The sequence below is a fragment of the Gymnoscopelus microlampas genome, assembly GCF_963454915.1.
Source record: "Gymnoscopelus microlampas genome assembly, chromosome: 5".
Taxonomy (NCBI): Eukaryota; Metazoa; Chordata; class Actinopteri; order Myctophiformes; family Myctophidae; genus Gymnoscopelus; species Gymnoscopelus microlampas.
This window is the reverse complement of record NC_139942.1, coordinates 35,609,769-35,670,716: the sequence shown is the minus strand read 5'-3', so window position 1 is coordinate 35,670,716 and position 60,948 is coordinate 35,609,769. Positions and strand designations below refer to the sequence as shown.

Sequence of the window (60,948 nt, the reverse complement as noted above, 5' to 3'; positions counted from 1 at the left end):
GGGGGGTCTAAATGGAACCCCCTTTGGGAGCAGACCCCTACAGGTCTCCTGAGTCTGTAACTCTGAGGGTTGAGAACCACTGATATATTAACTTAAGTTGCCGACGTATGGAAGTCCATAGGTCCAAAAAATAAAGTAAATAGTAAAGTAAATTAGAGTAAATAAGTAAGATCCACAATGAAATAAATAAACACAAACACGATGATGTAAATACAAAATACAAATACAAAATACAATTAAATAAATAAATGTATTTATTGCATTATATGTATTTTTTTAATTTCATTGCGTTTTCTATTCATTATTTTTTTTATTGGCCGTGACACGTGACGCACGTACCGCGGCGTCAGATCGGGGTAGTCGGTCCCAGATCGATTCGATACGCATTCCCGATAGTCGATCCCAGAGAGCGTGGATCAGGGTTCAGCGTGTGTTGTTGCAGCGTCATTCTGTATGAATGAAGTTCAACAGCCAAGTCAACTCCACACACACACATTATATTCGCGCCCGGGTGGACTGTCAAAGGAACTAATAGTGGTCAAGGAAACAAAAGTGGCCAAACATGCCAGTGTTTACAGGTAGGCTGTTATTAACGCACCACATTGACTAGTGAGGTGATATTATGCATAAACCCTTTACACGTGTGTTTTAAGTCAAATGTTGGCTAGCGTTAGCAACACTATGACTGTTAGGCTAGGCTAAAGCTAGCCAGGCCGTCGGGGGGGGGGGAGAAATCACTGTGGAAGATGTTGTGCACTAAAGTATGTTAAAAAACAAATGATAACGTATCTTAATAACATTATTCAGTGTTACTGACTATCTAACTGCGTTGAATGAGTGGAGCAGTCTGCGTTGGTCTGGCTTCTGTTCTGCTAGGAAACTGATTTAGCGGCAAGCTAGTTAGCTAGTAGTGTTGCCATATTTTGCGAGAGAAATATGCAACCGGGTCTAGGAAAACAAGTAAAAAATAAGCAACTTTAGGCCACATGAGCACTTCATTTGGAAATGGCAGATTTACTAGATCAGAGGGCGTCGCGATGCGCCGCAATACGCAACTAGCAATATTTACAAGCAACTTTACAGAAAAAGAAGCACAAAGTCGCTTATAGTAAGCGGACATGGCAACACTGTTAGCTAGCCGGCTAGTTGTCAACTTGTGTATTATAGCTAATGTCAACACATCGCCGCCACATTATACCTGCTTCCCCATCAGTCCATTTATATGTTGATATACCAGGTCAAGAAGAGTTAGTAAATGTTTCTATATGACTAGCAAGTAAAGTATGCAAGACAAACAAAGTAAAATCACTGTGTTAGGCTTGTTAGCCAACAGGATGTAGACAACAGAAGTTAAAACGTCTTCCACATTGGTTTAGTAGTTATATTAAAAGTATTAGCTACACATACCAGCTGTCATCTTTAACTTTAGAGCCATAGCTAGGAAACCATCTGGGCACTTAAGTACTGTGTTTGTTTTTGTTGACTGTATGCAACAGTTATATATATGCTGTGTCATCATGGTATTATGACATTTGAATTCCGTCATTCCCTATGTGATTTTGAAGCTAACTAAAGCAATCTGTGCTGTATCTTGTGTGCGTTTCAGTAAATGTGAAATGGGGTAAGGAGAAGTTTGATGGAGTTGAGCTGAACACCGAAGAGCCGCCCATGGTGTTCAAGGCTCAGCTGTTTGCCCTGACAGGAGTTCAGCCAGAGAGACAGAAGGTCATGGTGAAGGGAGGCACTCTAAAGGTAACAATGAAGTTGTATGCAGGCGTGCAGCCTCGCTTCAGAGATGGGCAATAAATAGGTTGTACATTTGAAAAAAGTAATATAAAAAAATGCTGTGAGTGCAGACTGTTTCTTGAGACTGTTAGCTGTGAGTCTGCACCCATCATTCATTAAACTACGGTCAGTAGAGCATGCTTAGCTCGGGACTTCAGTCCTGCAGTATTTTAATGTACAATATATGTTCTAATCTATGTCTGTTCTTCTGTTGTAGGATGATGAGTGGGGCAACATCAAGCTGAAAAATGTGAGTGAGATGAGCTTAGTAATTGTACACGAATATCTGTACAAAAGCGGCTTTTAACTGTTTATGTTGAGCTGCACCGATTAATTGGGAGCAAGCTGAGTACTGTGATTATTGAAAGTGAAGATGAATGTCTCTTGTAGGGAATGACCCTGTTGATGATGGGATCTGCTGACGCCCTGCCTGAGGAGCCTGCTGTCCGACCCATGTTTGTAGAGGACATGACCGAGGAACAGCTAGCATCAGCGGTGAGTTAACTTAAATATTACTGGATAGATTAAAACATTACGTAATCTCTTCTAAACTAACATGTCTCCCTGAGGTCTGTTCAGTTATTCAGTTAGAGGTGTAAAGTTACAATTATAGGGTGAACTCAACCAACCAGACGTAGCAGATATTGCTTGATCTTTGCAAACAATGACTACATCTACATAGACTGCAAGAAATTGGCCTTTTTCAGACAATATTTTGATTAAGCTGTTTACATAGGCAATGTATTAACTATTCCATTCATATTCTCATTTACATGCTTCAGAGCATAGCCTGATTAATGACTGCAGATGCCACCTTGCACAGCAGCTGCTTTTTAACATCTAGTGGTTGTAGACTTGTTCAGACAAACGCATCTCTCTACCTTAATTCGATTATCTAGTTCCCCACTACAATGTTTGTGCCCTTCCAACAACTTTATGCTATGCCTTAAATCCTGTGCATTGGTGCCAGTTTCGGCCTCACCACAAAAAAATGCTCTGGTATCAGAGAGTCTTCTTTTTCCTTGCTAAACAACGTTCACAACCACCTGAACTGTTCGACTATGCACGCTCTTATTATCTGCCATGTGCTGCAAATCTCTAAAACAAAAGTCCAATAGAGAGTCTTAGTTACTAGATTAAGGTGGAGACACTCTTGTAAAAGAGATTTCCATTCTCAATGAGACCTTTTCCTTCAATAATTTGACTACAAGTGGAATACTCCACATGTTTTAATTTCATTATGCTTATTCTGACAATGACCTTATTTGGTTTAAGATGCTGTTTTACATGACAATTTCTATGCTGTTGTACATCAACTATTTTCTTCATCTGGTTTGTTTATATTCTGTTTGGTTGCTTTTGAATATTTCTTATATTTATACTAATTGACCTCTGGTGTTTAGTCCTGCAATTGGCAGGGCTCTACGAATGGCTGTGTCGGTTTGTTTGTTCACCAGTTTGGTACCAAAAGAACATATCTTGAGCTACTTATTTGATTGCCGTGCCATTTTCTGTACCAACCTTCATGCTCCCCTATGGCTAATGGCTATAATGATTTTGATGACCTGATGACGTTTCCTCTAGCGCCACCCGTAGGCCAAAATCTCCACTTGCACGCAGGAAATCTCAGTCTTAATGGGCGGAATGCCTTGAAACTCATGCATATGTGCTCCCTGGAGGATAGCCCCAATGATTTTGGTGACCAAATGACTTTTCCTTTTGTGCCACCTTTAGACCATAATTTCCAATTCCACACACAATATCTCAAAATGCAATGGACAATTTGCCATGAAAATTCTCAGAAGGAATTAACCCTACAGATTTTTAAGGGGCAGATAGCCATGAAACATTAGTGCATTCTGCTTCCTGGAAGAAGAACCCTAACTATATGAGTGACCCTAGTGCCATCCTCAGCCCAAAATATCAACATGGCTTTTCCTCTAGCACCATCCTTCATTCAATTTATTTTTGAGTATAAGGAGGCTGCTAGCGGGGCTTTTAGACACTTAGACTTATGGCCCTATGGTGTGCTTTGCGCTATCCCTTGGCACTACGTGCTATCCGTTAATTACGCACAATGCAGCTGGCGTTACCCCTAAACGATATCGTGTGGCAGCCATACCCGCCGAACATTATGCTTATGATGGGCGTGAGATTGCTATCGTGCCCACACACATATGAGAAAGCGCATTGCGGGTCCTCAGACCACCCGCTATCCGTTTGGTTGTTTACAAGAGCGCGCCTGGACCTGGAAATGTCGGGCGCACATTGGGCATGCATGCAAGACCCCAGAGCCGATCTGAGAGACTCATATTTCACTCACAAAAATGTATGTGGTAGTTCAAAGACTTATTCCTTCATTAATCCTGTGAAATAAAATAAAATGTACCGCTGTCTATGTTGAGAAGTGCGGCCGGTCATGGAGTGTTTTTTTTCTCGTTCCCTCTCTCCGTGCAGCACATTCACACTTTCATTTTGCCACCCAGCTCACACCTAATTCTCAACGGATCTCTGATTCAAATTTTCCTATAATCAGCAGAAGTGAGTGTCAATTCCTTGTGTCAATTGTGTTCGTGTTCTAGTCAATTCAAAGACAATGATTTGGGCTGCGGAGTGGCATTCTCTCCAAACCACATAACTTCGGTTCCATTCATTCATTGCGCAGGAAATAAAAAACGGATACAAATAATACAATGTTCTCTATAATCTTAGTCTTGTTATTCCCATAGTTAGCCGTATGAATGTTAATAAAGGAAAGGAAATTAAGATGCTGTGACCTTATTAATTAGAAGAACCAACCCCTTGTTTTTCTATGATCCAAAGATGGAGCTGCCTTGTGGGCTGACAAACCTGGGCAACACCTGTTACATGAATGCCACAGTGCAGTGTCTGCGCTCTGTGCCAGAGCTCAAAGGTGCACTCAGAAGGTAGGTTTTTCTTCAAAATATTTCTTCCTGTGTTTATCTGAAAATCTAAAAAGTTCTGCAACTAAGAACAAAGAAAACTCATAAATTACTCTGTTGGGTAGAAATGATAAATTACCTGGTCTTGTCCGAGAAAGAAAGAACAGAATTTAACACAGACCATGGATGGAGCTCTCCTCTCTCCATTTGCGAATACAGTGCACATAAACGTACTCAAATCTCGCAGGGACAAATGCGTGTGTTTTGTGTTAGGTCTGGGTTAATAAATTGGGTTGTATGTATTGAAATTTGGTACCGAATGACGGGTGCCATTTTTTGGTACTTGATGGTTTTGAAGCCTTCCGGTTGGTGCCATGAATTATAGAATTTAAAAAACTGCTTGATGAATGCAGAGTATTGTATGGAAATGAATGTCCGCCCAGTTTTCTGTTGTACATCAATCCATCAATCCATCTTCTTAGGCTTATCTGGAGTCAGGTCACAGAGGCAGCATTTCCAGCAGAGAATCCCAGAATTACCTTTTCCCTGCCACATCATCCAGCTCTGACTCAACAATGCGTTCCCATGCAAGCAGGGAGATATAATTCCCTGGTTTGCCCCGTGGCCTCTTACCAGGGCGTGCCTGGAAAACGTCCCTGGGGAGGGGGGACCATGAGGCAACTTTACTTGATGCACGAACCACCTGGCCCTTTTCTAAGCATAGGAGCAGCGGCTCCACTTCGAGTCTCTCACAGATGACAGATGCTTCTCTATCCCTAAGGGAGATCCACGATCTTGTTCTGTCAGTCATGACCCGCATCCCATTACCATAGGTGAGAGTAGGAACGAATATTGACCGGTAGATCAAGAGCGTTGCCTTGTCTCAGCTCTCTTTTCATCAAAACAGTACAATAAACTCATTTACAGCTCCTACTGCTCAGATTCTCCGTCTGATCTCCCACTACGTCCTCCCCTCACTCGTGTGAACAAAACCCTGAGATAATTGAACTCCTTCACATGGGGTCAGGACTCATTCCCTACCCGGAGTGGGCAATCCACCGGTTTCCTGCTGAGAACCATGGCCTCAGATTTAGAGATGCTGATGCTCATCCCAGCAGCTTCACACTCGGCTGCAACGGATCCAGTGAGAGCTGGAGGTCACTTATCAATGTCATCACGACCATATCATCTGTGAAAAGCAGTGATGCGGTCCTCAGCTCTCCGTAACTGTAAACCTGCTCCTTCACAACTGTGCCTCGAGATCCTGTCCATGAATAACACAAACATCATGGGTAATAATGCGCAGCTCTGGTGGAGGCCAACCGCCACCAAAATCGAGTCCAATTCACTGCTGAGGACACAGACACAGCTCTCGCTTTCGGCATACAGAGATTGGAAGGCCCTCGGTAGAGCTCCCCTCACCCCATACTTTCGTAGCAGCTCCCTCAATATATCCTGGGGGACCCGGTTCTATGCCTTCTCCCAGTCGTACGTTCATTTAATAAATGAGGGCCACTGTGTTCAGTTCTGCGCTCCTTGTCAGACATGGTATTTCATGTGTCTGTCCCTGCTGAAATTGTCTCTGTTTCTCCACTTACAGGTACGCAGGTGCTCTGCGGTCTTCAGGAGCTAATGCACCATCCCAGTATATTACAGCAGGTCAGAGGGAATTCCTAGATTAACAATACATAGTATATAATATAGTGAATTTGTTTATTAAGAAAACACAGTTTTATGTTTAAGTCTTAAATGTATAAGTGCAAGAGAGATGTAATTATGTTCTCATCCTCAGCCCTTCGTGACTTATACGACACCATGGATAAGACGTCTTCCAGCCTCCCACCCATCATCTTGCTGCAATTCCTTCACATGGCCTTTCCGCAGTTTGCAGAGAAGGGAGACCAGGGCCAGTACCTCCAGCAGGTAAGGAACTCCTCTTCACTATCAGTGTACTCCCACCATTACTAACCAATAAAAAAAAGGTCATACTCAACATTCTGAATAGAGACAAAGATGGTTGATACATTTTAGTGAAGGTGTGCAATCATGTCTATTTCTATGTCCGTATTCCCTTTGTGTTCTGTCAGGATGCCAACGAGTGCTGGTTGCAGATGATGAGAGTCCTTCAGCAGAAGCTAGAGCCAGCAGAGCCAGAGACTCCAATGGAGGTAAAGCATCTCTTCCTAATATCCAGCTATATTATAATAAAGGATGGGCATGGTATTGTTGCATGAACAGAGGCAGAAGCAATAGCAAACCTGACCTTTCTTCCTCCCAGACTGAGTCTGAGAGCGGAGCTGCCCCTGCCGTTACAAAGAAGAACTTCATCGACCAGTATTTCGGTGTGGAATTTGAAACCACGTATCCTTAATCAGATTTGAATTTTCTATTTTTGTTTGACTACCATTTAGGTAGATGATTGCAAAATTATCAAAGATAAGTCTGTTTGTCGACTTAGTAAGAAGCAAATGTATAGGTTACCTCTATTCGGTTGTAATTTTATAGAACTATTTTTTTGGAAAAGGTGACAGCCCTAATAATATGTAAAAGCAGTTGAATGTAGCCATCTGTCTGGCTTTTCCTTAACCCCTCTTGTACTCAGTATGAAGTGCACAGAGGCTGAGGAAGAGGAGCAAACAAAGGGCAAGGAAAGCCAGCTTCAGCTCAGCTGTTTCATCAACCAGGAGGTGAAATACCTTGCCACAGGACTGAGGCTGGTAAATATCACTCTTGGAGATGCTCACAATTTCTGTATCCAATTTAATGGCTGTGAGTCATCCAGTAAGATACATCATGTCCACTTCTGGTAGTTGGAATATATGCTATATTTTTGCTCATCTCTAGTGAGTGTGACAAGATTACACACTGGCATGTGGAACGTCTGTCTCCATAGTAACAAGGATCTAATGATGTGTATTTCTTTCCCCCTCTAGAGACTGCAGGAAGAAATCACGAAGCTGTCCCCATCTTTGGAGAGAAATGCCTTATATATAAAATCTGTAAGCTTTATCAAGCCCAACTTGATTCATTTAAAATTGGTCAATATCGACCATTGACTTGACAGATCAAACAACCAAATGTATCTATTTATTTGAAGGGATTTTGTCTTATTTGCATCCTCAGTCAAAAATCAGCCGTCTCCCTGCCTACCTGACTGTTCAGATGGTTCGTTTTTTCTACAAAGAGAAGGAGTCTGTCAATGCCAAAGTCCTTAAGGTTGGTGTTTTGACATTTGTGAGATTTGAAAATGAGTGGAGCCCAATCAAGGGCCATTTGAGAAGAGTCACTTCATGAGGAAGCTGAAACCGGGTCTGAAATGTCATCGTCTGGTTAAATAGGATGTCAAGTTCCCCCTCATGCTGGATGTCTACGAGCTGTGCACCTCTGAGCTCCAGGAGAAAACGTTGTCCATCAGGTCAAAGTTTAAGGAGATGGAGGACAAAAACCTGGAGAAACAGCAGCAAAAGGTAAGACGGGATTAAATGCATCCAGCTCTTATAACCACATTTGTCTGTTCTGTGTTAGTGTAATTTCAGCTTTGAATGGTGTGAAATGTTGCTGTTTTCTTGCAATAGGTGAAGAAACCAGACGCAACGAAAGAAGTTAAATATGATCCTTTCTCCTTCTCTGATGGTAGGTTGTTACATTGGTGCTCCCATTTTTCTATACCTGTATGTCCTATAGGCGTGCCACGTTATAGCTCATATGTTCTAAGCAGAAGGAGCACAAAGGCTTGTAACACTTATTTGTTCCCTACAGACCTCGGTTCCAACAACAGTGGCTACTATGACCTGCAGGGAGTGCTGACACACCAAGGTCGCTCTAGCTCATCAGGTCACTATGTCGGATGGGTCAAGAGGAAAGAAGGTAACCTTTGTTTTACATACTCTGTAAGCCAGTTGGTTCTCAAAGTGGGGTCCGGGGGGTTCCAGGGAGTCTCCAGCAAAAAAGATATTAGATCTGCTTATTTTCAAAGAGTACATTTTTTTTTTAAATATAAAAAGAAAATACAAAATATTGTCAGATGGGGTCCTTGACATGGAAAAGGTTTGAGAACCACTGCTGTAAGCGGTATACCATGACAGCAAACAAGTATCATAGTAGAAATGTCATGCCTCTGTACTATATAGAAAATAAAGTCATTGGTTTCTCTTTCATACAGATGAGTGGGTTAAGTTTGATGATGACAAGGTGAGCGTGGTGTCTCCAGAAGACATCTTGCGGCTGTCCGGTGGTGGAGATTGGCATATAGCATACGTTCTACTCTACGGACCCCGGCGACTGGAAATACTTGAAGAGGAACAGTAAAAATGCAGAGGAGCTCTAAAATAGAGCCAGATACATCCTACATGCATACAAAATGCCATTTCCAAGCACTGTCTGCATAGATGTGCAATAAACCTGGGTGTCTTTAAAATTTGATTACCTTAACTTTTTTTTTGCTGTTTTGTAACTGACACGGATACTTGTAAAACATATTTCTCCATCAAAACGGAGTTGAGTATTCTACCAGTTTGAGATTGGGGAAAGGAGGATCCTGGACCCATGGAGGTGGTTTGATGTCTTGTTCTGCAGGTTCATTAAATGTTTTATACACATTGTATATTTTTTAAAGCCTTCGATAAAGGTGCTCATGTCATAGAATCAAAGTATTCCTCTAGTCAGTAAACCAATCAGTTTGTACAGAAATGTATGGCCAGGTTATTGTACTTGGACGCATCCAGGCTTGTATCTCTTCAAATCGGATGCATTGAAGATCTTAACACTGTTTAAGACTCTTCTTCACTTATTGGGTCTCTGGATAATTTGTCTGTTTTCCTAGTTTAGATTTCTGGCTTGCATCAGCTCTGCTTGACATGTTATGAGGTGCTGTCCCCTCATTTTCTCAAATGTGGGCTTTGGAAGAGGCGAGTAGAGCCCAAGCTCAAAACTCAAACTCGGATTGAGGTTTGAGCCGTGCATGATGTCCTTGTTGGAAATGATTTTCAGAGTTCACACGTCTGCTCTGACATGATGCTATGCTTCACTCTTTTCATGCAGTTCTCCCAGTCACATTGCCCAATGTTAAAGACCTCTAACCTTCCACTCTGTAATAACTTATTGACTGGTGGGTTTTCATAGATGGTGAAAATAAACTGTTATACCAAATGTGTGACTTACGTTTTCTTAACAAGCATCTTACAATAAATGGAATATTCACTGAATACTTGGAAAAACATTTATTGATTTTTCTAGAGCTGGAAAAAACGAAACAAAATATGAATGACATTAAAAAGAAAAACATTAGGTGACTAGCAAATTATCTTAATTTATGCCTCATTGAGGCTGTCTGCGATCTGGGAGAAACCTGCAGCATTGAGGGCTGCAACCAAGTTCTCCACGGTGGCTTGTGTTGGGTCTCTATCCTGCCAGGCACACAGGAGCAGCTTGGCCTGCATCTCAATGTCTTCGCTGTCCGTCTCAAACTCCCGCACCTCAGCCGCCTTCATCTCCAGCTGTGTGGCCAGGGTCTTCCACTGAGTGCCCAGTTTGGCTGCAATGACATCCATCTGCAGGTTTGTCACCAGCTTGCTCTGCATGCTCGGACCTGGACAAAAATACAATTCTGTGTAAAAATGCAAGCTTTTAATAGTTTGTTCAATCAAATGTCAAAACTCGGAACACAAATGGATGCTGTGTTTATGACACTTACCCACTGTTCCTAAATAGGATAGTTAAATTATGAGGGAAGGGGTGCAGAACGGGAAAGTGGACACGAACAAGGAAAGTGGGAACTTACTATCATTGGTCTCTTTGAGAAGGTTGTCTCCATTCTCGTCGTCATCCTCCTCTCCCGTCTTGATCTCCTCTGAAGGGATGTCCTTCTACAGATGTGGAATAATCAGAATACAAGCATATTAAGGTTTTGTGACATCTGTACTGGAGTGCACAATTATATATGACATCTAGAGTAAACTTGCTCACCGGCAGTTCTTTGGCCAGTTTGCTAACCATCATGTCCAGGTATTCTGCCAGGCTCTTGAACTTTTGGGGCATGGGCTGGAAGAAGTGGGGACTCCTTCTGGACAGCAGTCGTAGAGCTCGCCAACCATAATTGGAATTTCGCACAACCCTAATTCACAGGGAGGCAGGGGGGGAAATGTTTATCCCCGAGTTGAAGTTAAAGACACATGCAATTCAGATATGGTCACTGTCTGCCGGAAAACCTTTCTGTATGTACTGTATATAGGTGTTTTAGTGTCACATACTGTCTATATACACACGCACACAAACATGTTTGTGTGTGGATGTATATATATACAGTATTAGACTTCTGGGGGGAAATTATTATATATGTACTGTATATATTATATCATCTTTAAAAATATATATTATGTCATTCAAGTGATCTACAAGTTCAACATGTTGCGATACCATTCGGGTGTACACAGGGTGTAGGTGTGCGTATAAGGATAATTCCTTTTAACAGGTCGTTCATGAAAGTCCTTGCGGTCTTGTTTCCAATGAGAACCTGTGAGCAATTAGGGGTTAAGAGTCTTGCTCAGGGACAAATTTCATTTCATCGACACATATGCTGACCTGGCCTGGAATCGAACCTGGGGCAACCAGGGCCTCTGGCTCCCTAGGCGGGTTCACTAACCATTCAGCTATGGCCGCCCCTGCGGGTCTTATAAATGTGTAATGAAAATAATTATCAAGAGTTTGATTAAATATGAATCACATCGGATACACTGGTTCTTTTTTTTCTCCATTTCCTGAAAAGTAAGGTTTACATCCGACAGCGACGATATAACAGAACAGTATGAAGACATGCTGAAATGTTGTGTGTGACACTCAAGAGCTAATAAAGTGAAGACATACTTGTACTCATCTTCCACCATATTAGCAGGGTCGGCCTGTTCAATGGCCTCCGTAAAGAACTCATCCAGAGACGGCATGAACTCCCTGGATGGAAGACATTCACACACGTAAATAAAACAAATAGGAAATGGAGACGCGAGCACAGTTACAGTAGGCTGTATGCTTGCTGGTGTATTAATTAGAGTACACCTCCGTTTTCTAAATGCCAATATAGACAAGATATGCTTTTCAATTGAAAACACGTCATTCTTATCAGGTGATTAAGTATACGCCTCTGACCTGTTGTCTGACTTGCAGGCCTCCATGTTATCGTGGTTCAGGTTCCACAGTCTGGTCAGCTCATCACTGTAACAACACACAAGGTCATACAACAGGAACCTTTTCTATAGGTTGTTTTGAATTGTATTCACATATTGAGAGATCTTACTTCCCCATGAAGATCTTGCGGTCCGGCCCTTTTCCAAGGAAGTCTTCCGGAGCTTGTCTTTTCCTGGTGGGCCTCTTGGGTTTGTCTTCAACTGTTCTGTGGGAGACAGAAAATCAAGTTCAAAATCACTGGAAGGTAGAGCATGCATCGTCAAACAGTTTGTTACTGCTGCATGTGTTGCAAAACGCTGCGAAAACTCTTAATTAACTTGAATACGTCTAAAATGCCCTTCCATATTTAAACAGAAATGGACATACTTAATTCAGTCTAAAATGCTGTTTACATTGACTCGGAAGCACTGCTGAACCAGTTGAATTACCCTAATGTTATTGCACATTGTGCAAATGAATACATTTATCAACAAATGGAATAGCCAAAAAGTGTTTCATTGCAAAGTTGTCATACCTTTCTTTGACAAAGCTTGCACATCCCTCATTCTTCCAAACATTCCAGTTCTCCTCTGTGTTCAGGATATGCTGTGAGAAATTGAGGTGGTGAAATCACTGACAGAACAAAAACATATTCTAACCAGATGCACTATACTAGAATAGATCATTCATGTCAACAACACTTACCTCAACCATGGTGGCAAACTGGTCTCCATCTGGGGGGATCTCTCTCAGCAGCTACAGTTTAACAGTTGCACATTAGCTCAAGTTTACTTTTTTCAAGACTGGCACATTTATATTGAACAATGATATATCTACCGTATGCATTATGATCTAATACCTAGACATATTTGTGTGTACATACCGTAACAACCCATAATATAAACAGCAATATAATACACAAGCAATCTTGTGTATTACAATAGCTATACCAGTATGAGAGATATTTGCAAGGGAGATTTAAGACTAACCTGGTATACCAGTTTGGTTGTGTCTTCAATCCATGTAGTCTGGTCATCATTCAGAACACAGCTGGAACTGAGATAGTAAGACGCAGCAAATAGATTCCAGTAAGTTCAGAGATAACACATTCCCAATTGCTTTGTTCCCATTTGCTTCAACAGATGTGATCTGATTTGTTGAATACATAAGGTACCTTTTGAACTTGACTTGGCCCTTGAGGTACTGGAAGAGGATGAGGTACTGCAGGAGAATGTGTCGCCTGAAGTTACTGTCACTGAGCTGCAGGTCCATGAGCTGGAGGCCAGAATTACCACAGACGGACAGAGAGAAGACCAGGTAAGCATGTCTTTATATACTGTATAGATAGCGCCTTTCAAAACAAAGTTAGAAAAGTGCTTCTCATTTATCTAACCAAGCAGAGACTATAGAGACAAACTGAATAACATCGAAAACGCACAAATACACACAATCACAATCTAACTTAAGGAAACAGCTGTATAGTCCTGATAATGACTTAGTCCCAGGTGGGACTTAGTCCCAACTTCCATTAAGATCTAAAACGAAAGATCTTAATGGAGGTTTATTGCCAACTATCCTCTGAGAAAAACAAGATCTGTTCTCACCTTCTCACTGGTGAGGAACTTGGCAAAGTAGACATGTTCTCCACCAGATGTCCTCAGGTCCTCTAGCTTCCTCTTAGATGCCTGCATGTCGTCCAGTTTGTAGCTCTTGAATACTGCCAAGGTCTCATCTGAGTACTGACCGGAACAAAAAACAACAACCTCTCAGTGTATCCTATAGCATTTGACATTTGCAAATCCTATGAGGGTGATAGGCAACAGTATTTTATTTATCGGGGAACATCGAAACCACAAATCTTGCTTCTAGAGTGAAGAGTGAACAGCTTTACCTTGAGGAATGTCATCCAGGAGAATTTATCATAACACTGCACTGGGTTTCTGAAGTAGTCCTGCAGCGTCCAGAACTTTCTGTATAAGTTGTAGTCAATTGGAATGGAACTGAAAAGTCAAACATTCAGCCAGTATGTTATTGAAGATAATTTGAATGATAGAAAGGGACTAATGTGAAAGCAAGGAAATATGGACGGCACATTTTTAGATCATGGTTTAACACTTGGGGTGCCAGAGTTTTATTAAAAAAAGGGTACGTTGAGTGCCTGGATTTTTAACCTTTTTCAAGTAGTCACAAAATATTTTTTGTTTTGGCAAGTTAAGTTAAGTTATAGTGTCGCTTGGGTGAAAAATACAAGTGCCGATAGCTCCCAATATTTCAACTGTAACGGGTCCAGTTATGACAAGTATAAAATATCAGTGAAGATGACGGCTTTTAGCTGAATTGCGTTTCTTGCTGCCATCAATAAATATTTAATTTATCTGTGGGTGCCGTTTGTTTTTTATGGTGCCACTTACCATGGTGCAGGTACATCCTCTTCTCCCATCTCTCCCTCTTCTACCTCCATTCCATCTTCCTTTTCTTCTGTGTGCTGCCATAGACCAAACAAACAGATATTTAATTAAAATATCTTTTTCAATAGAATATATCATAAAATAGTGTCTTTACAAGCTCACAATGCATCACAATGTGGCGCTTTTAGCTTGTAGATCCCCTATTTTCACTTATTGTTGTACAACAAAGTGTGTATTGGGAAAAATGTATTGAGAAAAATGTATTTCATACTGATTTACAACATTATGAATACAAGGCTATTGTATAAGCCTGCTGAAGTAGATTTTTTTGCTGTCCTGATAAGAAAGTTCTGCCCCGTTACTGACCTTATGTTTGTACCCTGAACTGTATCACTTCTCTGTACATTAAGTATACTACTCCTGTAAATCTTAGAGAATTTGGTTCCTCTGTCTGCGACATTTAAATCATAGGGCGTGAACTTGTGAAGGTGTCAAAACGGCATCCTGGTATTGTTGACCTGGCATGTTGAGGTTGCTTACAGTTGGTACTTCCTGTTCATTAGCAATGTAGTAAATGGACCACATTTAGCTCAGTCGGTAGAGGGGCTGCCTGGGAAACAGAAGGTCCCCGGTTCGCGTCCCGACCCCGGCTTACGTGTCGAAGTGTCCCTAAGCAAGACACTCAACTCATTGAGTGCCATTGACGCGTTTCACGTGTTTTACCGCTATGGCGCAGCGTGCCAATTACCTGTTTGATGTGTTTTTTCAGAACCCAAGATATCATTATCTGAAGATTTGCAGCTCCATCCACTCCTTGTTTAACTTATAACTGAAAAAGGCTGTATCTCGCTTCCTAAGCACTTTTTTTTTACTTTGAAAAAATCTCTGGCACTGGGACAACATAGCCAGAAATAATTCTGGCACTCTGTGAGTTAAGATGGGTTAAATGCAGAGCCCACATTTCATTGTATATGCAAATATAAAGTGACAAATACCACAAAGGAAGTGTGTGAGCCACTGCCACTAATATGGTATTAAAAGTGCTTGCAGGACACATGCATTTTGCGCTCTGTTCGTGAACAGGCCCTTTAATACACCTGCTTTAGTACTTTGAGACCATCTCAACATTTTTCTCATCAGTGGGTAGAAGTTTTGTTTCACAAGAATTTCCATTACAAATGCCTCAACCCATTACTGTTTACCCATTACCGTTTACCTTTTGTCCAAGGGTGCTCTCTTGTTCATTCTTGTTGTATACTGTGATGTTTTCCAGGTTGAACTGGCTTTGGAGATTGAGGCCTGAGAGAAGTAGAATAAACAGGCACACAAGGAGCAGGATTATGACCCATTATATTTAATTGAGGAGGCAATGCTTGCACACCTCCCGATTAACCACTTAAGCCCTCCATACTTAGTAAACTGAACATGAGTTGCTTCTATACTTGGTGCGTCACAACGCTTTGTGAGCTTGTAGATCTGCTATTTTTGACAAATGTTCCACCCAGAATAGGGATGCTGGAATGCAAGTGGTTAATTGGCATTGGAATCTGACATAGATTCATCACATCAAATGCAAAGTATACAAATTAACTACTGACCCGATTTCTCAGACAGAGGGAAGAGACGAGCCAGGAAAAGTTGGATTCTTCCGCAGAATACTGTATTCTGAGATTTGGACAGCCTCCTCAACAGATCTAAAGAGATAAGCCGATGTGTATTATACCTTTACTGCCTTATGCATTGTGACGAAAACTCTTCAAATATTATCCTTACCGTTGCACATCCTCAACAAGTAATTCTTTCCAGCAGTATAGAAGGAAGTCTGAGAGTAGAGAAGAATGCACAGTAATAGAATAAAATAGGATATTCCATCTGATCTTCAATGGAAACAATAACTTCATGTGTACACTCTCAGAGTTAAGCGGGTCCTTGAAAATAAAACGTTTGAGAACCACTGCCCTAAGGGTTAGCCAACTTACCGATTTCCATGTGCCGACATTCTCCTCAACAAAGGAGAATATCCTGTCACATTGATCGAGAGGCAAGCAGTCGAGTACGTCTCCCAACAGGAGGAATGGAGTTGTAGCAGAGCAGATACCTGCATGGAGAGGGATCTTCATTAATGTCTTAACTTAATCATGCTGATCATTTCATTATAAATAGGGGATAATGGCATTCAGAGGGAGCAAAGCATGGACCTATGTCACTCACAAATGAGTTTGAAATATATTGCTAGTAATTACTTTTTTATTAACAACATCCAGGCGACCCGCCTACCTTCTGTAACTGCATCGATGCTGAGGTAGATGAGAGACAGATAATCATCACAGCTTGCCTTCTTTTCAATCTGCAGAGAAATAAATTATGCTCGCTCAGAATCTCCAAAGAGCCATAGTCCAGTGCCCTCCCAGCTATTATGTGTACAACTGAGATCAAAATAAGATAATCTAAATAAAGCCAATTTACTTACAATCTGATCTCCCAGGACACCCCTCAATGATTGGTCAAGTGTAGTTTTCTTCTCCGTCTCACTATTAGGAGAGGGTGAATAACACACATGCAATGGACTGGCGTGTAGTAACAGTAGCCTCAAGCAACTTAGATGCTATTTCAATCTAAGTTGTAATACCCTCCATTGACAGCCCATTCATGAAATAGAAAAGTCCTTTCCAAATGTATTAAACAATGATAAACTCACCAATAGTGCACCTGTACAGACAGAGTCAGACTGCTTGGGTTATCCTCTCTGTCTCTGTCAACTGTTTCGAAAAATAATCCACCTTTGAGCAACTTTCAGTCAATAAACTGAATTTATTGACAGGAAGTTGCTCATAACATATCAAAGGTGGATTTTCCCCCTCAAACAAAGACAGAGACAAAGAGGAGAACCCAAGCAGCTGCAATATTGGTGAGTTTAACGTCGTTACAGAATACACAGAGGACTTTCCTGTTTCATGAATGGGCTCTCAATGGACAGTATTGTGTTGCTTATGGTTATCTTAACAGTATTCTTGTGTTCGGTTTGTGTCTAATTCATGTTAACTTACTTTCCATTAATCTGGTTGAAAGCGTTGATCAGAGGCTTGCTGTTCTTGGAGGCCAAAGCACTGGCAGTGGACGCCTGTGTGTTTATGTGTGAGCAGAGGAGGGAAAGGTAGCTTAGCCGTTAGCAACGATAGTGTGCAACGACACAAAAGGACAAAGAAAATGCATAATGATGAAATAAACAGGCTGCTATCGTCTTAACAAACAACAGGCACTTGTTCATAAATTAGTATTTTCAACAGGCAAGACAACTAAGCAATTTCCTCACCGTAAATTTGTCTTTAGCGTCGACAAAATTAAATAAGGACGGCGACATGTTTACTGCTGAGAGGCAGTGTTGCCAGATCTTTCGAGAGAATCAAGCAACCAGGTTTATGAAAACAAGCCCAAAAGAAGCGACTTGACTATTTTTTTTAAAGAGGAAAACAATCTTGGAGTAAATAAACAAGGTAATTTTGGAATATCTTTTTAAACCTTTTTAGTAACACAAATCTTGTATGGGGGTCCCTGGCACAAAATATTTTCAGATGGGGGTCCTACCATATGGGTCCTATGAACAAAAACAAGCTCAAAGTCGTTATAATAAGCAGACCTGGCAACACTGCGGAGAGAGCAGTATCCATTAGTACTTCCGGGTGAACATGAATGACCCTCATCCCCAGAGGATATGCGCATGCTTAAAGTGAATGGCACATCAAGTGGCAAAGCGAGTGGCAAAGCAACATGCAAAGTGAGTTTAACATTGTTTAATGTTGTTTAATGCAATCAGATATGACTTTTCTGTTTGGATGCATGGGCTGTCAAGGCCAGAAAGTATTTGTTTTGACACTCAGTAGGCATATATATCTATGGGCATTCCTGCATAACTTCCGGGTTTGATGTTTGATGATGATGTCACACGCATATCTGAGTGACTGAGTGTCGAAAAATCAAAGAAGACATGCATAAATAAGTGAGTTAGAGATTATAAATATGTATAGATATATTATGTTTAAGAAAGAACGCTTTTCCCAGAGAGACTTTTTATTCAAATGCAATACATTTTAGAATGTAGAGATAAATTAGGAGAATGCATGGTTTAATATAATGAGGCGTACACTGGCGGCGCCAGAGGGTGGCAGTATTGTACACGTTTTCGCCATAGAGCGTATTACATGGTTTTCTCACGCTTGAGAGAAAGTGTAATATATTTACCCCACACGCCATAATATATATTACTTTTATATAAATACTTTTTATTTTTTTTATTATTATTTAAAAATATTTTTGAACAATTTGTGGGCTGTGTTTGCTCACCTGGATACACAATTGTGTTCAATAAATACATTGCATACAGTTGTGGCATTGATCCGACTGTCCTACACTAACTATGCCAGAGGGTGGCAGTATACAGGGGTCTTCAACGTTTTCAGGCCAAGGAGGACCCCCTAGCTGAGAGAGAGATGAAGCAGGGACCCCCTCTATATTGTATAAAATTGTGTTTCAGATTCAACTTTTTTTGTTTACGTGGTCTGCTCTTTTTTCCCTCTACACCAGTGGTAGGCAACAGGCGGCCTGTGGGCCAGAACTGGCCCGCCAGCGATAATATCTGGCCCCACAAATTATTTTGTAAATAATTCACAATATCTGACTGACAGTCCACGTAGGATATGGACAGCAATAGCTTTGAATTGATGAAATCAGGCATGATGAACAAATAGTTCTATTTACATTCATTGAATGTTATGTTTTCACTGTCAACTTTCCTCCTGAGACTTCTGGATGAAAAACTTCTCTCACGTTTAGAAAACAAACCAAAGCTGTGTTTCACATGCCTTAAATGATACATTGTTTCTCTCTGTTCTAAGAGACATTGAAAGAGCTCTTGTTCCGAAAAATGTTCTTTTGAAACTTTTTGATGAACTAAACATCCTCTAAGTGAAACATTCAAGGATGCCGCCCTGGCGCCCTGTGCACCTGTAACATTTGATTCCACATGCTTTTCTATCAATTGTTATACCACATTTATGTAGTAACTTGTATAACAATATAGTTATTGTATTTAAGGTTGTTCCAGGTCCTAAATTATTAGCCATTGATTGTGTTCTGGCCCACCATCTAATGTCTTTGAAAAAGTTTGGCCCGAGGCCAAATTACCTGCCGACCCCTGCTCTACACCTATACCTCTTTGCCAAAAATAGCCGATCTACAAGCTCACAACGCCTCGCAGCGCGAGGCGTTGTGAGCTTGTAGATCTGCTATTTTTTTGCAAAAGTTCTCCTCAGAAAAGGGATGCTAAGGTTCAAGTGGTTAAGGTAAAAAAAAAATCATATCACACAAAGATTTGGCGGACCCCCTGTAGTAACTCTGAGGACCCCCTAGGGGTCCCGGACACCCTGTTGAAGACCTGCTATACACCATGAAGGATTCTCCATAATGGAGTTTAACCACTTAAACCCCGGCAGTATCCTTATTGTGGGGAAGGCTTTCTCAGAAAATATCAGATCGACAAGCTCACAACACGTCGCAGCGCGAGCTTGTCGAGCTTATCGGCTATTTTCAGCAAAAGCTTTCCCCACAGGCCCACAATAACAGAAAACAGAAAAGATACTAGTATAGAGCTCTGAGGAACTCCGCTTAACCATTAGGGGTTTAAGCGATAAGTGTAAGCAAATACATTTATCTTTTATTGCAGCTTATACTGGAGTTGACAGGTTATTCTTGAGTTTATTGTTTTATTTGGGGGTGGCAGTGGCTCAGAAGGTACAGTGTCCGTCTAGGAACTGTCTGGAACAGTGGTTTTCAACCTTTTTCATGCCAGGGACCCCTAAATTGATATACATTTGGCCGTGGACCACCATCTGAAAATGTTTTGTGCCAGGGACCCCCAGAAGCAAAGATTTGAGTTAATGTTCTCCTTGAAAAATTAGTATATTCAAAGAGTTGCACACATTTTCAAGATTTTTCAAAAATAGCAGATCTACAAGCTCATAGCGCGGCACTCGGTGCCGCGCTATGAGCTTGTATATCTGCTATTTTTGAATAGCCAAAGCTATGTGGTTAAAATGATTCTGAGGCTATGTTAACTCATTTAGCTGGGGACCCCCTGGTAGCCCCCCAAGGACCACTAGTGGTCCCCGGACCACTGGTTGAAAACCACTGGTCTGGAAGGATCTCTGTTTTATCCCTGGCTCCTCCAGGCTTCGTGTGGAAGTGCCCTTGAGCAAGTTGGTGCCTTGCATGGTTGCCTCTGCCGTAGGTGTGTGAGTCAAATCAATGACTGTAACATAGCACTCATTGGCCACAGTTACATGGACACTCATGTATTCATTCAGAATGAATTCATTCCGAATGAACTCATTCTGAATAGAGGAATCTGATCCACTCACCTGTTTACATGGGACCTGAATAAAAGTATTCCTCGTTTACACGACCAAAGTATTCATTCAGAATATAACTTTTGACATGCGCAAAGTGGTTCCCGCCTACGCCCGGGCATGGACCAGGGGCCACTACCCGGAGCAGAGCTTCCCCTGGTGGGCATGGGAGGAGGCAATAGTCCCCTTGTGCCTCCGCGGCGGAGGTCTATCGGTCGTAGGCAGGCCGGTAAGCAACGCACCGAGAGAGAGAGAGAGAGAGAGAGAGAGAGAGAGCGCAACACTACAGTCTATGAAACAAGGCACGCTCATTTATGGCAAAAGTATTGGCATCAAAATATACTTAAGTAGAAAGTATAAGCTACTCATTATGCCGAGTGTCACGTTTTATTGTATTATTATGAAAAGGCTTTGAAACATGCTGTAACTCATTCACTGTAATGAAAACCCTCCTTCTGCGCCGAGTAGCGCGCGGTGCGCACACGGGGTCTGTCCATAGAGGTAGGCTATAATATTACGGGTCTGTCGCCCTAAAACACAATCGCCCCGGGTCAAAATCCAGCCACCATGGAGCAGCCGTGGATGGCCCGCTCAAAAGGTGCGTGGGGCGGGGTGTTTTGGGACCACCGTTCTAGCTGCCCATGTAATGAATTGATGAAGTAAAACTCATCTGTTTTCGCTGCAGTTGCGCCCTAATAATGTTGTTTTCATTTATTTTTGTTCACGTATGCTATTAAAATAATGCAGCTATTGCAGTATTGGGCCTTAACATGCGATTAAAAATGTATTATGTATTTGGCCCCTCATATATAAAATAAATAAAAATAATAAAATAAAATCTGATTTAAAATTGAAACTTGCATGCTGATCAATGCGTTTCTGCGTTTACGTGTGGACAGGGATTTAAAAAAAAAATCTTTGTCATGTGGCCAGATTCTTTTTAAAAACTGAGGACTAAAATACCTGTTTAGAAAAAGATCCCAGCAATCCTCAGAGCGTCCGTTCTCCTGGACAAGTCTGGGCTTAACCATTACAGGCTTATTAAATGACGCTATTAGAATCATTAATTTTATCCCGCAGGAGCGAGCGCTTCTCAGCACCAACCGTGGCTGAATTAGAGATTTGATAGGTCATTTTTGGACAATTCTGACAGCCCTACAAAGCACAGACATGCGCAAAGGAATGCATGTATTCCAAACGGACAGGAGCGTTTGGAATAAAGTGTTTACATGGTCAACTCCGATTGATTTAACCCGATTCAAACGGTCTATACCACCCCTCCTATTCCGAATGAAAATGCATTCGGGTCAGACTGGAATGGAATATTCTATTCCAATTGGGGTGTTTACATGAGCAAATCTATTCGGAATGAATTCATCCATTCATCCATTCAGAATAGAAGTGTATTCATTCCGAATACAACTGTCCATGTAACTGTGGCCAGTGTAAAATGAAAGCTTTACCCAAGGATGCGGATTAATCCTCGAGAACACACGTGGGCCAGTTAAGCATCTGTAGACATTTTATCGCACCTGATTTACACTGTAAATCATGTAAGATAAAACTATGAAATATGATTTAGCTAAAATAACTCCAAAATGTTCATTTTTAAGAAAAAAAAGGGGAGTTAGAAGGTTTGGTTCCATTTAGCTGTTCTTATCAATGATAAGAAGAGCTAAATGGACCTCCAAGCTCACAATGAGCCTGGAGGTCAAAGGGGGTGGAGCCTGGAGTCAGCAAAACCAGCTAACTCCACCTCCCGTCGGTGGAGTTTAGCTGGTTTAGCATAAAGTTTGAGGATCCAATGGAGTTAGCTGGTTTTGTCAGAAGCGCTTTTTAATACTTTTCATTGGTTCAATATTTTTTTAATCAACTAATCAAAAGCGGAAAAATGGAGTTAGCTGGTTTCTGCCGTTTTCAGCAACAAAACTATTTTCCAAAGTCCAAAGTTTTAGGGTTCCTAATAACATATCGATACCTTTGTTCCACCACACAAATAAATTCACTCATTTTGGGAGCATTCAAATAGTGTGCGGATAGCTTTTCTTTTCACTGTTTCATTTTTTTATGTATTTATTTTGATCCAGCACCTGTTTAAATTCATTGTGGACGTGTGTGCATTTCCTTGCACTGCATAGGCTGAGGGGCCCACACATTTCAACGTTACCCTATATACATTTTTTCCTCCATGAGACACATCATTTAATCTGTCCCTGCATTTACCATTCAACACCTGACATCAGCTTAATCATGGTGCTGTTTGCATAGAATGGAAGCCATACATGGAACATGTAACATGAAACATACATGAAATTGTATACTTCTTCCTGGTAGTCATCCATATAATCATGTCCAAAAATGCTCCTTACATTTCTTCCCGGATTTAAGGTTGACATGGATCTCCATGAGAAATGAGAAGTGGAATCATAATAATTGCTGTGTTTTACTCCCTTCCATTCCAAGGAGAGATCTATGATAGTCAATGTGTTCTGCTCCTGTTATCTCTGCTTCCAGGTAACAGGTGGCCATCAGTTAAAGGCCTAGAATACAGGTTCTCAAAGTGGGGTCCGGGAACCCCAGCAAAAAAATACCTTGAACATTTTTGGGAAAATGTTTAACAGTTTTAAATAAGTTTCACACAAATATTCTCTTATGGGGGTCTCTGGCACAGAATATTTTCAGAAGGAGGTCCGCGGCCAAATACATATCAATTTGGGGGGTCCTTGATATGAAAACGTATGGCATTCAGGGGTTTTAGGACTTAGTGGAGATCATGGGAATCTAGTAATGTGTGTGTGTGTGTGTGTGTGTGTGTGTGTGTGTGTGTGCGCGTGTGCATCCTCATGCAATATTGTACATTAATAATTTGATACGCTCAATTATTTAAAAAATGTCATTAAGGACATTTGAGGTGGCAGCAGCATTAATGATTAACTCGGACTAGAGAACCATACTGAGGTTTCGGGAACTTTCTTCCATGAAGGTTGTCTCCAGCAGTTTCGTCACGATTTCGTCATGATTTCATCAGCTTCTGCTGATGAATCCAGCATCTTGCATACAGAAGGTCATTTATTTTGTGGTGGCACCCTCATGGACAGAATTGTTTCCTTGCGTATTGTCACAGAGCTTTGATGTCATTTAATTATGTCATTTAATGAGTTCATTCAATGCCCTCGCATTGAATGAACGCACAATGCCTAGAGGCTCAACGGTTACAAGAAATATTTATGAGGATGTAAGGGTTCTTTGAGTTGCTTGTCTGCAGTGTCAGCTGCGTCGAGGCCGTTAACTGAATGTCAGGGTGTTATGATGTTATTTAAAAGACACTAAACTTGCAAAAATGGGGCCTGGAGTGTCAGTCAGTGTTAAGGTTAGAAAGAGCTGAAACATAATTTTCAATGTTTTTGTGCGCACACTGCAGTAAAGAAAGAGGGGAAGCCACGATTGCTTTATTATACAGGTTTGAGTGGCACATTGTTTCACTTACACAGAGTACTTTCTCCGCTTGCAATGACACCCTGCTCTAAATTAAACCTCCCATTTTTTCTTTTAAACACTTCACAATTATTCTGAGCATGGCTCCTTCACTTGACACAAAGTTTATTGAACCGTTGCCAAAATCTGACGAAGAACAGAGAGGGAGTGAGCATGGTAAGTTACTCTGTGGCTGTAGATAAGGGCTCAACACCACTCAGCACAGAGAATGTAGAGATGAGGTGAATAGGGGTTAGTGGGGTTATAGTTAAAGTTATAAACACGTTAAGTCTTAAAACTCCCTCTTATCTGGGAACACCACAGTTCCTGTTGGGATTTATGGTAGACTGTGTGTATATTTTAACTTGTAAGTTTTTTGTTTTTTGTTTAGTTTAATAAAAGCAAATAAAGTTTTTTTTTTTAAAGCAATGGAAGACATTACATTTAGGGTATCTGTTGGTGTAGGCAGTTCAAAAATAGTGGAATAGCATTAAATATTGTACTAAACTACATTGGCACAAGACATAATCACTGAGCTCAACATGGGAGCCAAATAATATGGATGCGAAATGAGACAAATGGAGGGAAAAACGTATTGAGGACAAACCTCAAAACAAGCACTAAACACAAATAGTTTTTTTTTTACCTTGGAGGTTAAGCATATAATGCAATAAATGTGAGACAGGCTTGTCACATGACTGAGCCTCACAGATGCAAACAACTAAACAAATAGTCACACCCGTGACACTATGTGCTTTATATATCTTTTTTAAATGTATTTTTCAAATTTATTAATTTTGATATTTGATATTTTTTACTCATACTTAAAAAAAACTAATATCAAGCACTCTTTTCATGGTGTAAATGTGAGATGTGACAATAAATGGAAGTTGAAGGATTTGAAGTTGTAGATGGTGTATTATAAATATTTCTGTAACTTGCATAGCTATCTTGAGATATGTTGACAAGAATAGACAGTTGGTGTGAGTTCTCTGTTGCCAGAATAAAGCATACTGTACACCTCAATCTCCTTGCAGGCAATTACATTATTTATTTGAGTTGAAAACATTGAGGTTAATGATCATATCACACCCAGTATAGAATAACATGAATACTAAATGAGATACATCCAGCTACAGATGTTGTTCTGCAACAGAGTGCTGGTTCATCCAAAAATAACTTACATCAGCGATTCAAACCAGTGGTGAGCCAGGAGGATATTGCAAGTGGGCCCCTTAAAGAAATTGGCAAAACTTAAGTTACAAAATGTCATGGTATTAAGCTGGAACACAATCGAATGATTACGCGCTGAATTAAAATAAACATGCTAAAATAAAGCATGTTAAGTGGTCAGATGCGTTAGCCATGAACACTTTAGAGATTTTCAAGAGGGCCCTGATCTAGAAAAGGTTAGGAACCACTGACTTCATTCTACAGGATCTCACCGATTAGCTTTTCGTCCAAGAATGATTTGCTTGTGGTATGTAAAGTCATTTGGTGGTTATTCAATGATTAGCACAGGGTGTGGAGACTGTTAAGTACGCAGAACATGGGATGTCAAGAGCAGTCATGCACTACTGGAAAAAAGAACATACTTGTGATGCTGCCAAATGGGAAATGAAATCTCCCTCATGTCCACTTGTCTAATCATACTTGTCCTGCAAGATAACGTATAGTGTTTTAATGTGCAGTAGCTCGATTCACATCCTTTAGTTGTCTCTCTACGGCGAGACATTCTGGATTGCAGCCAAATTCCTTCAATTGAATAAATCTCATTTGAGATTGACTAGATTCTAAATCGGGTGTTGACAATAGGGTGTTAGGAGAGTGCAATCACAAAACAAAAGGTTACATCATTTTTCTGCCTTACTTTGTGCAAAGCAATGACATTTTCTGTGTCTGAACTTTAATAATAGGGGAACGAGCAAATGGGAGGATTTTTATTCATTTTGGCCACTGACTTTGCCCTGGGCTGGTATAGTCTTCACCAAAGGAAAGGCCAACATAAGGAAATGCATAAGCACAGCTTTTCTGCACGCCTTGTGATTATGTCAGTATTTAAACTAAATGCATAGATTGTTGCATTACAATAATTATATGATAAACTACCCAAAGTCACAGAATTAAGCCCAAGTTAATCAAGCATGACAATCCACCCATTCTTTGTTGTATGACAGTGGTCAATATTCACAATATTGACACTTGAAGCTGAAGTGTGGTGTTCACCAAAAATAGCCGATATACAAGCTCGCAACCTGCTGTGAGCTTGTAGATCGGCCATTTTACTAAGTAGCCTATCCACAAGTTTCCTAGGGCGTTGTGGGCATCACTTCCTGTCGATGTGATTCAATGTGATCCAATGAAATCTAATATCCAATGAAATCGACAGGAAGTGATGCCCACAACGCCCTAGGAAACTTGGATAGAGGGTTTAAGTGGTTAACTGAAAAATCAAGATAAATATTCGCTTACAGAAATATTGCAAATGAAATTACAATTTAACGAAAAAAGGCCTTGCATTCCACTAAAAGTTCAGTTCTACAAATCAATAGTCATTGAGCAAATTACTGTTCAATCAATGCTTAATTTATGCTCCGCCATACAAGCTCAATGCGCCTCAGCATTGTGCCGTTGTGGATGGGCTATTTTTGGTGGTGCATGACCCATCGTACGGCAAAGTATAAGTCAGGCTTAAGACTGATGTCAAAACATTTCAGTGCTTTCTGGCCCGATTGCTTTCACAATGGCGCTGGCTACGATCGACAGCCCCAAGCATCTGAGCCAGGACGTAGAGCACACATCTGAGGACACGGATCTGGCAGCAGAAGTTATACAGCAGGGTTCAGTGCAGTGGGCTCCGCTGACAAGACCCTAACACTGGACCACTGTGGCAATGGCCAACACAAGGCCAGGGAGATCTTCACTTCCATCGCCTTTTGCATTAATAGCACATATACCAATGATTATGAATAGAATCATACCAACAAATTCAGCAGCCAACCTTTTACATCCACCCCTTCTTTGTATTCATACTCAGAATATTGAACATGCTACTTGATCAGCATTTATAGTGATGATGTTTGTGCAAAAGGGGAGAAAGATGAAAACAGGAAAGAATCTTACAAAATGTTTATACGTTTTATTGACGCGTTTAAATTGACTGCTTGCAGCCACGCTCATGATGCGCATCATCTTTAACATCCTCCAGAAGTGGCTCTCTGTCAATGTCGTCATTCTCTGGGCCAAAGCAGCACAGGACTTTGACTCTCTCGCTGAAGGGCTCACTCCTAGGTATTAGCAGGTAATCGTAGAGAAGAGCTGCTGTCAGCCCTGCACTCATGGGCGCTACCCAGTATACCTGAAATGGAGCAAAGAGGGAGTCATGCCACATACCATGTCATTGTACTTGCATCTCCATTGTGGCTTGAAAGAGCTGAGGGATTATATCAATCGTCTATTGATGTCTAATGTCATCAGTTGGAAAGACCCATGCCTGCTTAAAAAGGGCCATGAAACCCTTGGCTGATTTGTTGTTCGTTTTCACAATTTAGGTAAAAAAAATAAAACTACAGCAGACATGGTACAATTAATAAGGGGTGCGTTAGATTTAGGGGCAACCCATTGGAGTGCCAATGTGCAAGCATAGACAGTAGTAAACACTATTGTCAATGACACATAATCTCATTAATTTTCTTACGTCATGGTGTAGTATAAGGTCAGCCTTATATAGACTGTCATGTTTTAACATGCTGTAGTTTTTAACCTGAATAGTCAAACAAACTACAATAGCAGACATACAAGCTTATGGCATGTTGTGATGCGAGCTAGTAGATCTGCTAGTTCCCCTATATTTGAAAAACGTTGGATTTTCTTTTTTTGAAAGATTTCACCTATGACAGTGGTAACATTTCTGAAGGTTTAAATTTCTTCAGAACTTCAAATTTAAAAGGTGGATGTATGTTTTGGTGTATAGTGCGAAGTGTCACTTTATTCTGTGGCACATACATACCCAATGATCCTCAAAAGCCAGCTGAACAAGTGCAGGCCCAAAGGATCGAGCTGGGTTGATCCCACACCCGGTGTAGCTGATCTGTAAACATCAGAGCAGAGGAAGAGACCACTTGCCTTTCTGGCAGCACATGACCGATTCATGATCCTACGCAAGCCAAGGTTGAAGGCCGTTCATGTCACGCCAATCCATTGTATTGGGCCACAACAAAACAGATGAACCATTAACCAAACAAGAAGCGGAAAAACTTTGATGTACTCACTCCTGCAAGGTGTCCCACCACAACGGACAATCCAATAGCCAGAGGTCCAAACCCGTTAACGTCACGCCGCGTATCAGTCACTGATATAACACACAGGACCAGCTGGAACGTCAGTAGGAATTCTACGCCAAAACCTTGACCTGGGCTGATTCCATTGAGCTACAATGGAGACAGGAAGCGAGTTAGAATTTCCTCCCTGTGCCTCATAACTCTCTCTTGGGAACCTAAAATTAAATTTGCATAATTTGTAATGCACCATAGACAGAGGGTCTGCCAAGACCCTGCTGCACAAGGCATATTGTACAAGCAACAATTGTAAGTATGTAAGCAGCTCAGTCAGACATTTCTTGTATTGAATAAATATATGTATTAAGCATAAATGTCTAAGTATATTTGGCTTCAATGCTCTGTCTCAATTCATTAATTCCCTGCAAGCAGAGAAATATAATGAATTATCTGCAAAATAGATAATACAGGTAATGAAGTGGAACCCCCTAAGGGAATCATAGAAACAGAGCCCACAGGTGGTGGGAGCACAAAAAAACTTCATAGCGCTAAGTACAAAGCAGCAGCAGAGCAGCAAGATGGCAGAGCGGCAGCAAAACGAATGAGCAGAAAGGTTTAAATAGCACGCCCCAATCAGATGGAGCAAGCATGTGACTGAGTTGTCTGCCTGAGCTAGCCCTGCTGTGAGCTTTGCATCATTTTAATAAATTGTCCAATTTAGCACTCAGCACCCAGTAAATTATAGTGAAGGAGAACACAACCCTTCATCTTTTACCTAAACAAATAATCTCCTGTATAAAAGGCCCCTAAACGAGTTGACATTCAATACAAATGTGGCATTTACATAAAAAGTAGGCTGAAGGCAGATTCTCAAATTAAAGAAGACTCGAGAAGTATCTAGCATTGAGGAGAACAAGATCAGGCAATTCCCCATACACCCTCCTATTTAAACAACATCAGCAAATTGAATTCACGTCCTTACCTTGTTAACACCAAGGGAATCTGTGTGTTCTTGTTTGATAGCATATACAATACCACTGCCCGCCACGGCTCCCAACATCTGAGCCAAGATGTAGAAAAAAGCTCTGAGGAAACTCATCTGGTAGGTGGCCAGAAACCCCAAGGTGATGGCAGGATTCAGGTGGGCTCCACTGATGTGACCTATACACTGGGCCAGTGTAGCGATGGCCAGTCCAAATGTTAGTGCCACCTTCACTTCATGGTCAGGATAAGCATCGTTTTTGTCCCCTATAGCAGCCGAAATGCCAATGAAGATGAACACGACCATGCATAGTAACTCAGCCAGAACCGCCCTCCAAAATGACCATGTTTTGATTTCAGACATCCTCTGCAGTATTCTGTGAGCTACACAACAGTACCCTCCTGCCAGCACACCAATTACACCTGAGTGAATGAAATGGCCAATTTGCTACAGGTGCGTATTTAAAGGATCAGGCCCAATTACAATCAACTGAGACATTTGCCATCTTAAATACCTGTTAAGAAAGAACTGATGGCCTGTAGTGCACAACCAATTAAACAGAAGGCACTGTTGCTTTTTATACACATTTAATCAAAGGCCAAACTGTTATTTCAATCCTGTCTGGCATGTAGTATTTGTTTAAAAAGTCACATTGATCATTAAATGATTAATACCCGCATTGGATTGTGCTGTCAAATCATAATGATAACATTTTCAAGGTCATGTTTTGATAGGAGCTTTACTTTAGGTGTATTCGATGTTTATCAAATAAAGTTGCTGGTCTAGCTATATAATTACACACTTTTTCTTTTGAAATAAATGTCATTATTTATCATCGCACAACAATTGTCACCGAAGCTTAAATCAAGTGTAAATCTGCTGGGTCTTCTATTCTAGCTATTCTGATTTCTTTCCACTTTCAGTTTTGTATCAAATCACAAGAAGAGGCACTGGCACTGTAAGTAAATGGCAAACGCAATCACCAACATTCATGTTATGTAAGCCTGAACAGCATGCTATGATACATCATAACTGAAACTGGTCATGAAATGCAGAGCTAGTTCGTTTTTAACAAATAAACAACAACACCATTTGAGTGTGAGGACAGGGAGACATGGAGCTATTGCATGTTATCACAACATGGGTGTATTCAGTACTCTCATCTGCCTCATACCTCTGTGTCATGTTGTATTGTGATAATCCTTGTGATCCTAAAAGCTCTCCTACGTTAAAGGTGGTGACTGGTCATTCAGTTGCATTACTCATCTCTAAGCAAGCGCGAGATATACATTTGCACAAGCCATACATGACTGGAAGACATGTGAGTCAAATAAGCAAGAATGCAAGATATGTGAGCCAATTAAGCAAGATGGGATAGGGGAATAGATAGAAAACATGACGTTTTAACAAGCAGATGACAGTTGTATTTCTATAGTATAGTGACATCCTGTTGTATACTTTGGCATGCAGTATCCTGATAAAGAGCACACATAATCTATATGCTTACACAGCTTAGAAGTGAATAAGTATCCTTGGATGTAAGCAGTGGTGGACAATAAAGAAGTACATTTACTTGAGTACAGTAGTTAAGTAAAACTTTTTGAGTATCTGTACGTTACTTATTTGTATTTTATACTTATGTTTTAAGTAAATTAAGAATTATCCACTTAAGCCCTATTTCAAATATAGTTGTGAATTGCGATGAGTAATATTTGAGCAGGAGTATCTACTCAAGTACTGGGGTTGAGTACTTTGTCCACCACTGGATGTGGATCAAGCCTTGTGCAAACAGTGAAGTTTAGGCATGGGTTGAATGAATTAATTGTAGTGAAGGTTAGGCACTGTTAGTGTGGTAAAGTTAAGGCATGGGTTCGGTGTGGTTAAGGTTAGCACATGGGTGGCATTCACCATGGAACTGGATTGGAAATGACATAGAGTACATGCTATGGATCAAGGATCGTATGAATCTACTAGTAGATTACTACGGCCCTACTGGCCCTATGACATAGCTGGATACTGATGCCAAACAGTGGCATGATAGCATAGAAATCAGGGAAAGGCTGTGGTGAAGTGATAATCTGGAATGTACAGTAGCATAGCTCAAATCCACTATGAGAAAAAAATGCATTATGCTGACATGACATGGTAAATGTTATGACGTCGTCCATCCATGACTTTTACTAAACATTTGTTCATTAAATGTCTCCATTGTTAAAATGTCAAAAATGATACTAACCAACAAAGTCACATTAAATACAGGCAATTTATTCAAAACTATTGCCTATTTTTTCCGTCCTCAGACAGTCATAATTTACTGTAGGCTACTGTTCATTACCTTATAGGTGTGCTAAACAAAAGAGCAATTGACCGTTTATGTGGAAAATGGTTATGGGAAACGGAAATACTGTACTCAGAGCAACATTTGTTACCAACAGCCAGGTGTTTTATTTTACTTACAAAAGTGATGGACACACATAATACATTATACAAAAGACATATAAGTCATACTCATAAAGGTACTTAGAAATATGTATACAAAAACAAACTGCGTCACATAGAATACTGATGAGGGAAGACATTTTAACACACAAAGAAGCTCACTTGAGGTTGTTACAAATCTAAACATATTATGCTTGGGTGGCAGTGGTTTGGGTGCAAAATGGTATGTAGTCAAATTTGAGTGAATTAGAATTAGATCCTAAATGACTATTACCACCATAAAAAACCTCATGAAATAATCATTGGCATTTCAGAATGGCATAACTCACTGATACACCGAAGCAAATTCAATAGCCTTTTCGTCTTTTTTACAAGAGTCGAGTATAGATCTTCAGTACTTTACACTAAATGCTGGTGCTGAATGCACAGTAAAATCCTGAGTGTTCATTAAAACCCGAGAGTGTACAAATGGAAGGTCCAAGGAGAGTCCATTTGGTTCCATTTGTACACTCTCAGAGTCAGGATTTTACAGTGCGGCTACTACTTGGAGGTGGACAACTCCACGGCTGTAGTGTCTTCGGCTCCATTAACGTCATAGTCTCCCACAGGGCCGCTGACAAGGACCTTCAGACGGTCAGGGAAGTCATCAGACTTGGGGTACAGGAGGAAGTCATAGACGAGGGCTGCGGCCACACCTCCACACATCGGCCCCACCCAGTACACCTGCATTGGGTCAAGATCAGATCAGTCCTTGTGTAGTCCGACAACTATTCCACAATCTCTGAATGCTGTATAGAGTCTGGAACTACACCTGTCATTTCCGTTCACGAAAATACATTTTAAAATATCTATTATATATACTTTAGAATTTCCATTTATTCGAAGCAGCAAGCTATATGCTATATGGACACATTTACGTAACTGCAAAGACGAAACGTAAGTGTGGAGGCGGGACCAGTATTGCCAGATTCTGTGAGAGAAACGAGCAACCAGGTCTAGGAAAACCAGCCCAAAAGAAGCGACTATGGGCCATATGAGCACTTTAACATATACATAAGCTATTTGAAAATAGCAGATCTACAAGCTCACAACGCGTCGCGATGCGACGCGTTGTGAGCTTGCAGATCTGCTATTTTCAAATAAAATCTTGCGGGGAAATTATAATAAGCAGATCTGGCAACCCTGGGCGGGACATCCGCTTTACCCCTGGAACGTTTTCAGCGCTTCGGTTTTACAGATTGTATGACGGAAGCATCTGAAAATTGTGGGAGTCAACAGTCTGGCTCGAGAGACTAAGATCAGATCAATTCCTGAACTGCCACAGCAAGTACCTCTGGTCATTAGCTAGAGATCACTTAATCTGAGTTCCCAGAAGTTTTCGCCAGCTCTGGCGAGGAACTTCTGGGCCAGAGCCCTGGTATTTGTGGGCGGGATGTAACTTACGCTCAGAATCTGAGAGGACACGCCTCTTACCGGTCTGAGAGCTGTGCAACTCGTCTAAAAAGTCCGACGAGAGGCAAACAGCAGTACACAACAATGGCGGCCGAAATTTCTCAAGGGGAAATTGCTTCCCGTCGATCCTATTTAGATGCAACACCCACTGCATGTGGATCCCGCCCCCTTTTCTTTATTGGCTGTTGATTTGAATCAGAACTCAGTGGCCGCGCCCCTGTTGTCCAGGATCCAAGCCGAAGACTCCCAGACTAGAGATCACTCAATGAAACAACGCAGTTGTTCTCAACATTTTCTTTTTTAATTTCAAGGACCCCCATGACTCTGAGAGTTGCAGACCTGTAAGGGTCCATTTGGAACCCCCTCAAGAAACCCCAGAGGGTCCCTGGACCCCACTTTGGGAACCTCTGAAATCAAAGTATCACATGCTTGCATTGGAGCAATAAATTCTTTCCCTTGTATGTGGTTTTATCTGTGTTTGGCTAATAATAAAACAATAGATGTTATCACACGTTGACTTTGTAACATAATGGAGGGTTGCTGGTTATTCAGTTATTGAATTGTTTAGGCATGGCAGACTGTGCAATGGCCTCACACAAGAATGTGAGGTATTAAAAAGTGTGCAAGATTGTAGGTTCGAATCTGTGACTCACCCAGTGGTGTTCACCGAAGTTGTTTAAGATCAAAGCTGGACCGAAGGAGCGTGCAGGGTTGATTCCACAGCCTGTGTAGCTGATCTGTGTTCAATAACAAAGACAATATTAGGTTTAGTGAAATGCTTTGGTGGTCTGATATTTCCCGACAAGAGCAGGTGCACGTATGATATTAATTATTGTTTTTATTGTTACATTGTTATGTTTTATACACATAAGAGAGTACGATTCTTAGGTTTGTTGATGTGTAGTGTGTGTAAAAAAAAGATAAGAGCATGAAATTCTGTGGTAGAGGTTCCTGTACATTGAGACCACAAATTGTTTTGTGTTTCAACCTCTGTTCTATATAGTACAGCACAGGCTTTGCATGGGTAGACAAGATACTGCACCGTGAACGACAGTAAGAACCAACTTACGGCTGCCAAGTGTCCCAATGCGACTGAGAGGCCAATTGCTAGGGGTGCAGAGCCAGTGACATCACGCCGCCTTTTATCAGTAACAGCAATGACGCAGAGGACCAGCTGGAAGGTTGCCAGGAGCTCGATACCGAATCCTTGACTAGCAGTGATACCGTCGCTGATCTGTGGAAGCATGGGGGAGTGGAGGGGGAATCCAAAACAACAACATTTTGTCAGTTTGCATTAGGTAGATGGATGTTTCTCATCACTAGAACTTCCCATTTAGGAATTGCTGGCAAGAAGCTGAACTGGCCCCCGGAAAGCAATTCCTAATTTGGCTCAATTATGTCTGACAGCAATTGGGCAAAGACCCTGAAGTGCCAGACTGCTCATTTATTTTCAATTAGTTAAAATAAATGTAATTTTCAATACTCCGGTTAACTTGTGTAATACGTACGTATTTGACTGATCTCAACACATGCACACAGTGGAGGTCATGCCTTGTTGTCAGTTAATGTTTAGCAAGAATGCAATTACTGTATTAAGACAAGTGTTGTTTATCACCATGGAGAACAAGACTCCAGTAGTGAACCCCCTGTATTTTCCAGAATACAGCATGAAAACTTCCCAAATGTAAGGCATTTAATCACTGTCACATGATTATCTTAAGTGCTTTCATCCGGTGCATCCCAGCATGGTATAATTGTGCATCACCACCATCTAATTGTGAGCAATAACAATAATTCTAGGCATACCACAGTGCCAACACCACACTTTACCACCACACTACATGCATATTCCTACATGCATATATATTGCTAGCTACACATTTGCACTGTTCTTTTTGCACTTGTCACTATAAGGTCAAAGTTTGAAAGAGATGCACTCTGAATACATCGAAAGTTCTTACATTTCTTGGCACCGTGGGAAAGCGTTTATCCCTGCACATACATTACATACTGTAATAAAAACAAACATGAGAAGTGAGACACTTACTTCATTAAGACCCAGTGCAATAGTTGTATTTCGACGTGTTCCATACACAATGCCACTGCCCAGTGCTGAGCCCAGCATCTGAGCTATAATGTACATGAGTGCCTTGAAGACACTGATCTGGCAGCTGACCACCATGCCCAGGGTAACAGCAGGATTCAGGTGGGCTCCACTGATGTGCCCTAAACTCTGGGCCAGTGTGGCGATGGCCAGTCCAAAGGTCAGCGAGACCTTGACCTCCTGGTCCGGGTTAGCATTATTGCTGTTGCCAATTGCTGCGGAGATGCTGAGGTAAATAAAGACGATCATCCCCACCATCTCGGCCAGAACGGCCCTCCAGAATGCCTTGCTCCTGAACTCTCTCATGGTGGCTGTGCAGCTATAGGCCTGTGGTGGTCCTTAGTGGTGTGTGTATGTATACTCACAAACAACAGCAACAGGCTGCATATATATGGCTGAGGGCTGATAATGGTAAGGGGGCGGGTCCTAAAAAGTGAAAGGGAAGGCCACACTGAATTAATGAGAAATCCAAAAGGCTGGTCTCCCTCCCTCCCTCCTCCGTGGTTCCCTCCTCCCCTCTTTCGCCTCCTGCCCCGCTCCTGGGACCTCCCTGTGCACCTCGTTGTGCTCTTTGGACTTTTGTGAGTGGTAGTATTAGTTCTAAAAGCAGCTGTGGACGGTGGACAATTTTGCCCTTGCACAAAGGCATTAGAGTTTTATTGCTTGGATTCAGAGTCTAGATTATGAGTCAGAGTTGTGATTTAGAATCATCTGTTGTGATCCTAAAAGCTCTCTTCTATTAACGGTAGTGACTGGTCATTCAGTTGAATTACTCATCTGTAAACATGCAGTGATCTCTGAGAACAAGACTGCAAGGCAGTAACATACAGCATGTTATGAAGTTTATCAAACACATATAGAAAATATATTACTTTGGACGGAAGTCATATTATTGTGACCGATATGTGGGTCATACCTGTTAAAGAAATAAGCAAGATGGGATAAGAATATGAATAGATAGAAAACGTGATGATCTAGCAAGCAGATGACAGTAATACTTCTAAAGTGGTATCCTGCATACTTGGTCATGCAGTATGCTGATAAACCTATGACAAATTCTGGAATGTCAGTTCACTGTGCATATTACAACGGTCAGCAAACCTCTATGTGTTGTAGTAATCAAATGAACACGATGTGCTGTTGAATGTGTCCACTTTTATTGTGGTTTGCATATTACAACACAGTGAGTGATCTGTTCACTTGTCATGTCTATTCATACCATTGATCATGGACAGAATATAGGGAAGGGCTACCAAGAATCTCAACGCCTCTCAAACACCCTACCCCCCACAAAAAGAGTCACTCAAGATGTTTCAAGACCGCCTGTCGTGGACTGGCCTTTCACGTGAGCTTTGGATTACCAATGGAGACAGAGAAAACAGACATGAGGGGGAGATCGAGGTGGGAGGGGGGATAGAGGGAGAGGAAAACAGAGCATGGTGTTGCATTGTATCTCTTTCAGTCAAGATTTGTCTCCGTTAATAAAAAGGTAGAGAATGGGCCCAGAGTTTTAACCTACAACACTAGGAATGGGGATGATGCTCTGGAATGTTTTGCTGATATATCTCAACAGCAAAATGAGTATCCTGTAATGGACCATGAGGTGGAAACATGATAGATTATAATGATAGATTATTGAAGGTTAAATCTGTCTTCTTCAGGGTGTACTTGTAAGGCTCCACACAATATAACCTATTTACAGCAACTCCAATGGTGGAAAAGCACTGCAAGGTCATTTAGTTAATGCTTGTCAGATATGGAGTAATAGGTGTAACAGGGTAAAACATCAACTGTGGGAAACGAGCAGCCTGTTGTACCTGACCTCCAACGCAATCGCTTGTGACAGCAACACAGACTGACTGAACCACAGAATAAGAAAGCAGTTAGAGTTGGATACAGATATGCATGTATCACATTTGAGTTGGATACAGATACTTTTTTTTCGTTAGATGTTTTTATTATTAGACATACATACAGCTAGCCTTGAAACCTTTAATACCAATGTAGCTAATCTTTCTTTCATATTTATTTTTGAGACACCCGGGGGTGATGAGGGAAAGTGTTCCATTCTAAAATTACACAGTGAACTTTCAATTATTAACTGTACTGTACTACTTATGGCTCAGTTGGGATTCTCTAAATGTGTGTCAGTGTGGTGCAGTTGTCTCTGGCGACCAGGACGTTTATGACAGACTGTTGTCATGATGATAAGAACAGTTCATTCAGAGGAAGGAAGTTTGATACTCCTGTTATTTAATGTATTGTTTTTACCCTACACACACACACACACACACACACACACACACACACACACACACACACACACACACACACACACACACACACACACACACACACACACACACACACACACACACACACACACACACACACACACACACACACACACACTGTTGCCCTGGAATGATGTGGGGCATATTGGTCATGAGAAGCAGACTCCTCTCTCATATGCCCTGGTTCCATTCCTTGATCTAATGCCTTGACTATGTACATGTTGGAGTTGAAGGGAGTAGAGGTACAGGCTGTCCCATACTGCAATGCTCTGTGCGGGATGACCTCTTGTGCAGTGTGCAGATTAAATGCCTTGCGTTTAGAGCATATCTGTGGTATCCTATCGTGGACAGGATGATATTGTCAAAATCTTCCAGTCAAGTGCATTTCTTTTACTGCTTAGTGGCATATACATGCAAAGGAAATTATGTTAAGCACTTAGCACGATCTAAACTGGCCACTGGGAAATTCGGGAAAATTCCAGAACGGCCGCGCCATTTACGGGCCGCCAGACGGCCGGTGGGCCACCCAAGACAACTGCAGCATGTTTTTTTTTTTTTATTGAAACATTTTGGAAAATCCCAGAGCTGAATTTTGGTCCAAGCACGCCCCTGATGTTCAGACATGTGAGTCATTATGATTCCTACCAATTCAATACAGTTGGACAAAGGATGGATGGTTTCACGTTTCAGCATCCGATTCCAGCCTTAATTCTCTGGAACACCAGCTGAAACGTCTTCTGACCTGCCTGTGTGGTAGGGATCCGTGGCTCTCCCTGATGCTGAAAATAATCAAGAATCAAGAGGGGTTTATTTGTCACCTACCTTTTAGAAGTTAGGGGCTCCAAGCAAAGCTCAGGTTGGGCCCCCCCCCCCCCCCTCCACTGCCCGAAAAAATGTTTGGGGAATTTTTATTTTATTATTTTATTTTTAAAATATATTTATTTATTAATTTATTATTATTATTGCCCTCAAAACATTAAGTTGGGTGTCTTTGCGCGATTTCACGCTGTAATGTAATTTCATGAGATTATAAATAAAGATGTGTTTTTTTTAAATAGCCCCGAGGCAGCCCCTGCCTCGGGCCTCCAGGCAAGTGCCTAGTCTGCCTTGTGCAAATATCCGCCCCATGCTGCAGAGACTATGCTAGCAGAACAATACAAGATAATACAAATATATAAAACTAAAAGTAATTATGTTGGATGAGATCGAATTACATGTAAAGTAGAGGTAGAATGGCAGTATGATAAACCTCTTAAAACACATCTGGGGACCACTGACTGGGCCAGGGAGAGGTTGAATATGGAGGTGCTCAGGAAGTCAGAGCAGGTCAGGGAGCTGTCAGCATGGGCTGGCTGCTTTCCTGATATTCAACACCTTCTTCATGTCCTGTTTACAGACGACGAGCAAGCTTTCTGCTACAAGGGTAGAGCACTCCCTTCCATCAGGCGAATCGTGCCAGCTGCTAGGCCAGTGCCATCATTTTTAGCCTCAAACCTTCTGTAGAAAGCATTCAGCTCATTCGCCAGAATCGCCACTGTAGTAGCATCAGCACTCTCAATCGACTGGCGGTTGCCCGTGTAAATCATTCTTAGTCCTTGCCACAAATAAGGATGAAACTGTTGTTATTTGCCCAATGTTTATTCTATCCAGAAGATTATTCCCAGTTATAATGTGCTCAGTCATTTATTTTGAACAATAAGTTTGTTTTAGCAGTATATTTTAGTTCTGCCAAGAAGTGCACTCTGAATTTCTGAGCGTAAGTGTAACTCTGAGAATGTAAAATTTAACCTGTAAGGTTATTGACACTCACGACTTGCTGTGCACTGGTTTCAGGTTTTTATCAGGTGATTCACAGGACGAAAGATTCCTAGGAGAGTTGCAGTGTGCTTGTTATTGTACACTTAACTTGGAAAAAGTATTTTGCACCGACATTTCTTTCAGATTCAACTCAACTTCAGCTTCCCCTTTATTGTCACATACTCACAGGTGTAAAAAAGTGGTTGAAATTCTTTGTCATCCCAGCTCCCATCATTTGTTGTTTTCAAAAGAGGGGAATAGAAAGAAAAGTGATAGAAAACAGGGAAAACTGGTCAGAAATGTAAAATATTCCTAATATGAATAGAGTCTATATACACAAGGTGCATGGTTAAAAGACAAAAATGGCAATGGAATGAGGCAGTTAAAATAGCAGCAGATAGTAACTGATATATGCATAAGGTGAATAGTTTAAAGAACAATAACAATAAAATAGCAACAGATATGGAAACATAGTTCCTTGTGTGCTAATATGCAGGTGAGATTATCAGGGTTCATTAGAAGGAAGCTTATTGTTAAATGCAATATGTCAGAAAGGCCAGAGGAAAACAACTTTTATTAGGGAAAAAACGAAATTGTACTAAAGTACAGTACTTAGGTAAACGTACTTAGCTACTTTACACCACTGTATTGGGTAATCACTTTGGAGAAAAGGTGACCAGAATTCACCAGGCAAGTGAATGATAAGCATTGTGTGCACTGTATGGTTTATGGTAGACCTAGACCTAGACCTAGACCTAGAAGAGAATAAATCGGGGGAATGTGTCGCTCAAACAAGTGGCAAACCAACACCTATCCTCTGGAGGCATGGAAAACCGAGATGGCCAACTTGTAACCAAGGATCTAACTATACCATACAATACTTTCCTGCAGGAATTCACTTAAATGTTACAAGATGTTGTGACTGCTCTGTGGCTGATGTAAACAAAATGTAAAACATGCATACAGTAATGCAAGTGTATGTGTGTCATGGATCAAGATTGTAAGGCGGGTCCAATCACTGACATAATGTCCTGTACTATTGCATTCTATGACTGTCCGACATGCATACAGTAGTTGATTAGCGGTGATCCAAAGAAAATATATTTTCTAATGGACAGTTAATTATTCATTTCATAAAGCCACAGGGGTGAATGGCACTGCTCAAGATTTAACGAAATACAGCACATGTGTAGTTTACCTTTACATTCTAGAGCAGTGGTTCTCTCATTTTTTCCTGTCAAGAACCCACACATTTTGATATATTTAGCCACGGATCCCCATCTGAAAGTATTTTGTGCCAGGGATCCCCATGTTCCACATTCTTCAAAACTTTTCAAGATCTTTTGAAAATAGCAGATCTACAAGCTCACTACACATCACATTGTGTTGTGAGCTTGTAGATCGGCTATTTTCAAATAGCCAAAGTATATAGGGTTAAAGTGGTTAAATTGCATATTGGCTAACCCCTTGGCACCCCCTCAAGGACACCTGGGGGTCCCCTGACCCCACTTTGAGAACCACTGTTGTAAAGTATTATAAGTATCTCTGCCTTATCAGACTTTAAGAGCACTCTGCCCCGTCTGATGTGTTGTCTGTAACTGTGTTGTAACTTTCTGAGAGCCCTTTTAGTAGAGAGATGTCAGTGTATGAGGCATTTTACAATAAATCTCTATAAGAGAAAACCAGGGAACTGTCATTTAAGGCACTTTTATTTATAGATTTGGCATGATTTACTGCAGAGCAGACAGAACAACGCTTCGGCGTCAAACCTTCATCAGCGTTGTGTCTAGTGTATGAGGCATCCCACATGACTACCCACCAACTGAATTGTGAGATGGTTTGACTATTGGGAAAGGAATGTATAATGCTTCAAAATATGCATGTAGCGACCTAGGAGGTAGAATAAGAGCAGTCAAAATGGTAATCTTACCCAGATTGCTATACCTTTTCTTGTCACTACCAGTAGAAATACCCTTGAAATTCAGAGAATGGAATAAACATATTTCACAGGAAAAGGCCACAGGTGAAATTTTCTACCTTACAGCTACCCCGGGCGAGAGGAGGCATGTCCCTCCCTTCTTTAAGGGATTATTATTTGTCAGCACAGCTGAGACCCCTTGTATATTGGTGTAACCCGTCCTATATTGCTAAATGGAACAACATAGAGCTATCCTTAATGGATAAACCAATGCAGTCATTACTAGGTTGCACTGAGGGAGAGAAAGGAATGTTTCAGACAGTGAGCCAATGGGTGCATATGCATGTAGCATAAACATAGTTTAAAGGTATGTGGGAGTGATTTATTTCAACAACTACAATAAAATGTGTAAAAAGGTTTGACAAATTCAAGCTAATGGGACATATACTCTTGAAAGGAATGGCTGAAATTCTGTGTCATGGATGGGTCATGGTCTGTAATGGTTGGGACTCGGTTGTCCTGAAGATAATTATGTTTAGCAGCGAGGTTCAAACGTAACAGCACACATCATTCATTTGATTGGATTAACTTTATTAATCCCTCGAGAGGGAAACTTCATTAGCTGCCACATGTCAACAACATCATAAAAACAGTATAAAAAAAGTATACAAATATTAGTGACGGTAGCAATAGTTTAACGCACACATGATTCACAAACATACTGTACATTGTACTCAATATTACATAATGCAACAAGAGAACATCACTGGAAAGTCTACTTTGTTTTTAAAAAAAAAGAGTTGCGGACACAGGAGACTTTCGTTCGGTGGAACACCTTGGCATAACCAGCCGTCCACTAAAGGTGCTTCTAAGGTTATTAAACACAGCGAGTGTATAGCCGTCATATTGCAACAGTCTTTATTTTATTCCTGGTTGACAATTCTATGATGGATGTAATGCATCTAGAGTCAAGCCATTTATGGTTCCTGTGCTTTTAATCAGTTTGTCGATTCGGTATGTCTTTGACTGTGATACTTTTAACCCAGAAATAGCAAACTAGAAATACTGCATCGCGGTTGTAAGCCTCCGCCAACCAGTTGCAGTTTTCATCCGTGAATATGTAGAGATGACTTTGAAGGAATGAACGTGTTTTTTTTTTTCTTAGGTTACAGTGACTTTGACCTTTGACCACCAAATTCTAATCAGTTCATCCTTGAGTTTTTGCCAAAAGTTGCCTTGAAATTCCCTCTGCGTTCCTGAGATACCGTGTTCAAGAGAATGGGATGGACATGGAGTTGCAGTGACCTTGACATTTGACCTTTAACCACCAAAGCCTTCACTGCATCCTTTTAGTTTTTTATTCAAAACAATTCGAAAGAACAAAAATAGAAGATCTACAAGCTCAAACGATGCATCGCATAGTGAATCGGCTTGTAGATCGGCTAGTCTTTCACGACACCATCATACGACAAAGTAATAAATAGGGCTTAAGTAGTTAAGTATTTTGTGTGAAATTTTAATTACCAACCCAGCAGCTGTCAAAGTAGCACGACGTGATGAATTACATAAACTCATCCCTCTGAAAGTCTGAATATTTAAAGTCGATATCCAATGCTGATGATTTGTGTTCTTTTGGGGAAGATTCTGCTTTGATGGTGGATCAAACTTGTTCAGGAGCACAGGCAAACCCACACGGTCACTGAGCCATGAAACTGACTATGACAGGGAGGAACTCATTTGACTAATTGCTCAAATTTATCTAATTGGTTCAGAAAATTTGGACAGGGAGAGTTGTGTCCAAAATAACTTTTTTTTTCCATTGGACACATTCAAAAGCTTGCCTCACAACAAAATGTATTGATCACTGTAATCATTCTTATAAAGTAATACAACTGAAATTTGCTGTAATTGTAACCAAAAGATCTAATTTCTAAAAGAGTGTGGGTACAAATTGATTTATTTGTTCCTCAAATAGATGTTTTGACTATAGAGAAAAAAGAAAGCCCATTCTTCTCTGTGACCTCACACTGACGAGTGTGGGGGGGTGTATTTAGCTACAAGCGTGTGAAAATAGACAGAGACAAAAGGACTGAATGAATGGGGTGGGCTGTACACAAAGTTGGCCACATTCATAGGACCTCAGTTTGATGGCCAAGCCTGTAACTGTCAGGATGCGTCACAGACTGTATATGAAGGAGCTTCCCCAGCCATAGACCTGCACGCATTCTTTAGTAACCACCGGTGAGCAAACCTACAGTATTCAAAGGCCTCTGTTCAACCCTAACATTAGCCTAACACAGTGGTTCTCAACCTTTTCAGGCCACGACCCCCCAAAATAATCATACTTGAACTGGGGACCCCCCACCCTGACAAGCAATTGGAATGTGGGAGTTGAGGCATTCGATTTTGTTTGACTCGGTTCACAGACCCCCTGGGGGTCCCGACCCACAGGCTGTGAACTACTGGCCTAACATTAATAGCTTCCAAATCACAATGATGAGGAGTTGAAGCCCACCATCAAACTGGCCTAGTCAACATGGTCAGTTATGTAACAAATACAGACATTCCTAAATGTACCAAACAAGAGCCCTGCTGGCAGCCACTAGAAGCCATGCTGATCCTTACAATCAAAAAGACCAAAGGGTTCCATCCTCATGGCCAGACCACACCACACCAAGGAGTTGCATTGGTATGGACTGGCCATTAGACCCCTGCAAACTTTTGGCCTGATGATGATGCTATAGACAAAAGAATACATGGTCACCAAAATAAGTCAGGTTCATCCTCCGGGGAGCATGAAGGTGCACAGCAAATTCCATGATAATCCAGCCAGTAGTTTTCAAGATATCTTGTTTTGGACCTATTGGACGGACAGACAGATCAATATTGTCTTAAAACTGTTTTGTTGCAAGGAGTTGCGACTAGTTGCATTGGTGTGAACTGGCCTTTAGAGTCCCACTCGTAGGACTAAAAATAAACAGACTTGACTCATGTTCATATTCTTGTATGTCATTGTTTGGGTTTTGCTCAATGCCTAAATATTTTAACATAATGGAGTTATACAAAAATGTGATTGAAAAGTTTAAAAGATCTGAAGTTCTCTGGTGATGATGATGATGATGATGATGATGATGATGATGATGATGATGACGATGATGACGACGATGACGACGATGACGACGATGATGATTATTATTTTGGTGCTCATCATGAATGTATGTTTGAAGTTGCTGCTTTGGCTCCTGATATTGTCCTGAGAGGACAGCAGCATTATCATGTCCCCACATTCCCCCCTAGTCTTCTTACGAAGTGTTTATAAAATATCCAAGGTATACAGTAAGGTCTGGTGTGGTTGGTCCCGACAGGAAACATTAATATTCTTAATGTCTCTTTAATGGTATTCACTAGCTTATCTGACTTCCACGATGGGGAGTGTAATTAGGGAGTTGTAACGTGCACTGTTTATTTTTGCAGCGACCATCATAGGATATCCTCTTATTCTGCATGTGCCATGCAACAAAAGACCAGTTGTAAATTTGTATACCATTATAGACCATTGATCAGTAACGTTGGCAGCACTCCCAACAATGTGAATTCCTTTTAGGCTCTATTACAGATAATCTTTTAATGTTTGGTTCTGAATTCCCTGCATCTAAGAAAAAGCTGTACAAAAAGGTGCAACTTACTTTGTTCGCCACAAAAGGCATCGCCTCCTGGAATGTTTGGAGGGAATTTTTATTATTTATCTTATCTTAAATTGCTTCACACCTATTGCAACAGTAAAATTTGAGGTTTATCTACGGGAGGTTCATATAACTAACTAAACATTAACCAATTAGTCTTTGAAGAGATTTTGAGCTCACTTACTGTGATTAAATGCCGCTTCTTTGGCTTCTCTTGAAATTAGACAATTTTAATTCCTTGTCATAAAGAACCATGCCTTTTTTAATTGTTTTGGTGAAATCAAAGAACAGGTTTAGCACAGTTTTTTTTTTTTTAAAGCCCCTACAATTTGGCTCTGGATAGGAGCTTATGTTTGTCGCCCAACGTTGGAGATTTAAACTCGCACTATGTGTGTGTTCTTTTGAGACGGGCAGGTTCACAAACATACTGGGGTCCTTTTATTAGGGCCCCAGACCCCCTCAATTGTCATGCGCGGCTGTTGGCTCTTTGTCTTTTTATTACTATTGTGAAGGCCTCATGCATGTCTCCTCCACCTCTGGAAAATGTACACAAAAACATTTTTGAAAGACATAGTTGGGGGTCTGAGATGCCATGACAACTGAATGTTATAGACTCCTCCCATCTTTTGAGAGACTTATGCATCCCTATGGAGGACACCTTGCCTAGTAACCAGCCCATGGATGCAGCACAGCGCTACAGTGAGACAGTAGCTATTTTAGACAGACAGACAGAAGCTATTTTAGACAGACAGACAGACAGACAGACAGACAGACAGACGGACACCGATCAAAATTCACTTACAGAAAAACTTGATATCAACATCTAACATCTAACATCTGGGTGAAAATGGTGATGTGACCATATCATCTTGTTCCATAAAACCATAAAAACGTTCCTGGTTTGATCTCATAGTTATTCCCTTGTCTCTGGTCCTGATATCTCTTTTTCGCTCCCCTCTCTGAATAAATCAATACAATGCAATTTAAAAAATCCTGCTAATACCCTTCAACCTGAAATTGTGTTATTGAATATCTCATTTGAAAGCTGAACATAAGAAATTACCCCATGACGGAGAGAGTTTATTTAAAACCTAAATATGTGTCAGCAAAGGAAGCACTTATAGGACAAGAGTTCAGGCAAGGATTTATGCTTCGTATAGTGTCATACGCGGTTCAACTGCCTCCCCTTGCAGGTGTTATACATCTCATCCAAGATAACATGACTTTATGGCCCCAGAGGCCTCATCCAGGATTTTTTGGGATAACACAGTTATAAAAACAAGTTTATAAAACAATAAAGGCTGCCTGATAAAAGCATGGACTTAGTACTCATCCCAGACTCATCCTGGGCGAGTAGTGGCTTCAGTCCAGAGTTCAGAATGTCTTAGAAAATCAAAACATCTTTAAAGGACGATACTGGTGGTCTGGCATTCTTAGTTCACTGACAATGACGGTATATTTACTGCTGACCATTTTCCAAAGCACACCACAGTTGTTTTTCAAGGAAGATTGGGATTCCACTTATTTCAGTACAGTGGGAAAATCTATATGCAGAGACTTGAAACGTACTTTACTTTTTATTTATTTCATTTATTTAGAGTAGCCAATTATTTTGTACCCCCTTTTTAGTCGTTAAGTGTTATGCCAATTAATTCCTCCCTACACACATTTCTGTGTTGTCACTGCTGTTGTATCCTACTGACTCACCTGCCACTGAGGAGCCCCCACCGGGAGGATATAGGGCCTTCGTCCTACTCCTCCCGCCCAACCCTCCCTGCTGACAGGTGTGCCGCCCCAGCCTGTAGGAGTACGTACAGTGACCGATATCACCCTCTCGGCCCGCTTCCCTCCCCCGAACATGGGCCAATTGTGTTCGCACAGACGCCCGACAAAGCCAGGCGCAGCACGGTAGATCTGAACCCACAACCTCCGTGGTGGTGAACAGGGACTTTACCAATGCGCTACCCGAGCGCCTGAAACATACTTTACTTGACACAAGTAAGTGATGTGTGATTTGTTCTTCTCTGTCCTATTCTCTGTTTTTCAATAGTTAAAATATGTCCCATCTTAAATTCCATATTTAATGTTACAGACGTAGAGGTATTTTCATTACACTGTGGTTGGTTAAAAAAAAGCCCCCCCCCCATGTTAGGCCATGATGTTTGTCGACAATGAAATAGTGAGCACGGGTGGATCCTTCCCGTTGCAACACAGTACCACTTACACTTCCTCATAATGAGGACTAAATCCTGGAATTGTGAGTAAGACTCTTCTTCAGCGGCAACTTTGACCCCAGACACTTATAGACGTACACAAATGAGTTATTACATTGTAAACTATGGCAAAGCCTCCTCCTAATCCCAGGAGAGTCCTCTTTATATCACTGGCACTTAATCATCTAAGTGACAGGTGATATATGTGTATAATTTTTTTCCTATGTTTAAGCTCACATTTCAACAACTTGTTGTTGATAAGAAACAGGAGTTAAGCATGCCAATGTCTTACATACGATTTAGCTTTGTTTTCAACAAGTACCGTTCTATACCCAGTCCATCAAGAGACCCAGTGTCAGCTGGAGTCATGTCCAAATAAGATAAATAAATAAAAATAACTGTATGTTGTGAAAAATGGTCTAATCTGGAAGAAAAACATTAAATTGTAAACAACAGTAATAATTTCATAACGGAAAGATAATTGTTTTCTGGTAAGAGTGTATAACAAATGATTGATGTGAGGCAGTGTTGCTTGAAAACAAACAGAAACAGAAATCCCTGTTACCATTTTATAAGTCTTGCCTATAAGAACAACCACTCAGACCCACTCAAGCTCCAAACAAACCAAGCAAGACATGCATGCAGGCCAGGCAGTGATATTGAAATAGACGCGCAACAACACCACTAAAACATGGTTCGTATTCAGACACTCTGGAGTGTGTGCTGTCAACATTATGACCTCCATGACTGAGTGCATCAGGGATCACAATACAAATAGGCAATTTGGACAATTTGGATGGCACGCACTTACACCCCACTGTCGAGGATTGATTGGTTGAACATAAACCACTGGTTGATCCTGTTAGGGTTTTTCTACTGTGGTTTGGGTTGTGGATGTGGCTTACAGTGCCACCCAAGTATTGTCGTTTTAAAATATGCCAAGCAGGGACAAGGAACATGAAAAACTGTCTTGATGGACGGTATACAGTATCTGTGGAGTTCGAGCACATTAAGGTACAGGATCCATAAACCAACCCTTATGATGCCACTTTCTAGGAAATGGAACATCTCAGTGCCAGCTACAAGTGCGCTTTGTGCTACAGAGAGAATCCCAACAAAGCATATCTCCTTAGAAGTGTGCCGGAGTGGAAATGCTACTACATATTTATCAAAGCTGCAGATAAGGACCTTTGCCTTTCTTTGAGATAATTCATGCTTATCTAGTTATCTTAGATCCTTCCAGGCAAACGTATGATTGCTTTCCCAATAAAAACAGTGGTTTGGCTATGTAAAAAAAATGCTTTGAAAAATTGCACCAGAAACTATAATACTACTCCTCCCGCCCAACCTTCCCTGGTGACAGGTGTGCCGCCCCAGACTGTAGGAGTACGTACAATGATCCTTCCAGGGAAACGTATGATTGCTTTTCCAATAAAAACAGTGGTTTGGCTGTGTAAAAAAATGCTTTGAAAAATTGCACCAGAAACTATAATACTACTCCTCCGGCCCAACCCTCCCTGGTGACAGGTGTGCCGCCCCAGACTGTAGGAGTACGTACAATGACCGATATCACCCTCTCGGCCCGCTTCCCTCCCCCGAACATGGGCCAATGTAAAAAAATGGGGAAAAAATGCTTTGAAAAATTGCACCAGAAACTATAATGAATTGCTATTTGCTATTGCAATTTGTATTGTTATTGATTTGGAGGAAATGTTTTCTTTGACACCTGCTCAGAGAAACACCTGCTCAATATATAGCTGGCTATACTGCAGATACCTCACTATGGGTTAATGGTATGGTAGCCCACCGTACGTGAGGTTTCAAATGATGAGAACTCATCAACTCTTGAGGAGGTAAAAGTCACATCCATCTATTGTCTGAAAAGCGAGGATATCGCTCCCTCATTGACATGCATGTACAGCACATGTGCAGTACAGTATGGATCCATACACCCCACATGTGGGTGTGTGCACGTGTGTGTGGCCATCTGTTCTCACACAGACAAGGGGAAATAACGGGACTATGGGACAGAATGAGGAATCAATGGATGGGATGCCAGAAATAACAGACTTCCTCAATGCTGTGGGTCTAACTATACCATACGCACATACAGGCTCGATGTTATGCTTCCTGCACACCTTTGTCTTCACGTGCGTTCAATTAAGGAGGAATGTAAGTCGTGACATCCCAGCTCTGTGGTCTCTCCTCACGCACCAGTTTGATTTCCTAGAAGTAGCTGTAAGACAATGGCTGGAAATGTACTGAGATGACAACAATCGCTCAGGTCCGTTTTCTCTAATATATCTAATCACAGGGAGAACGTCTGAAGGTCAAGCTTTGATACCCACCCACTGCTTTGGGTCCATAGATTTCCTCCCAGTGAGGTTCCCAGGGCGCAAAAAATGAACTTTTAACATGTGGTGTAATGTGTCTGTCCAAAGAAGTTTGTACAGTGTGGAAGTGACAGCAGTGCCACTCCTCTGTCCACATTCCTCCCACAGTATAATGCTCAGTGTTCACTTAAAGGGCAAGACCACTTTGGTAGAGGTTTGGCTTACCATGATGTAACTCCAAAGGTGGGCAAGAAATAAAAAATAATTGCTCCATTGATTAGAAATTGACAATTCAAAATATGCTCCTCATTGACTTACATTGTACGGTAAAACTGCTCTCAAAGTCACTCTTTTAGCACAAAAACGAACGCAAACAAAGTTGATTCAGACAATATAGAACATCACCAAACCCAGTACTGTTTTTTTTTTAAAATAAAAATGTCAACTTCCTGTTGATTTAGCCATTTTTAATAAGTAGAAAACCCGGACTGGATCGGCGGATCCGGATCCAGATCTTCAAATAGTAAAATCAACAGGAAGTTGACATTTTTATTAAAAAAACAAACAGTACTGGGTTTGGTGATGTTCTATATTGTCTGAATCAGCTATGTTCGGTTTCATTTATGTGCTAAAAGAGTGACTTTGAGAGCTGTTTTACCGTACAATGTAAGTCAATGAGGAGCATATTTTGAATTATCAATTTCTAATCAATGGAGCAATTATTTTTGATTTCTTGCCCACCTTTAGAGTTACATCATGGCAAGGTAAATACACAACCCAAACCTCTACCAAAGTGGTCTTACCCTTTAACTCTAAGAGTGAAAAAAAAGGACCCAAATGGACCATTTGGGTGAATATTTTATTATACTGTCAGAGTTAAATCTTTTTTTTTACTGTGGAGAAGAACCCAATCGCCAGTCCAAAAAAAATAACTTACTATTGTACATTTCTGCAACCACTGATGTGTTGCATCTTAACGTTGCAAAAAATGCACACCGTTAGCATGAGCCCTGTGAGGTGCTCCCGAGTGAAGCTTTACAAATATTTGTGTCGCATCATTGGACACATCTTTTTTGTCAACATCCTTTTTAGTGAAAAACAAATAGACAAATTCAGACACTCACCAACACCCAGCAGGTAATCAGAATGACAAAGAAAAATAATCTACCGGTACATATCAACCTGATTTCCAAGCAATACCATGGCTGTGGTATTGTGTATAAGTGAATTGTGTTGTAAATGAACAGAAAATGTATCGCTTGTTTTGTTTTCAGATCACATAGACGGAGTTACAGCAAGGACAGAACATTTACAGAACACAAAAAAACCCAATCTTAAATAAGGTAATCATATATTATAAGTAATAAATAATGGACAAACTAGAAAAAGCGCTCCTCGGAGCGCAGGTCTCCACCAGGTCAGGTAGGTTATTATGGCCTCCTGGTTGCGCTATAATAGGCCAATGTGAAAAAGGTGCCATTTCTTCTTAGGCCTTTCACGGCAATCGGACACTGCATTCATGATTTGAGGCATTTTGTTCCAAAAAATGAGTTTTGTTAAATGAGACCTGCTGGTGGTGCTATTACAGGCTCATGTAAAAAGGGTGGCATTTCTTCCTCGGCCTAGTGGGAGTGTGCATGCAAAATTTCACGGAAATTGCACACTGCGTTCATGATTTGGGCCATTTGTTCAAAACAGACCAATCCTGCAAACTTTCGTGATGTTTGGACAAAATCTGTAGGAGTAATATAAAAAAAAATGTTTAGCAAAAATCTGCGTCCTGGTGGTGCTATAATAGGCTAATGTGAAAAGGGTGGCATTTCTTCCTCGGCCTAGTGGGAATGTGCGTGCAAAGCAGTTTCACAGCAATCGGATGCTGCGTTCATGATTTGAGGCATTTTGTTCAAAGCAAACCACTCCCGCAAACTTTAGATGCATATCTTAGCCAATCAGGATGGAATATGAAAATCCGTCTTGATCACATGACTATAGAGATCATGTGTACCAATTTGCGTGATGTTTCGACAAAATCTGTAAGAGTAATATCAAAAGATGTGTTTTACAAAAGTCGGCCTCCTGGTGGCGCTATAAAAGGCAGATGTGAAAAATGCAGGGCAGAGGTTTTTCCTTGGCCTCTAAGGAGTGTGCGAGCAGAATTTCGATTCTGGTGTAGTTATAGGTAAAGCCGCGAATCGTGCTGTTAAGATTTTTAAGATAAAATCTCATATCGTTTCATCACTCATGGAGCAGCATTACAGAAAGAGACATGACACTGTAGTGTTGTGATTACCATTGATTTTCATGGTGTTAAACATGCTGCTTTCATTATAGGCTAATGACTGTAGGAGCAGTAAATAAAAAAAACCTCCGTAAGAGAGAAAACTTAGTACACCAATCTGAGGTAATAAAACAAACCCCGAACATGATAGGGTAATATCATCATCATGACTAGTCAAATTATGTAATTGAATTGCATTCTCTAAAGACAGGACAAGGTTCTCCTTGAGATGCGTTCTGTTACCTTTAAATAAACCAGACCCTTTAAGAGATTACTTAATGGGATCAGTGTGACTCCATGACTGCACTTGTTGACCAGTGGGACAGACAGCATAGGAAATGCAGAGGAATGATGCGTCATTGCAGGAGTTTGTGTTATTTAATGTGCTTTAATTGACTTGTCTTCTTGTCCCATTAGTGACCTCATTCAAGATCTACAAATGTATTTTTAAACAAGCACAGTGTGCTTTGCGTGTTTCCACTGTCTCGGCTGCAGTGTTCTTTTGCCGTGATGTGCAGACCGGTATTGTTTTTGCTTTCTGGGTTGGAAGAGGGAGTCAGTGGATAATGTTGCCAAAGCATTTTTGAGGCCTTTTGACCATTGTTGTGTGTGGAAGCGACTTTAACCTTTAATGAAAGACAATTCAAGGAATTGGGGATCAGATGGTCATGATTTGACATGCGACCTTGTGGCAGCAAAAGATCAGATAGCACAGAAGACCGCTCCAGCATAAGCAAACATCAAAACAGAAACAGGAAGGAAGGTATACTCACAGATGGGGTTTTAAATGGATGATTACTAAAGGCTTATTCGAATGGCCACACCATATGGTAAAGAAAGTTTTTATTATATTATTAGTTGGAAATAATGTCATTTTTGTAATTCAACAAAGTGTAAATTAGCCTTAAGGTACTCACTTCACTTTATTAAATACAAAAGATGATGTCAATCTAGCATTGTATGCTATCAACATTTACAAGTTGTTAATAATGCCACATGATAGGGAGTGGGAATAATAGTAACAAAAAATAAAACATGAATAGTATAAAAATATTATACTGTAGGTTTTGAATTTGAAATGTTCGTAGTTTATTAGTTGCAGCTCGACATACAGTAATGTCCATCGGGATGATTCTCTGTCATTTCCTGTTGAATGTGAATTTCTGGCATAACTGCCAAAATAGTATACTATAAAAGTTAACATATAGTACCATAGTCAAGTATAATATCATTATTTACAAGGAATGTAGTAAAGGAAATGACTATGTACACTTTTTTGTCAGACAGACAGGTTAATGGTGTTTGGGTGTCTTGTAACATCTCAGTAGGGTGTTGATGTTAGGACAGGGCAGTGGTTTCCCCCGTGGTCACAATGATAGCGTGTGCCATTTATCTAAATTTCTACGGCCGTTATCTAGATTGACGGAAAAGGGTGAGAAGGGCTGCTGACCTCTGGACAACTCCCACAACTGCATGTTGTCTTTAGTGGCCACTGGCTTTTATTCACTTTGTTTTGTCAAAAGATTAAAGAAAAACACTTCCCATCAAGCGTCACAAGACATTGTGAAACTTCCAGTGAACTGTGCATAACTGATTTGAGGAAATCAGATGTGTTATCAGGAATAATTTCTATCTCATCTGCGTAGGATATCAGTGTCTTTTGTGGCAAATAAATAAACTCCCTTTCAAGGAATGCCCAAAAAAGAAAAGGGGACTGCCTGCCAGTAGATGAGAAAGCATTTTTGTTTCCCTTCCCATGCTCGCATGGCATTCTACGTAAATCCAGTCTGTGTGACAGAACTCTGTGCTGGCCGTCAAAGGCTTTGATGTGGCAAGCTAACCCTCTTCAGTGACCGAAACAATGTGGGGCAATGGTAGGCAACTGTTGGGACTGACAATAGTGCACGTCTACCCCCTGCCGCTTATGATCAATGAGAGAGAGGGAGGCGTTCCTGCAGAGTGGAAGGGGATGTGGAATGTGTCCATCATTGTATACTCTTCACATTATCTCTATGACGTGGGATGAATGTATTGGTCATAACCACGTTTTGGGTTTGAACCCAATCTCTTAGAAAACGTAGAGAAGTGAAAGTACAACTCCATTGTTATACTGTAAACATGATAGGTCTTGACGTGAACATATGATGGGCCTACGTTATACCAGTGAAAAGCTCATACCCACTCCTCCCATAATTATCAGCAGTGAGTCACGTCATACTGCATCACAGCTTCTTTGTTTCGAATGTGTCAGCTCCTAAATCCTAAATAGCGTTACAGAACAGAACATGCATGGCTGTGGAAGTCAATCAGAGGGCGCTGGAATGACAACCGAGGGGCAAGAGTTCATGGGTGACGATGGAGCTGATGTCAGCTGAAACAGCACAGGATCTTCTCACAGACCAGTCATCCCATGGGTGCAAAAATGACTCTCCTGTCTCCCATTCTCTGGTGGTGCCTTATCAAGGGAAGGAAATAATCTGGGAGCTGCTTCCCTGCATTGTGTGTTATTGTTCCCTTAGGATGAGTAGGTTGCATCATTAAGCAGGAAGATCATACACGAGGGTGGCCCAAGGTGAGGTGGTTTGGGCCTTCGAGGAATGTAATTGTGTGCCCCAAAGGGAAGGATGCAAAACAAACAGAGAATGACACCTGATCTTTAAGTATATGAACTTTTAGGCCTACGTGAAAATGTGATGTTAACACCCTGGCTGGAGATCACAAATGTTGTTTCTCAACTGGAAATTAGAAAACGGGGGACACATCTAGTAGCCCCTTTGATGTGTAATAATCCTTGAGACAAACAGAGCTGGCAGCCTATATCTGCCCTTGCTCACTAAGTCACTTGGAAAGTGAGTTTTACTATTTCATTATTCCCCCCACCTGATGTCCATTTAACAGCTGAGTTGTGTTGCTGCATAGCAAGAGTCGTACCCATTCGTGCACTTGGCAGTCAAACCATGTCCAAGACACACTTTGCCAAGCTTGGCAAAGTAACAGACAAAACAATGTCACTATGACAGTGCAGCAACTGAGCTACCACCCATCTCTAAGGATATCCTCCTCTGCCACGGTGTCAGCACCACATCATTCTTAAATCTGTGAACCAACAGATGGCTCAGTATCCAGACTTACACAGAATAACAAGCAGATGGAGAAAACATTGCAGAAGTGTCAAGGAACCTTCAGTGTGCACTGTGTGAAAAACTGCACACAGAAAATGTCCTGAGTGTTAATTAGTGTAAAAATGGACACTCATGTTTCCAATTTTATACTCCCAGAGCTAACCGCTTAAACCCTCTGTTCTTAGTGCAATGGACCTGAGTTGCAACTGTTCTTGGTCTGCTCTTGTTTCCTTCTACACTGAATCTCTTGGCCAAAAATAGCAGATCTACAAGCTCACAACGTGATGCATCACGACACGTCTTGAGCTTGTAGATCTGCTGTTTCTGGAGAATGTTGAAAGTGGTTAAATAAACACTCAGGATTTTGCTATGTATTACTGTGTTAAGCAGCGTAGTCTGTGGCCTTCTCATGACCCAGGCATGAGGCCAGGTCAGGACTTCCTTAAGGAAAGCCTTGGTCATTACTCAAACACAAGTCTGGACATGATCCATCAGCCACACGGTCTTCATCACCCTGCTGTGCCATGGAGACTTCTCCCGTAGGAATAGAGTACTTTATCAAAGTATGTATCCAATGGGAATCCTCCCAAATACCCAATATGCCCTCAGATAGCCCAATCGGCAGTGTTTGTTTAAAATCATCCAATGGATTTAGCAGACACCTATATCAACTGCCCACAGGGAAAAATACCTGTTGCCCTCCCATTATTCTGTTCAGATCTGTCAGCAAGCAAATCAGGCTCACGCTCTAAATAAATAGAGCGTATCCTCCCGCAAAGAAACCATTAAACCAGCAGATATTGACGTAAGAGAGCCGTGTGACGCATGCCACAAATTCCCTTCCATTTAGAGCTAACAGGATTCAGGAATCAGATGAAAGATAAATGTTGTAACTTTGTCACTGTCCATTAATAGGAGAGTATGGGAAGTAGTGTTCTAAGGCAGTACTGTGAATGTTACTGAGTGATAATGTGTTAAGAATTCACCTCATACATATAAACCCCCAGACGTGAAAAGTTTTAATGACATTTTGCTGCAAAGTACAAATCAGGAGGGTGAGACTATGATTATAATAATCTTCACAAGTTGCATGGAAAGTGGTTACCCGATGATCCATGCTGCAAAGACGACCCCATGAAAGGTGCACATAATTAACCTCCTCTCGAAATGAGTCCAGCTTAGAATATCATATTGCAATGCTTAATTGCTTTAATCACCATTAAATGGACAGGTTCATTTCAATATTAAAACCGTTGACTTGGTGTGAGCCTTTTCATTTCTTGCTACAACTACTGGGGAGACGTGCTAATGATTTTAATTTGCTTTTCTACCAACCCCCCCAGCAGTGAGGGATAAAGGCCATTGAGGGAACTTGGGCACAAGCCCCCGTAGTTGAAAAGAGATCAAATGTGTGGGTAGGGGCCCAATTCAGACATATGGTAATAAGAGTTTGCTGCCAAGAGGCTGCTGCTGTCTGCAGGAGCTCAAACTCCTGCAGACAGCAGGAGTCCTGTGAACAAGATAGTTAAAACCTAGTATAGAAAAATTCTTGCTATTCAGTGATAGGGAAAGAGAGAATGAGCGAGAGAGAAAGAGAGAGAGAGAGGGTGAGAGGGAGAGGGAGAGGGAGAGAAAAATTCTTACATTTCACACCCAGTAATGTGTACAACCCATTATAACATGGAATAATATAATATTAACAAAATGCATTCTCATAACAGCACTAGGCACAATCTTCTTTCTAACATGGCAGGTTAAGTAAAGTGCAGGGACCTAGGTACATTCAAAGCTCAATACCACCATAAAATGTCTTACTGATGCAGAAATTAATACATTATGTGGTTCCCATAATGCAGTGACAGCACATGGCACAACACAGGGGGCGGGCGAGGTTTAATGAGAGGCTGACATGCACAGAGACTTCAAGCGGGTGAACATCCGCAAGGCTGCAGGCTCTGATGGTGTCCTGGGCCGTGCACGGACCAGCTGCTGGGAGTGATTGCTGATATTTTCAACCTCTCCCTCTCCCAGGCTATATTGTTCCTGCAGGCTACAAGATGTGCCTGTCTCCAAGTACCCTAAGTTAACCACTGAACAACATGGAGACCCTCACCTCAATTGTCAGTAGCAGCTTTAAAAGGTTGGTGAGGGACTTCATTTGTTCAGTCTTAGCTGCTACACTGGACACATGGCGATTTGCATAGAATAAATGTAGATCTACTGATGATGCAATCACCATGGTTCTTCTTTGCCTTTACTCACCTGGAGGGAAGTAATTGTTGTGTGTGTGTATGAATGCTGTTTGTGGACTAGAGCTCAGGATTCAACACAATATTTCCAAACTTGACACCAATATTTCCAAACTTGACACCAAGCTCAGGGATCTGGGTCTGCACCTGTTACTGGACGTCCTGTCGGGGCATCACCAGGGGGTGGTAATGGGCAGCACCACATCTGAACCACTGACACACAACATGGGAGCGCCTCAGGGCTACATGCTGAGTCCTCTCTTCTACTCCCTGTACACACTTGACTGCACACAGCTTCAATGACAGCGTCAATGACGACAAGATGGCCAACAGGGACGAGGGCAGATCACTGACACAGTGATCTGTGGGCGGGAACTGCGGTCCAAAAAGGAGATGTTAGATACGTCACTTTCTAGGCACTGGGAGGCATAGCCGCAAGTTTGATGGAATGCATTGAAGTCAATTGACACTATCTTTGAATGAATGTAACCTCTATCAAATATTTTATGCAGGAAAATAAAAGAAGACATTTCACACAGTGGTTTCTGATTTCAGCCTTATTGACTGTCATGCGGAGGAGAGTATATATTTCAGGGGTGGGCAACTTTGATGATGGAGAGGGCCACTATATTTCCACACTCACTCCAGAGGGCCACATTGCATATCGTTGCTGTTGGGCAGAAACCTCTTATCTCCATATTTTAATTTGATTTATTTCATAAATGAATGTCCTATTCTACTATGTCACTCAAAAGTAGCAAAAATAGCGTTTGAGCTTGTAGATCGGCTATTTTTGCTATTTTCAAATAGGAAAAGTATTTTTTTAATTTAATTTCAAATGCATAAGTTATACTTATGTTAACTTTATGAACTTAAATACAAATACATTGGACATTAAGACAATAACATTTTAATACTAGTCATTAAACAACCTGAAGTAATTAATGCGGGTCATGTTTGCATGTTTGGAACAGCTGAAATCAATATTATATCAGTATTCCGATATAACCTGTGGGCCGCATTAAGTGAAGGTAGGAGCCGCTTGTGGCCCCCGGGCCGCCAGTTGCCCATGTATGACATATTTGAACGATATTACAGGGTCTGACAGGTATGTAATAGCATGATGCCCAGCCCATTGTGTCTCTGTCCGTGGTGCTGAAATGGTCAAATCGTGCCCCCCATGTTCTCTTTCTGTTTATATTTAGGTCCCAATGAAAATATTGCCAGGAAAGGTGGTATTTAAACTTTGAAGCGGGCGGGAGTGGATGGCCAAAAATATACTGCGGGCAATAAGGGCGGAAACCATTGCACCTGCGCAGGGCTCTTTGGGATCATGTAGTCATGGACTACAGGAAGCAGAGAAGAGAGCACGACCCTAGCTCCATTGACAACGTTGCAGTGGAGTGGGTCAGTGGCGTCAAGTTCCTCGGCATTCACATCTCCGAGGACCTCACATGGGCCCCACACACTACACGTGGAAGGGCCCAACAATAACTTCACAGCCTTAGGCACCTGGAGAAATTCAGGATGAACCCCTGTATCCTTAAGACATTCTACAGCACCTTCATCGAGGGCATCCTGATGAGCTGCATCAGAGAGCTATAGAGGGGGGTGAGGAGAAGCAAATTCAGCATAAAGGACAGTTTCCACAAGCTGCTGAATAGGCATGTAGAGCTGGCAGAGCCTGTCTGCCATGCATTTCTATGGTAAAGATGAGCTGGAGTGCTCCTCTTCCCGGTGACGAGCATCACGCTCCAGTGTTCTCGGTGCCCAGTGTTTTTTGGCGGAGTGCCCTGGGCTCTTCAGGCAGACAACAGTTCAACTTTTGGAGAGGGGCGCTGGTCATTAGATCTTTCTGATTGTGTATGACAACCCGGTAATTTATGACCCGATGTTCAATCGTTACCACAACCATGAGATGTCCATGTTCATGTTGTTGCCAACTAAGCTGTTTGTGCTAATAACACAGATGACAGGACTTTCGAGCACAGCAACGGTTGACAGGTTTGAACGTTATGGGCATCAATAAACGCTCCGTGCGAGCACTCTGGACATGATATCCAAAGCGCTCCACCGCGTATAACTGCTTTCTGTGGACACGGCCCCTTACTGTCTCTAATATATACAAAGACAATATCACAGACCATTCTATGTTATCAGAAAGGTCGTTTTCAATCCAATCCGGGACCTGAATTAGGACCACATCACTGTCCTGCTCTTGGTGCCAGTTGTGTCGGTCGTTGGGTTCGGGATCTATAGGAATATAGCTGTTCCACTGCCAGCAGCTCCTTTTGGGTCGCGCAGTAGTTGCACTCGGTTGAGGGAACAAGTATAGTAGGTGACCACTCTCTCTCAATTCTTCCCCTCTTGGGAAAGTACTGCACCCAGGCCCCAGGTCACTGGCATCTGTGTCCATGATGAATGGTTAGTTGGGGTCGAGAGGTACACCAGGACAGAGGGCCTGGTGGAAGGCACTGTGACATGCCTCGTTCCACTGGAATGATTGCCCTGTGCGCATTAAGCAGGGTAGGGGGCTGGCAAAGCTGGCTGCAAAGTTGCTGACAAAGCAACAACAGTAGAACGTCATTCTACTGTCCAGGAACCAGGAAACTCCACGGCTTTCCTAGCGTCCTGGGGGCTGGCCAGTCCTGACAGTGGTGACTTTAGGTGGGTGGTGACATGTTCGCTGCAGATTCCCTGGGTGAAGGAGGCTCAAATACCTCCTGAATGCTGGCCAGGGCTCCCTTGAAAACGACTGCATGGTCGAGACGAGGAGGTTGTCGAGTTAGACATTGATTGCTAGCGGTTCTGAGAGACCCTGGCCAGGACCCTCTCCATTCAATTCTTAAAGTGGGGCATTTCAGAGGCCAGTTCCCAGGTCGATCCCCGGCTCCCCCTGAGTGAGTGTCGAAGTGTCTTTGAGCAAGACACTGAACCCCCATCTTCTCCAGATGAGCAACCACAATATTGTATTACATTCTCCCCCTCTATAAAGAGAAGGTGGCTCCTGACAATTGTTAGTATATGTTGACTAGAGGGCTGGGGTTCCACATTCCTGGCAGGAATATATAAGCATGGGGGTTGAGTAAGAAACCATCTGGCTTAAGGCAGTGAGTGCGGGGCTCAAAACCTGGTAAGTTGGTTGCCTTATAGGTTAACATGTCTCTTGGCCTATATGTGCCCTTTGGGACCTCCTTATTTCACGCTCTAGTTCTCTCACATTCATAATGGTGCTGATTGGTCCAGTGGTTTGCGAGATTAGCCGCAGAAAGACATACAGACAGACACTGACAGACACAAAGACCCTATTCTTGGTGCCATGCCATAATAAATATTAGTTAATAAGCTAGGTATAAGTATCTATAACTGCCCAATACTTTAGTTCCCTGTGAAGTATAGCACCACAAATATATAACCAACCAACTCATACACAATATCGTATGTAGCCTAAACTGATTTATTTGTGAATAATTGCTGTTCTTATTCTCATTTTAAAACAAATTTTACTGGTAATCTGGGTAATAGTTTTAGTTTGTTCCAATATGACATAGCCTTATACATATAGTCCCACGTAGCCAGATGATCAGAGATCTCCACCTCCTGATACGTCTGGTGACGTCTAAATTCAATTAATGTGCTAAAACTGGGTAAAAAAAATAAAAACAGCATCACAGAACC

At 41.4% G+C, this 60,948-nt stretch overlaps 4 protein-coding genes across 5 annotated transcripts; 1 reads left to right on the top strand and 3 right to left on the bottom strand.

Annotated features, from left to right (window-relative positions):
* Positions 1-432: 432 nt before the first annotated feature.
* On the top strand, positions 433-9,836 carry usp14 (ubiquitin specific peptidase 14 (tRNA-guanine transglycosylase)). Its single transcript, XM_084057778.1, has 16 exons — positions 433-578; positions 1,607-1,752; positions 2,003-2,035; positions 2,176-2,280; positions 4,609-4,712; positions 6,289-6,347; positions 6,481-6,611; positions 6,776-6,856; positions 6,967-7,049; positions 7,291-7,405; positions 7,622-7,687; positions 7,812-7,904; positions 8,027-8,155; positions 8,264-8,321; positions 8,448-8,555; positions 8,851-9,836. The coding sequence occupies exons 1-16, from the start codon at positions 563-565 to the stop codon at positions 8,994-8,996; spliced, it is 1,473 nt and encodes a 490-aa protein (XP_083913904.1). The 5' UTR covers positions 433-562; the 3' UTR covers positions 8,997-9,836.
* Positions 9,837-9,892: 56 nt separating this feature from the next.
* Positions 9,893-17,647, bottom strand: thoc1 (THO complex 1). Of its 2 annotated transcripts, none has more exons than XM_084057776.1 (21): positions 17,568-17,647; positions 17,302-17,375; positions 16,725-16,785; positions 16,532-16,601; positions 16,234-16,352; positions 16,028-16,076; positions 15,853-15,948; positions 15,471-15,553; positions 14,258-14,331; positions 13,738-13,846; positions 13,451-13,585; positions 13,021-13,121; positions 12,836-12,902; positions 12,552-12,602; positions 12,382-12,452; positions 11,977-12,072; positions 11,829-11,894; positions 11,550-11,633; positions 10,653-10,800; positions 10,468-10,552; positions 9,893-10,293 (listed from the first exon to the last, which is right to left on the bottom strand). In XM_084057776.1, the coding sequence occupies exons 1-21, from the start codon at positions 17,613-17,615 to the stop codon at positions 9,998-10,000; spliced, it is 1,983 nt and encodes a 660-aa protein (XP_083913902.1). In that variant the 5' UTR covers positions 17,616-17,647; the 3' UTR covers positions 9,893-9,997. The 2 variants fall into 2 exon arrangements, with proteins under 2 accessions (XP_083913902.1, XP_083913903.1); XM_084057777.1 differs by having other exon boundaries at positions 9,893-10,275.
* Positions 17,648-27,280: 9,633 nt separating this feature from the next.
* Positions 27,281-29,751, bottom strand: LOC311045056 (aquaporin-1-like; the record flags this gene model as incomplete). Its single annotated transcript, XM_084056868.1, has 4 exons — positions 27,281-27,487; positions 28,139-28,219; positions 28,401-28,559; positions 29,389-29,751. The coding sequence occupies 4 exons, from the start codon at positions 29,749-29,751 to the stop codon at positions 27,281-27,283; spliced, it is 810 nt and encodes a 269-aa protein (XP_083912994.1).
* A 2,058-nt stretch (positions 29,752-31,809) lies between these two features.
* Positions 31,810-35,731, bottom strand: LOC311045757 (aquaporin FA-CHIP-like). Its single transcript, XM_084057780.1, has 4 exons — positions 35,327-35,731; positions 34,349-34,513; positions 33,933-34,016; positions 31,810-32,550 (listed from the first exon to the last, which is right to left on the bottom strand). Exons 1-4 carry the CDS (start codon positions 35,687-35,689, stop codon positions 32,368-32,370), a joined length of 795 nt encoding a protein of 264 aa, XP_083913906.1. The 5' UTR covers positions 35,690-35,731; the 3' UTR covers positions 31,810-32,367.
* Between the last annotated feature and the right edge of the window lie 25,217 nt (positions 35,732-60,948).

Coding starts and splice junctions, on each gene's coding strand:
- usp14 (XM_084057778.1), top strand. Junction 4,713..6,288: donor CTCAAAGGTGCACTCAGAAG/GTAGGTTTTTCT, acceptor CTCCACTTACAG/GTACGCAGGTGCTCTGCGGT. Junction 6,612..6,775: donor AGGGCCAGTACCTCCAGCAG/GTAAGGAACTCC, acceptor GTGTTCTGTCAG/GATGCCAACGAGTGCTGGTT.
- thoc1 (XM_084057776.1), bottom strand. CDS start 17,615: ATGTCGCCGTCCTTATTTAATTTTGTCGACGCTAAAGACAAATTTACG. Junction 15,554..15,852: donor CCCTCTGTCTGAGAAATCGG/GTCAGTAGTTAA, acceptor TACTTCTCTCAG/GCCTCAATCTCCAAAGCCAG. Junction 13,586..13,737: donor CCTGGATGACATTCCTCAAG/GTAAAGCTGTTC, acceptor TGTTCCGGTCAG/TACTCAGATGAGACCTTGGC.
- LOC311045757 (XM_084057780.1), bottom strand. CDS start 35,689: ATGAGAGAGTTCAGGAGCAAGGCATTCTGGAGGGCCGTTCTGGCCGAG. Junction 34,017..34,348: donor CATTGGGACACTTGGCAGCC/GTAAGTTGGTTC, acceptor TATTGAACACAG/ATCAGCTACACAGGCTGTGG. Junction 32,551..33,932: donor ACTTCGGTGAACACCACTGG/GTGAGTCACAGA, acceptor GACCCAATGCAG/GTGTACTGGGTGGGGCCGAT.